This window comes from Salvelinus namaycush, chromosome 31, assembly GCF_016432855.1.
Source record: "Salvelinus namaycush isolate Seneca chromosome 31, SaNama_1.0, whole genome shotgun sequence".
In the NCBI taxonomy this organism is placed as follows: domain Eukaryota; kingdom Metazoa; phylum Chordata; class Actinopteri; order Salmoniformes; family Salmonidae; genus Salvelinus; species Salvelinus namaycush.
The window spans coordinates 36,856,689-36,928,777 of NC_052337.1; the positions used below are offsets into that span (position 1 = coordinate 36,856,689).

Genomic DNA, 72,089 nt, shown 5'->3' on the forward strand with positions numbered 1-72,089 from the left:
TTCGCTGTTGACGTTTAGACTGGTGTTTTGCGGGTACTATTTAATGAAACTGCCGGTTGAGGACTTGTGAGGCATCTGTTTCTCAAACTAGACACTCTAATGTACTTGTCCTCTTGCTCAGTTGTGCACCGGGACCTCCCACTTCTCTTTCTATTCTGGTTAGAGCCAGTTTGCTCTGTTCTGTGAAGGGAGTAGTACACAGCATTGCACCAGATCTTCAGTTTCTTGGCAATTTCTCACATGGAATAGCCTTCATTTCTCAGAACAAGAATAGACTGATGAGTTCAGAAGAAAGTTCTTTGTTTCTGGCCATTTTTAGCCTGTAATCGAACCCACCGATGCTGATGCTCCAGATACTCAACTAGTCTAAAGAAGGCTAGTTTTATTGCTTCTTTAATCAGAACAACAGTTTTCAGCTGTGCTAACATCATTGCAAAAGGGTTTTCTAATGATCAATTAGCCTTTTAAAATTATAAACTTGGATTAGCTAACACAACGTGCCATTGGAACACAGGAGTGATGGTTGCTGATAATTGGCCTCTGTACGCCTATGTAGATTTTCCATAAAAAAGCAGCCGTTTCCAGCTACAATAGTCATTTACAACATTAACAATGTCTACACTGCATTTCTGGTCAATTTTATGTTATTTTAATGGACAATTTTTTTTGCTTTTCCTTCAAAACAAGGACATTTCGAGGTGACCTCAAACTTTTGAATGGTAGTGTATATACTAGACCAGGCCTGGGCAAATGCCGTATGCGGCCCGCGGAATCATGCTCAGATCACGTAAAGAATTTGTGATAGTAAAGTTTTGAAAAACATAATTGTTATTCAAATTAAAAGCCCAATGAATACTCGCCTATGTGTAATGATTTAACTCCCACAGCTTGTGGGACATTTCTTTTCAAGGCACGTATAAATAACTGCGCGAGGACAGACTGACAGGCTGACACACACGTCACAGTTACAAATAGGAGCTAGCTAGAAATTGTGCCAAAATTATTTTTTTAAAGATTTCAAAGAAAAGGAAAGTAGACAATGAATATTTGGTGTTCCAGCAATAGTGGACATCAAAATATTTCTTTATTGAGGTATCAGGGAAAGCTGTGTGCTTAGTGTGCAAAGAGAGCATCGCTGTCTTGAAAGACTACAACTTGTTCCGACACTTTCAGACAAAGCATGCAGAGAAATATAGAAATATGTCTTCTGAGCAGAGGGCAAGTGCATCGAAAGAATTGCTTTCTCAGTTGCAAAAGCAGCAAGAACTTTTCACAAAACTGCATTCAGCAAACGACGGAATTGCAAGAGCTAGCTATGTACTGTCCCACAGAATTGCTAAACATAGCAAGCCATTCGCTGAGGGCGAATTCATTTAAGAATGTTTAATTGACTCTGCAGCAATACTTTGCCCCGACAAGAAAGAGCTGTTTGAAAATGTTTCCATGTCAAGACAAACAGTGACACGGCGTGTTGAGGACATTGCAGAGAATATAGAACAACAGTTGAAATACAAGGTAAAGGATTTCACCTATTTCTCCTTGGCCCTGGATGAGAGCAGTGATGCACATGACACGGTGCAGTTGTTGATATTCTTACGAGGCATAACCCCAGACTTTGAAATTACAGAGGAGCTTGCTTCAGTGCAGTCAATGAAGAGTGCCCAAACTTGACAGGAAAAAACATTGGCCTTTTGAAAAGGATACAAGATCATGTAGCTGAGCTGAATCCAGATCAGAATTGTTTTTTTTCCTGCATTGCATTATTCATCAGGAGGTGCTCTGTAAATGTGTTCTGAAAATGAGTCATGTTGTGGATACAGTCTCAAAAGTGGTCAACTTCATAAGAGCAAAATCTTTAAACCACATGCAGTTTGTCTCACTGTTGGAGACAGTCAGGTCATGCAGATCTCCCCTACCACACAAACATGAGATGGCTGTGTTTGGGAAAGGTGCTTAAAAGGGTGTGGGACATGAAGTCAGAGAGTGCTGAGTTTTTGCAAATGAAAGGAAAATATATGGATTTCCCTCAACTACAAGATAAAGAATGGTTGGATGATTTTGCCTTCACCGTGGACATCATGGCCCTCATAAATGAACTGAATTCCAAACTACAAGGGAAGGGCCTTTTTGCACATCAGATGTACAGCCTTGTCAAAGCTTTCAAGGGAAAATTACTCCTCCTGACCCGTCAAGTAGAAGCCAACAATATCACCCACCTTCCCACACTACTAGTCTGTTCCCTATCAGATGACCACCGGGAGAAGTATACATCGCTGCTGCGTGCTTTGAACGGTGAGTTTTCTCGTCGTTTTGAGGATTTCAAAGTGTTGGAAAATGACATGCTGTTGGTTTCCTCTCCTTTCACCTTCAATGTGGATAACGCTCCCACTGACCTGCTGTTGGTTTCCTCTCCTATCACCTTCAATGTGGATAACGCTCCCACTGACCTGCTGTTGGTTTCCTCTCCTATCACCTTCAATGTGGATAACGCTCCCACTGACCTGCTGTTGGTTTCCTCTCCTTTCACCTTCAATGTGGATAACGCTCCCACTGACCTGCAACTTGTGCTTATTGATGTACAGTCTGATGCAGTGATTGGAGAACTATTCAAAACAATGTCACTGACGAGGTTCTATGCATCTCTCGATGAACAACATTTTCAAAGATTAGGAGTCATGCTCAGAAGATGTTTGTACATGTCTGGGTCAACCTATGTATGTGAACAGACATGTTCAGTGATGAAATATAACAAGTCAAGGCACAGATCATCTCTTACTGACTCTCACCTCTCAGCAATCCTGTGCATAGCGACATCAGAAACTACACCTGACTTCACTGCTCTAGTCAATGCCCATCAGAGACTTCACTGCTCTAGTCAATGTCCATCAGAGACTTCACTGCTCTAGTCAATGTCCATCAGAGACTTCACTGCTCTAGTCAATGTCCATCAGAGACTTCACTGCTCTAGTCAATGCCCATCAGAGACTCCACTGCTCTAGTCAATGCCCATCAGAGACTTCACTGCTCTAGACAATGCCCATCAGAGACTTCACTACTCTAGTCAATGCCCATCAGAGACTTCACTACTCTAGTCAATGCCCATCAGAGACTTCACTGCTCTAGTCAATGCCCATCAGAGACTTCACTGCTCTAGTCAATGCCCATCAGAGACTTCACTGATTGAATAGTTTAAATGTAATGTTGAGCTCTCTTTCTTGTGTTTTTGTGCATACCCGTTAACAAGAGTTCTGTCCATGTTGCTGAATGCACAGTGTACTTTCCCTGCTGCTACTCACTGCTACTCACGGTTTATTATCTATGCATATTAACTTTACAAATTACGTCGACTAAACTGTACCCACGCACATTGACTCCGCATTGGTACCGGTACCCCCTGTATATAGTCTCGTTATTATGTAATTGTCTTGTGTTGCTTTTTTATTATTATAATTTTGGATTTTTTTTACTTTAGTTTATATTAGTAAATATTTTCTTAACTCTATTGAACTGCATTGTTGGTTAAGGGCTTGTAAGTAAGCATTCCATGATAAGGTGTACACCTGTTGTATTCGGCGCATGTGACAAATACAATTTGATTTGTGATGGAGACTTCTATGTCAGTTTGAAATAATCATATTTATAACCGACATAGCAGAGTAGATGTGAATTTGTAGGACAGTTGAGCATCCTGTGTCAACATTCTCCAATGTGCCTTGCCTGTCTCTACCACAGATTGAGAGGCATGACCGCTGTGCCTATGACTACCTGGAGGTGAGAAACGGGAAGTCAGAGAGCATTCCACTGCTGGGCCGATTCTGTGGCTAAGACAAACCAGATGACATCACGACCAGCTCCAACCAGCTCTGGATGAAGTTTGTGTCTGATGGGTCAGTGAACAAGGCTGGATTTGCTGCAAACTACTTCAAAGATCGGAGATCAAGAATAATGTCCATCTGTGACTAGTGTTAGTGATGATGATGAGATGCCACAGGATTGGGTAATTTTGCACCAAAATCCTTTACAACATTTACTACCAGCGAAGAATTTGTCATAATATATTAGTTCACATTAACATCTGTGGAACCATCTTCTAACATGGCTGACTTATGGAATAAAAGAGTTACGTTACGTCTTCCTCCGCATATCAGTTCATTTGATATACTTAGTATTTGTGGGCTTTAGATGGAAGGCAGGATGTCCACCTGTGTGTACACAATAAAAGTTTGAATAGTTTTACTTTGGCCATTTGCATTATGATGTTGTGGTTAGTGTACGCTGCTTCAATGGGAGGGAAGTCTGAGGGTTTCTTAGAAATGTTTTACTCCATTTTCTCTTTTTCCTTCATGGGATTTCACTACGGCCTTTCTGGGTGAAAGAGATGGAGTATATTATGAACCCTTTATTTCCGTCGACTGAAAATACTATGTGAAGGAAGTGATGGCTTCCTCTGGTTCCTTTCTTCTTAATGGCATATCATCACAGCTTCCGTGGGTGGTAGAGCTGAGCAGCGCTGTGTGAATACCCTGGGCAGCTACCGATGCGCCTCTGGCCCTGGCTTTGAGCTCACCTCAGACAGGCACAGCTGTGAGGGTGAGTGCAAGGGGTGCTTACTTATCCATCTCCTAAAAACACCGCCAATGTAGTATGAATCCCACAACTTCACCATCACTGGACGGTCTCAAGGTGTTAAACAACTCAAGCCACAGTCTAACATCACCAAATAACCATCTGAGCAATTGTCATAATGAAATAATGAGCTTCTCAGGAGATAAGTATCCCAATAGTGACATCATTGTAGTTAAAAAAAAACACTAATCAGTCCCTGTCTTCTAACTAAATGTTGATATTCTTTATCACTTGGACATCAATTGGACACATACTTATTTATGAACTCAGTGTCTGCCACCTCAACAATCATCCTTTATTCGAGGAAAGAGTGTGTTTTTATGAGTCATACCACTTCATCACAGTTGTATTATCAACGAGGCACTAAATGGATTTTGAAAAAGCTAGGATACATGCAAAGAGCCTTTTCACATATTCCAGAGCAACAAGACCTTATTCAAAGTAAATTATGAAAAGTATTCCATCAAGCTTTGATTGGCATCTGAGGATACATTCGTTTTTTATTTTTTTAACTTAATTTTGCATCAAAAGGACATGATTGCACTTTGTGTAGTATACATTTTCCCCTGCTAGCGCTAAAGTTATTTTTCTTTCCTAATGCCACTCGAAATATGGTATTCAAAATTACTCTACTTAATGATAATGGATGCTTATTTCATTTTGTAGAGCTGTAGTCTACACCCTAGTGCATATTGAATAACTGAACAACATACAGTTCCAGTCAAAAGTTTTAGAACACCTACTCATTCAAGGGTTTTTCTTTATTTTTAAAATGTTCTACATTGTAGAATAATAGTGAAGACATCAAAACTATGAAATAACACAATTGTAATCATTTAACCAAAAAAGTGTTAAACAAATCAAAATACATTTTATATTTGAGATTCTTCAAAGTAGCCACCATTTGCCTTGATGACAGCTTTGCACACTCTTGGCATTCTCTCAACCGGCTTCATGATGTAGTCACCTGGAATGCATTTCCATTAACAGGTGTGCCTTGTTAAAAGTTCATTTGTGGAATTTCTTTCCTTCTTAATGTGGTTGAGCCAATCAGTTGTGTTGTGTCAAGGTAGAGGTGGTATACAGAAGATTGCCCTATTTGGTAAAAGACCAAGTCCATATTATGGCCAAGAACAGCTCAAATAAGTAAAGAGAAATGACAGTCCATCATTACTTTTAAGACATGAAGGTCAGTCACTACTAAAGGACACCAATAATAAGAAGACTTGCTTGGGCCAAGAAACACGAGCTATGGACATTAAACCGGTGGAAATCTGTCCTTTGGTTTGACGTGTCCAAATTTGAGATTTTTGGTTCCAACCACCTTGTCTTTGTGAGACGCAGAGTAGGTGAACGGATGATCTCCACATGTCTGGTTCCCACTGTGAAGTATGGAGGAGGAGGAGGTGTGATGGTGTGGGGGTGCTTTGCTGGTGACACTGTCTGTGATTTATTTAGGATTCAATGCACACTTAACCAGCATGGCTACCACAGCATTCTTCAGAGATACGCCATCCTATCTGGTTTGCGCTTAGTGGGACTATCATTTGTTTTTCAACGGGACAATGACCCAACACACCACTAGGTTGTGTAAGGGCTATTTGACCAACAAGGAGAGTGATGGAGTGCTGCATTAGATGACCTGGCCTCCACAATCACCCGACCTCAACCCAATTGAGATGGTTTGGGATGAGTTGGACCGCAGAGTGAAGGAAAAGCAGCCAACAAGTGCTCAGCATATGTGAGAACTCCTTCAAGACTGTTGGAAAAGCATTCCAGGTGAAGTTGGTTGAGAGAACGTCTAGAGTGTGCAAAGATGTTATCAAGGCAAAGGGTGGCTACTTTGAAGAATCAAAAATCAAAAATGTGTTTAACACTATTTTGCTTACTACCTGATTCCATGTGTTATTTCATAGTTTTGATGTCTTCACTATTATTCTACAACGTAGAAAAAAAACAAAAAAAAACAACCTTGAATGAATAAGTGTGTCCAAATATTTGACTGGTACTGTAGGTGGGACCTGACGTTCTCATTAGCCTCACTTACTGTAGCAGTTTGCAACCTAGTGAGCTCTCTCAGAGTAGTACAGAATATCAACATTTAGTTAGAAGACAATGATTGATGACAGCTTTTTAAATACAATGTTCTCAATATTGGGATACTTATTTCCTGAGAAGCTCATTATTCAATTAAAAACCTTGAGACTGTCCTGTGAGTGGGATGGTGAAGTTGTGTGATTCATACTACATTGATGGTGTTTTAGGAGAACTAGGGTCAGAGGCACATTGGTAGCTGCCCAGGGTATTCACACAGCGCTGCTCACAGCGCCCAATATCAGGCTTGATATTGAAAGGCCCTTATCACCCAGAAAGGCCGTATCCATCCATCCATCCAGGAATTACATAAAGCCCTTGACATCCTATTTTACATGGCTCATGAAATCAAAGAGCTGGGGATATGATCTGTCCTCTTGGATTACTGAGCTGTTCGGCGATGTTTCTTTTCCAGCCGGCTGTGATCATGTGGTAAGCAGTGTGTCAGGCATCTCCACCAGCCCCAACTGGCCTGAAAAGTACCCCAGCAAGAAGGCCTGTACCTGGGCCCTCTCTACCACCCCAGGCCACATCATCAAACTTCTATGTTTACTGCTAGTGTCATGACAAGATTGGCATTGTTTTAATAGCACCTGTTATGTCATGCTTGTAATTTACATTGTAACAGTACGTAGACATTATCAGAATAAGGTTCATGTAGATTCTTACCACCTACCTCGCTGAATCTTCATACAATTTTCAGGTTTTCAAAGAGATCGACATGGAGGCTCATTCGGAGTGTGCCTACGACCACCTGGAGATCTACAATGGGCTGGGCCCCCAGTCTAGGATGCTTCCGTGGCACCAAGAAACCCTCGCCAGTCATCTCCAGCGGCAACAAGATGTTCCTGAGCTTCTTCTCTGACAACTTAGTCCAGAAGAGAGGCTTTGAGACAGTGCAGGTGACACGTACACTGGCATTTGGATTTTGTGACACCAGAAAGGAAAGGACTGAAATGGATCATTCTTATTTGTGCACAGGGAGATGTGCGAACTTCTATCATGGTTTTTTGATTTCAGAGAAATTTGAATAATCAACTAATATTGATTATATAATCAATTATTCAACCTTTTTCATTTAGGTCTGGTCAATCCACTGCCATAGCCTATTTAAAATATTGATAATTAGAATAAATAATCCATCAATCTCAGCCGACCAGTTAAGAGACTTTGGAGACTTTATCAGTTGGAGACTTTTATCTCCCTCAACAACTTTAAACATCTGCTATCCGAGCAGCTAACCGATCGCTGCAGCTGTACATAGTCCATCGGTATATAGCCCACCCAATTTACCTACCTCAGCCCCCATACTGCTTTTATTTATTTACTTTTCTGCTCTTTTGCACACCAGTATCTCTACTTGCACATGATCATCTGATGATTTATCACTCCAGTGTTAATCTGCTAAATTGTAATTATTCGATTTATTGCCTACCTCCTCATGCCTTTTGCACACATTGTATATAGATTCTCTTTTTTTCTACCATGTTATTGACTTGTTTATTGTTTACTCCATGTGTAACTCTGTGTTGTTGTCTGTTCACACTGCTTTGCTTTATCTTGGCCAGGTCGCAGTTGTAAATGAGAACTTGTTCTCAACTAGCCTACCTGGTTAAATAAAGGTGAAAAAAATATTTAAAAAAATAAAAAGAGGTGTTCATTGATCTTAGCAAGGTCTTTGATCCAGTTGGGCTCATTTTGTCTCTCAAATCAATCAAAAAGGCTTGCGTTATCCCAAAGACAACTCCAATTACAGGAGGTTGAAAAGGATGGGCCACAAGGATTTGATCCGGGGACCATTGTTAACCTCCTTCATCGTTAATGACAGCTTTGTGTCCACTGATGCAAATTTCTTCTTGTATGCTGATGGCAATATTTCTGGTTTTTGTTTTGTTTGTAATTATATTATCACTAAAGTACAGTACATTATGTTAGTAATGCGTGAACAACATATGTGGCTTTGTCAGGACCCCTGAATAATGAGAGGATTCATCTCAAGGAATTAATCCTGCATAAATTGAGGGTTACAATGGCCATGTTGCCATCTGGGTCTGTGATTAGTGGTCTCTTTCAACTCACGCGTATAAAGTTACACAATACCACAGGGAATGTAGTGGAATTTTTTGGGGGAAAATAACTGGCTCTCAGAGAATTATGTGTTGCTAAATTGCACATTCCATATCTGAATGAGTTCCTTCTCTGAGCCTCGGTCTCTCATTTTGTGGCTGTGCGTTCTCAGAGTGTGGAGGAAGCATTAAAGCTGAGGTCAAGACCAAAGATCTTTACTCCCACGCCCAGTTTGGGGATAACAACTACCCAGGGGTGTCTTACTGCCAATGGGTGGTCTCTGCTGAGAAGGGCTACAGAGTAGAGCTCATATTCCAAACCTTTGAGATTGAGGAAAAGGCAGACTGCAGCTACGACTACGTGGAGCTATTTGACGGTGCTGATATCAAGGCCCCAAGGCTTAGCTGTTACTGTGGATCTGGGGTAAGGACGACCAAAGGTTTCAGTACACCTACTAGACTGTAACAGCTACTGTACACATTATTACTGTATGTAGCGTTTCACAAAATGCCAGGGGTGTTTGCATACTTCTAAAATTTAGAAGTGTAAGATTATTTCTCTCTCTCTCTGACTCTCTCTCCTCTCTCTCTCTGACTCTCTCTCTCCTCTCTCTCTCCTTTCTCTCTCTGACTCTCTCTCTCTGACTCTCTCTCCTCTCTCTCTCTGACTCTCTCTCCTCTCTCTCTCTGACTCTCTCTCTCCTTTCTCTCTCTGACTCTCTCTGACTCTCTCTCCTCTCTCTCTCTGACTCTCTCTCTCCTCTCTCTCTCTGACTCTCTCTCTCCTCTCTCTCTCTGACTCTCTCTCTCCTCTCTCTCTCTCTGACTCTCTCTCTCCTTTCTCTCTCTGACTCTCTCTTTCTCCTCTCTCTCTCTCTGGACTCTCTCTTTCTCCTCTCCCGCTCTCCTCTCTCTCTCCTCTCTCTCTCTCTGACTCTCTCTTTCTCCTCTCTCTCTCTGACTCTCTCTTTCTCCTCTCTCTCTCTTCTCTCTCTCTCTCTCTGACTCTCTCTTTCTCCTCTCTCTCTGACTCTCTCTCTCCTCTCTCTCTCTCTGACTCTCTCTTTCTCACTCACTTTCTTTCATCCCCCTGAGGACATCCTACTCTGCTGGGGATGCCATTGTTATGTAGTTCTGATGTCACCAGCAATAAGAAGGGCTTCCAGGTACGGTACACCAGCGCAAGGTTCAAAGACCCTTTGCTCATGAACCCCTCTTCCCCAGACTTAAGAGGAGAATGTGCACCCCAATGCTTTGATACTCCCAGTTCCCTAAGAGCAGAAGGGGCTTGGATAGCTGTCCCCCCACACTCCACCCACCGCCCAAAGCCACCCCCCTTACCCTCCAATCACAACTGTAAGGAGTGAAGCCATGCAGCAATAGACAGTGTTTTCAAGTTTGTATCATTTAGATTAGGGAGGGTGAATGAGAGGGTGGATATGTGGGGGAGACTTTAATTTAATTCCCCCCAAAGATTTTCATTTTCTCAACTAAAAAGATCCCACAGGCCTGTAAGGAACAGTGGTGTGGTGGTATTACTATACAGGATACACAATGGTCAGGGTACATATCTGTCTCAGTTGGTAAAGCATGGCAATGTTAAACACCAAGGTTGTGGGTTCGACTCCCACAGGGGACCAGTATGGGTAAAAAAATGGATCCACTCAATACTGTAAGTCGCTCTGGATAAGGGTGTCTGCTAAATGACTTAAATGTAACATGTTATAGGGACTAATTCCCAGTTCCCCGGCCACCTCCTAACTTGAAGCTCAGCTGAGCCTGATCTTCTTGGGAAGCTAGCCTTCCAACGTGGCTTTGATAAAAGCTTGATTCCTAAATATGACATTTTACTCTTGACTTTAATTCTTGGCACTGAAACTACTGTATATCATTACGGGTGCACATGAATGATAAGGAAAGACAGGGAGAACCAGGCAAATGTGTTTTGAGCACACAGTTGTAATTTGTATGGTCCTCCAATGCAGAACAGGGATGATTCCCCCCCCCCCCCCCTAATGTTAGCCGGACAAGAAAAACAAACATCTGTTGTCATTCTTTTCAAGGGCTAAGTTAATAAATATAGTGTAAGGTGGTGGTCTGTTCTTTTCCATTTGTTTTGATGATTTGGCCCAAATATATACTTCACAGAAGGACCAACATATTCATAAGTCCCATGCTGTCCTCAATAAGTGTTCCTAATGTTTGTTTCACTGTTCAGTTTTTAACCCAGTGTTCTTCTCTCTCTCTCTCTCTCTCTCTCTCTCTCTCTCTCTCTCTCTCTCTCTCCCTCTCCCTCGCTTACGCTCTATCTTTATTAATCCATTAAATCCATGAAACAATTACTGATTTATGTTTTTGCATCAGCCTGCATGGTGGAATGACAAACCTTTCCTTAAAGTGCTACTAATGGTATACAACATCCCCCCCTAAATGGTATACAACATTTCAATGTGCTTGTTTGAACTGCTCTCTCTCTCTCTGTCTCTGTCTCTCTCTCTCTGTCTCTCTCTCTCTCTCTCTCTGTCTCTCTCTGTCTCTCTCTGTCTCTCTCTCTCTCTCTCTCTGTCTCTCTCTCTCTCTCTCTCTCGCTCCACTGATAATAGCTTAGGCCTATGCCATTACGTTGAGTGCAGTTTCCTTCCAAAAATAACTTTTGAATAATACCGTTTTTTTAAATGAGATAAAGGCAAGAGGAATGGGAGGGAAGAAAAAGCGTATGAAATGTACTCTTGTGGAGATTGTACAGACATGTAACTTCTAAGTCTGATCTGCTAATCCTGGGCAAAACGTGGGTAGCACTTAATGTTATGGTACTGTACTGTACTGTATCCACATGTACTTCTGAGGTACCTGGTATGGTGCTAGTGGTGCTATGCTAGTATGGTGCTAGTGGTGCTATGCTAGTATGGTGCTATCCTAAAGAAACAAAACTGTTATTCAGTTGTTGTGTTTTTACCGCTTCTGCTTTGCAGACTTTCATTCAATGAATGTTGTATGATGTTCTGCAGACCGTGTGGCCAATCCATCTCCATTTCTGCTCCTGAATGCTGGTAGAGACTTTATAATTGCTTTTCACTTTATCTATAGTAGCTCTATGTACTATGTTCATTTTCAAAATGACTCACACGGACAAAAACAATTGTTGATGAGACAGTGACAGCTCCATTGTGGATAAGCACTTCTCTGACTTGCACTATCAGGGATTTTTAGGAAATGGTCCGCATCTTAAATTGTACTCCAATAATTTGGACCATTACTCAGCTCAGTAAGAAAAGGACACAATCACACAGAAAACGCTATTCAAATGACCTCTTAATTAGTTTTTTCTTTCCTGTACTCTGATATTCACAAACAGAAGTGTGTTCATGCTTGTTGCTGTTTTTTGCTAAGACTGTTCATATCAAAAAAGGGTTATATTTTAACACAGAGACACAAAACAAATGAGTGTTTATTTTGAACGATATCTTGCAGTGTACTGATGATATCCAACATTTATATGAAAAGTATAATCATGCATTGAAAGTTTCTTATCCAAATAATTGGCGCACCTTTGTCTCAAAATACTGAACTGCCGTACAATGTAGACAATAAGGCAATTTTGTATTCATCATTCAGTTAACACCAGGCCCATACAATTTACGCTGTAATATTGCAAAAGGTTATTGTGCATTAATAATAATGATGATAAAAACATTAAACAAACCTTGATGCTGAAGCTCACTGACCCCCATCAAGATGACTTCAGTAAGATATTGAGACATTTCTGAATTTGTACAGTTGGCCTACTTACTCGTTAACATCTCAAAACAATATGGTAGTATTTTGTGTCATTTTTTAAATGTTGCATATTATCTGACAGTTATACTCTGAGGGAGGTTTAGCACCAGTATAAGGCTCGCCTCAGGCTTTGCGATGTGTAGATGCGTGCCGCGGCTGTCAGATTTTGGGAAGGAAAACTTTGAGGGGCTCATTCTCATGCACTTTATCCAGGAATCCCAGGTTGAAGTAGGGGTACAACGTCTCTGTGAAGGTTTCACGGAAGGTATAGAGATGAGTCATGCTCTCTGCATTGTAGAAAGACACCAGACCCCTCTTATAATCCAGATACACCCCTATCCTAGCCAGAGGCTCCTCAAGTGACAGGACAGTAGGGGGCGATGTACAGGCCATGTACTGTATTCCATAGGACAAGGACAGGGTCCAGAAGCCGTTGGATGGCAGGGCTTTGATGACCCCCTTCCTGGATACAGACTCTCTGGCTACCCCCACGGTCCACACAGTGCTGCTGTACACCTCTATCTCCCAGTAGTGACGGCCGTGGGTGAAGCCCTGACTGCCCAGTAGGGACAGGGCAGCGTTGAAGCGGTGAGGGTTGTCCTGGACAGAGTGGTTGAAGGTCTGGTAGCGGACACAGGTGAGGGATGAGGTCAGGCTGAGCCACGGGTTGGCCGTGCTCGAGTTTAAGGTGATGGCAGCTGGAACTGAGAGCAAGGAAACCAAGTATAACATTCCATAATACAGACAAAAGTGGTACAGCAGTGTCCTTCTCAATGAAACAGTTTAACCTTCTATCTAAAATAAGAAAACAACAATTAAATTGTCAATTCTGTGTAGTAAAGTCTGTGAAAATCACCAGTGTTGTGTTGGAGACCAGCTAAAGCGAGACCAATTCAAGAACAAGATCGGAGCAAATCGAGTCCGAGTCAAGACCAAGACCAGAGGGGGGAGGGTGAGACCGAGTCAAGACCGAGACCGGGAGGGGGAGAAGGGGTCCGAGACGGAGTCAAGACCGAGACTAGCAAAATGCGAGTCCAATTAAAGACCATGATTGTAATTTTTTCATATCACCACAATAATAACAGTTCAAAATGTCCAGTATTTCTGTGTTCATATTACAGGACAACATATGGATTCTTAAGACATTCAGAATAGTAAATAATGCATGCTGAGGGAAAATAGAGCCACTCAACCAATGATTACTAACCCAAACACAGTGGGGAACAATGGGCCTTCTACGCCTTCAGAGAAGGTTTAAGGATTTATAAAATAATTATTATAATAATAATAATTATTATATTATTATTTTCAAAGATAGTTCTGATTTAATCTCTTCATTTTTGTAAAGGAAAGAGTTAACACTGAAGAGAATTCCAGATGTTTTTGCTGGTCTCTGGGGGAGATAAATCTAGCTAGCTAATTTAGCCATTGGCTAGGCCATCAGAAGCTAGATAAAGGCATCTGCCATTTAACTGTATTAGGGAAAAATGTTGGAGTGACAGTGGAATAAACCAATCACATTTTGACTTAATGAGGGGGACCGTTTTTACAACGGTCCCACTCATTAAAGTCCAACAGGTCACTGCGTAATAGCGAGCAGTAGTTTCCCCACAGTCTAGCTAACTAGGTTTTGTTGTCGGCTAGTTTGCAGCGGTTGCAGCAGGTGTTATCAAAGAAGATGTTGTTGATCATTCGTTAGCTTCTCCCTTTTCAAAAATAACTTTTAACAAGAAGTTACGTTTTAAATGATCATCATCTGGTGAGTGGAACTGTTGTTAGCCACCTCTTTAAAAATAATTTATGTGTGTGAAACATTGTTGTACTTAAAGTGGAACTGACAGCATTTTAGAAACATGAAATCTTATTAAAATCTGTTCATATACACCCCCAGGAAGAATTACAAATAAACATTCTGACAAGCGACCACTTAGATATGGTCATGTTCATGTTTTCATAAATTCGTAGAATGTTTGGGAAATATAGAGCGGGAAAGTATCCGTGAGTTTGGGGAATTTGGGCTCCTGAGTGGCGCAGTGGTCTAAGACAATCCAGGCTGCATCACATCTGGCTGTGATTGGGAGTCCCATAGGGACGGCACACAATTGGCCCAGCGTCGTCCGGGTTTGGCTGGAGTAGGTCGTCATTGTAAATAAGAATTTCTTCTTAACTGGCTTGCCTAGTTAAATGAAGGTACTAAAATAAAATAAAATCATAGACACTGCAGTATATAAAAACATCTGTTTTGTCCAGGACCGGAGTCTACACAGACCAATGCGACATAGCCAATCAGAGCTAAGGTAGACCTTCATACAAACAAGCCATTTGCCACACCGGCCGCCATCATTCACGTTGAACTGGACTGTGTATTTACAGGCAGTTGCAACAGCCCGACTTTAGATCATTAGAACGCATTCGCCAAAAGCCACAAAATACACCCAAATGGATTTCTGGATTTGGGAACTGTTGATCAAACAACCATGAAAAGGTAGGCTCTCTCTCCCTCAGTTATGCGCATCAACAACAACAAGATCAACAACTATTGCTAGCCAGAGCAAAATTTGCTAAAATGTAAGGAAAGTACACTAGATACTGTAAACCCTCTCATACTTTTCCAGCAAGTTGGCTGTCAAAATTGCACTCATAAACAATGGAGAATTTGTAGCCTCCTCGTCCTTCTGCAGCTTGCCTGCCAATTCATGCTTGTTGGCTAGCTTTCTAGCTAACTACTTCCAGACATAAATGTATCTCACTCTGACCATTTTACTCACCGTAGCAGAGCTGGTTAGGCTTTATACATGTTATCTAGAGCATTCTTAACTACTATATTACTTGTTTTGCCTATGTTTATTCAGCAGGTGTTGCGCGTTTGTAAATTCATCAGTTGTTTTGCGCTCTGTTACACAGACGAGAGTGCTCTGGAATCAGAGTAGATAGTCAGAATGAATTTGTGAACGCAAGGGATATGTTCATTTTATAACAGTTGCTCAAGTTCTTGCTAGCTAACAAAATGACACCAGCATCTCTAGCTGTGTACAGTGCATACGGAAAGTATTCAGACCCCTTGACTTTTTCCACATTTTGTTAAGTTACAGCCTTATTCTAAAATTTATTAAATATATTTTTTCCTTCATCAATCTACACACAAAACAGGTTTTGTATTAAAAAAATGAAATATCACATTTTACATTCAGACGCTTTACTCAGTACTTTGTTGAAGCACCTTTGAAAGCGATTACAGCCTCAAGTCTTCTTGGGTATGACACTACAAGCTCAGCACACCTGTATTTGGGGAGTTTCTCCCAGGATCTGCAGATCCTCTCATGCTCTATATCAGGTTGAATGGGGAGTGTCGCTGCATAGCTATTTTCAGGTCTCTCCAGAGATGTTTGATTGGGTTCAAGTCTGGGCTCTGTCTGGGCCTCTCAAGGACATTCAGACACTTGTCCCGAAGCCACTCCTGCGTTGTCTTGGCTGTGTGCTTAGGGCCATTGTCCTGTTGGAAGATGAACCTTCGCCCCAGTCTGAGGTCCTAAGCGCTCTGGAGCAGGTTTTCATCAAGGATCTCTCTGTACTTTGCTCCACTCATTTTTCCTGTGATCCTGACTACTCTTCCAGTCCCTGCCACTGAAAAACATCCCCACAGCATGATGCTGCCACCACCATGCTTCACTGTGGGGATGGTGCCAGGTTTACTCCAGACGTGACGCTTGGCCTTCAGGCCAAACAGTTCAATCTTGGTTTCATCAGACCAGAGAATCTTGTTTCTCATGGTCTGAGAGTCTTGAGAGTCCTTTTGGCAATGATTGTGATTGTCTCTTTGTTTCATATCTGCAAAGTAGTTAAAACACTGTCAGTTCCAATTCAAACTTTAAGTTACCGGTTACTTGGTGTGTTAAACATGCAATGGGAAGTAATAGTATCGATTGGGAAATGCTTAATGGTTGTGTTTTTGTATTTTTATGATTGGGACCTACTGGCTTACTGTGTCCGAGTTTATGGACTGCTTATCCTTTAATATCATTCTGTGTGTGACTGCTGTCTTTCCATCGGCCCTATGCAGTGGTGTAGTTGTGCCTGAGAAGTGGGTATACTCTAATTTTGCCAAAAAGTTCCTAAATGACCCGCCCAGAGAAGGAAAGGCACCCTGTTTGAAAAATCATGTTTTCCTTCGTTTTTTTAATGAGTTTTCCAATAGATTTGTCAGATTTTTACACTCAAAATCACAGAAAAAATAGAAAAATGTGATGGTCTAAGTCCGCAAAAATGCTTAAACCACATCCAGAGCTGGTCCTGACTTCCCTGGGGCCCTAAGCAAAATTCTGCCAAGGGGCCCTCCTACCTGACCCGTGAGCCATGTAAACCATTTGCCATTGCCACAGTCTCACCTAACCCACCAGCGTTCCCACTACAATCCTCCCTCCTTTAAAAAAGTTTGCTCCATCAGTCAGTCTAAGAATAAGTAGACTGATACAGGACAGAATGAGGTATAAACAAACAATATGTATTGAATATAATATTTTCTATAGAATCTTAAGATAAGTGAATATTAACATTAACATAAATAAGAAATTGTAATTAAATGTAGAAAATAATAAAATATAACACTGAGCTTTGGCTCTGCTGCCTGGTAATTAGTCCAGTCCTCACAATATTATACAATTAGCTTTGTCTATACAATGTAAACATAAGCCTATAGGCTATGGCTGCAGCTATATGTCTCAAAATAGTCAAATAAAACCTATACAGCTGTGTGATTAACTTTGGCTCCCTCTACAGCCTGGGTATTTTCAGCATCCGCATGGGCACCAGTCTATCTGGACTGTCTGGAAGAAATTGAGAAAGTATGTCACATAGTTAAGCAGTCATTTACACAAATGCACTTCTGCCATACAATCTTAAATGTTCCTAAGTGTGTAAACATTTGAATGTTTGAATTAAAGTCTTACCGTCAAAATATTCCTCTTCTGCACTTTCTTGAGGCAAAATCATCAATGATGTCATCATAGGACATGTGTTTCCCCACGTCATGATTTATGCTCATGATGGCCAGACTCTCAAACGTTCCTGTGACATGGAAGACCTCAGGTAGCTTTTGATGAGCTTTCATTTTGAAAAGCTCCTCTCTGCCGATGCTACTGTTACTGGTAGAGTGACTGCAATTCGTAGGGCTATCCAAAGGTTAGGATAGAGTCTCTCCAGGGTTTTTTTTCTCACAGAGAAAGGAAAGCAGCTCAAAGGCAGTCATCTTATCTGATGGCAGATCAGGTAAATTCTGAATCTCGTGTGCCAGGTCCATTCCACTGATGTCACAGTCATCTCTGAAGGTCAGATGTTTTCAACTTCCATGCAGTGAGCCTTTAAAGATTCCCTGGACATCTGAGGCAGTGCTGAAGTTCAGCAGCACTCCATATTTGGTTTTCACCTGGTTGAGTGTTTCAAATCTCTCATCCATGGATGTCACAGCAGAGTCGACCACAATGTTGAAGTAGTTGACTTCAAGGTTTTTCATTGCATCAGTCACTGGTTCATCAGGAGCCTCATAGCTGAAATGCCTTTTGCTGTTTCTCAGTTTCTTCTCTTTCAGAACAGCCTCCACATTCATTTCTTCACAAATGCTTTTGGATGTTTTCTGCGCCTCAGAGAATCCAGTTTCCCGGTATGTAGTGATGGAGGCCTTTGCATTTGAGATTAAATTCACTGCGATATCCAACTGCATTGAGGCGGATTGGAGGAGCTTGTTCACCCTGTTTGTCAATGTATCTGATGCTGGCTGTACACCTCTGGTTGTACTAGTACTGGCTGAGGCTGCCTGTACTTCACCTGGGTCTGTGTTAGTACTTGCTGAAGATGGCTGTACTGGGTCTGTGTTAGTACTTGCTGAAGATGGCTGAATTGGGTCTGTGTTAGTACTTGCTGAAGCCAGCTGTACTGGGTCTGTGTTAGTACTTGCTGAAGCTGCCAGTACTGGGTCTGTGTTAGTACTTGCTGAAGCTGCCAGTACTGGGTCTGTGTTAGTTATCTTTTCCGAGCAACAGTTTATAAACACCGTTGGCGTTTATCAAACGTAATAAATAGTTGCATTTCAGTCTCACTTTTGTCAGGCACAAAGTCACAGAACACAGCCCTGGAAGTGGCTGGCAAGCAAGCAAGACACAAACAGACCAAGAAATGCACTGCCCAGCTAGGTTAGCAAGACAGACAGACTAGAGAGAGATGCACTGCCCAGCTAGGTTAGCAAGACAGACAGACTAGAGAAAGATGCACTGCCCAGCTAGGTTAGCAAGACAGACAGACTAGAGAGAGATGCACTGCGAGCTAGCAGATCAACTTAACGTTACTGTTATTTGCTGAGATCAAACTTGGAGAGGAGAGAACACAAGTTTACCTCATTGCTGTTCCCACAATTCACTCTCATTATGTTTTTTTTCTTTCTCTTTTCGTAACCAGAAGGATAGTTTCGCTTCATCCTCTCATCCAAGTTGTAAACATTGACACCTGCTTTGACACGAGGGGGAGGCGGTGCCCTTGCGTAATTTGCAGGCCCGCCCGGCTCTGACCACATCAATCTGTCAGGGCAGGCCTCCCCAGTGGGTGGGCCTCTGTCCACTCAGACTTATCCATGTCTACACCCCTGATGCAAATAGTGCATGATGACAATTGCGTATCACAAATAGCCTACTAACCAACACTTCGGACTAAACATTTTCAATACCTGGTTTGCATACCCATTGTTGCTTTAGTTAAGCATTTACTGGTAGATATCATGAGTTGAAATGTCTTTCCTACCCTACAGGGTACCGATGTCATTCTTCTGTGAGCTGCTCCATTCCAAAACCAGATGACAGCTGCAACACTCTTGCTGCCTGCAGATGATATTCCTCTGAAACTGGGCTATGTGTGCGGCGAGCATGTGAATATATTTCATGTGCTTTGTGTCGTATCTTTGGCTATGCCGGATTAAGTGTTATGACATGCTATTCTATAAAATACTTTCTCCGTAATTAATATTACCTGATTGCGCTAATCATGTAAATGTAATTAACTAGAGAGGAGGGGCACCACGAAATAATATTTATAGAGCTGTTATCTTCCGAATAAACTCTTAAAGACCTAGTAATATTTTACATCAATAGCAGTCAATATTAATCGTCACCTTATTTCAGTCTCATCTGAAAGTTGTAAATTCTTGGTTATCTTCACGAACCCTGGCTAACAAGTTGAATCAGCAATACAAAATTGGGTTTAATTATTTATTTACTAAATACCCAACTAAATCACACAGAATTACATATACACAGAATAAATCATACCTTGATTACAAATTACGTCATAAAGGAAAACGTCCCTAGCGGGCGGAACAGATATGACAGCTTGTTACACGAAAGAAAAAGGGCTGGGTTTGAGTGAAAGAGCGGGAAGACTGAGGAACAAAGGGCGAAGGTGTGCTATCGTAAATACAATATCTTATGCATTCTAAATTACCGCCCATTTGGAAAAGGAAAATGCAATAAATATTTACTCTGAGCTGCGCTTCAGTAGGTTGGTGGTAGATGGAAGGCCGTGTTGCCAAACCGGGTCCTTTGTCCTTTGAAGAATGTCTCTGCTGCTGCTGGTAAATTGAATACGTTGTAGTAACGTCGTTGGGTGGTAGACGGGATACTCTGTCTGTCCTAATTTACGTTTGCAGCTGCTGTTGCCAACTCAACGTCTAGCAGGTATCACTTCTATAGTGAATAAGAGTTCAAAGTTCATACCATTCGCAACCAAAGCTCATGCTGAGGTTGGCTTAGTTCTGTAGTTGACATGTTATCTGAACCATTCTGACATTGGACCGTCGTCCTCACATCCTCGGAACAGGAAGTTACATTTTCGTCAATGGCTTATATAGTGGAGGGAGAAGGGTGTGTCTGAAAAGTTTATAACCCATGTCTCTTCACAGGGATCGGCCACTGGTTGAGCAGAGCCTTAAACTTATGAAAACCCAAATCTCTCATTTGGAAACTAAAATTACATTTAATCTCTTCACAAATAATTTCATATTCAAACATTTGAATTAAACAACAATTCCATGTGAATCCGATACCTCTGATGTGCAGACTTTCCACAGTAGAGTTTATGTCATTCTATCATTGATGAGAGTGTGCCAGATGACAACCGAACTGACATAACATAACTTAAGTACCACCGAAAAAGGTTCACTTGGTCGGATTACCAGAATATAGTTCATTTCCCCCCAACTTCTGATGTTCCCAGAATCTCTATGTTAACCAAAGGGGCTTTCTAATGTCACATCAGTAGAGTAGGGAGAGGAAAGGGGGGGGGGGAAGAGGTATTTATGACTGTCATAAACCTACCCCCAGGCCAACGTCATGACATTTGCGATTGTGTAGGCTACTTTGTGCATGATTTCTCTATTATACTACATAATTGATAAGTCGTATACCTCCACTACACTACTTTGATATGCATCAGTAGGGATTAAAAAGTGAGTATAAGCAATGCCCACTGGGGAAAAAATAGCATATACCCTCCACTACACCACTGGCCATTTGTGTTTTACCAAAAGTGCTCTCTCCTACATGAGTACGCTGGTATTATGGTTGCTGTCCTTTCAGAATCATGAACCTGTCACACAGTGAAGGCCTATATGTTCGCCACTGTACTAACCTGTCACACACTGAAGGCCTATAGGTTCACCACTGTACTTACCTGTCACACACTGAAGGCCTATAGGTTCACCACTGTACTAACCTGTCACACACTGAAGGCCTATAGGTTCACCACTGTACTAGCCTGTCACACACTGAAGACCTATAGGTTCACCACTGTACTAACCTGTCACACACTGAAGACTTATAGGTTCACCACTATACTAACCTGTCACACACTGAAGGCCTATAGGTTCACCACTGTACTAGCCTGTCACACACTGAAGGCCTATAGGTTCACCACTGTACTAACATGTCATACACTGAAGGCCTATAGGTTCACCACTGTACTAGCCTGTCACACACTGAAGGCCTATAGGTTCACCACTGTACTAACCTGTCACACACTGAAGGCCTATAGGTTCACCACTGTACTAGCCTGTCACACACTGAAGGCCTATAGGTTCACCACTGTACTAACATGTCTATAATAGATATAAAGGCTGTTAAGATATTGTTTCAAAAAAGGAGTGTATATATTTGGCCTGGAAAAGAGGTTTTATGCGCTGACTGAATGGAAGCTGATAATTGAGATTTTTTTACTCCACTGGTCTCAAGAAGAAATTATGAGTCCTCGCTGTCCGAAACAGAGTCAAGACCTAGTACAAATGTATCCGACACAGAGACAACACAGAGACAAGACCGAGACCACATCTCGAGACCGTACTACAACACTGCAAATCACCTACGTTGCAGAGCAAGAATAGTAGCTGAAAGCTCCTGAACTCCTGCGTGCTGTAATTGACATTCACTCTATTCAAGATGAGTTATTTAAATTACAGTACCTGGGTAGATGCTTCCTTTCAGTGATTTCCACACTCGGTACTGCAGGGGCCCTGCGAACCGCCCCTCACACAGACTAGGAGCCGTGAGGGTAGGCTTCTCAAACTTCGGAGACGGCCTGCCAAAGACAACACAAGCTTTAGACAATACATATCAGAAACAGGAAAACCCCATTATGGAATAACATGGTGAAAGCTAAAACGGCCCACGTCACGCCATGCTCTCACCTCTGGAGCAGGGTCTTGATATTCTGGGACGCGACAGGAAAAACAGAGGGGAGAGAGGGATAATTAGCTTTGGCAGTGGTTAACAAGAGGAAAAGCAGTGTTCCATATGACATCAGTGTCTGAGCTAATGCTATCCCACCCTCTGGGATCTCCCCGTAGTTGGGGGAAAGTCCCTGGGTCTGAGCCTGTTCCTATAATCTCCTTATCCTCACCATTGACCAGGAGTGAGGTCATGGGCCCACATTCTGCCTAAAGTGTTCCTCCCTCACTCTGGGGTCCTTCTGTAGAATGTCTAGAATAGATACTTACTACATTATTATAGCAGATATAAATGCCTAGAAGTGTGCAAGCTAGGTTTGTCCTCACATCCATATTTTTGTTCAAACAGCACATGCAAATAAACAAAATCTAACCTAGAAATCGTTCAGTGTAGTCATTCGTTCAAGAATAACTCCAGTAGGTAAACAGTAGCCCTGTCCTGTCTCACCCGCAGCAGTGTAAAGGGGTCCTGCACCCTCAGATTGTCCTCGATCTCGTTCAGGGCCTTCTGCAGACGGCAGACCTCCACACAGAGCAGGGCCTTGTGTTCGTCCAGTCTGATCAGCTCCATGCGCTCCACTGTCTTCAGCTTCACCTGCAGCAGCTTCTCCTCCTGGTAAAGGAACTGGTGCAGGTCGCTGAACTGGGCCTCGATGCGCTGCTTCAGGTCCGCCGTGTGCTCCTAGTTTGAGAAGATCAAGGTTTAAGCGCAATATATAGATTGTTATCAGGTGTAGGTATGAGATACTATAGTTTTTCTTACCTTGAGCTTCTTGACCTCTTCCTCAGTCTCTCTCTCACACTGCAGGGCCGTGTTCAGCTCCCCTTTCAGAGAGTCCATGGAGCTGTTGAGAGAAGCCTGCATAGCCAGAACAAAGCAGCAGCATTACTGTAAGTCGTCATCAGCCTTCTGTTCTCTACAGTTCACCAGAGCTCATCCACGGTAAATACAGCCCTGGGAGTGAGGCTGGCAAAAAACACTGTTACGGGAAAAGAGCCGGATGCAACTTGAAAGCAGACGAACAGCGGAGGATAATGAGCAGTTTGTCGTACAAAAATAAAGTGACACCTGAAGTGGTATGACAAATCATTGACATTTTAGTTGTTGATGCCAAGTCACTTCAAGTTTTTCTGTGCTATGTTTGATCCCCAAAAATGTTTTGCTTCAATTCCTCCCATGCATAATACTCCATCCATGGCCCAAAAATTGATTTTCCTGTCCTCAATTCCTTTGGCTTATTGTACATATTTTGCCCTATGCTAAGCCTTTTACAAGCATTCTTTGTGAAATTTAGCAGTGTAAAAAGGCAACAGAAATCAATTAGAATTTGGATTTACCCTGTATCTCTGCTGTGCCTCCTGGACACACACCATGGTGTGGTTCCTGTGCTCCTGAGAGAGTCCACACACCAGACACACCAGCTCCTGGTCCTCCTCACAGTAGAGCTTCAGCTCCTCTCGGTGCCGGACACAGCGTGGGGCAGGAGCAGGGGCAGAGCTCCTCTCTGGTACCCCCACGTCCCCCAGCAGCCCCCCGCTCTCCTCCAGGCCCTGGCAGTAGCTCTCCACTATGTTGGCCACGATGCGGTTGGGCCGGTAGCTCTGGCCAGGGAACACCTTCCTGCACTGTGGACAGGATCCAGATCCACCCTGGACCTGGCCTCTGGGGCCCGCCCAGTAGCCAGCGATGCATGCCTGGCAGAAGGTATGGTCGCAGGGCAGGAAGACAGGCTGCTTGAAGAGGTCCAGGCAGATAGAACAGGTCAGGTCTCGGCTGAGTCGCTGTGCTGAGCTCTTGGATACTTTCCCAGCCATAGTAGACTGCCTAGGCTTTTCCTTTGTAGTTTGCTTTGAAAGCTCCCTCTCTCTGTATTTAAAACTTTTCTTAGCGGATTTCTCCACCTCAACGTTGTATTGAGACGTTAACTGGAGTTTCTCCACCTCTCAGGTATTCTTACTCCATATGTTCATTCCTTTTATCAAACTTCTCTTTTGTTTATGCTGGATTTGCAGCTGTTTAGACGTCCTCCTTCTCCTGAGTGTTTGGCTCCTATTTCTGGTCTCCGGTCTGACTTGGCTCAGTCTTCCTGTTTACTGTGGGAAAGGAAGGGGCTGGTGAGGAGGCGGCCTCTGTCTCTTGTTCCATCCCAAAAAGGCAGGGGTGATTTTTGTGCCCCCTTCTAAACTCCCCCTCTGACGTCAGAAGTTAGGGCGGTGTGTGTGTGGGTGTGTGTCTAGGGTTGTGTGTGTGTGTGTGTGTGTGTGTGTGTGTGTGTGTGTGTGTGTGTGTGTGTGTGTGTGTGTGTGTGTGTGTGTGTGTGTGTGTGTGTGTGTGTGTGTGTGTGTGTGTGTGTGTGTGTGTGTGTGTGTGTTTAGGCCTACATTGTGCAAATTGTGAGTCAAAACAGATGTGCCCTATTTTCTCTTTAGCTGGCTGGAAAAACAAAATGGTTGAAAAAAAACGATCAAAACACCAATTACTGCAAATGGTTATTGACAGGGCTAGGACAATGGCAAGATAACAGGGCTGGGTAACTTCCTGGAGAATGCAGCTACAGCCAACTCCTGCACAATGAGATTGTAGAGAAAACAGCCATCACTGTTCCTGGACAAATATGAAGTTTTAAGTCTGGATTGCCCTCTAGCAAACAGGTTTTCCATCATTTAAGTTTCCAATAGAAGTGTATGACGTTATTAGTCTAGTTCAAGCAATTATGTTAATTTATAGTACCAGTACAGTGTCAGCCTGCGCTAGCTACATTCTATTAAAGGCCCAATGCAGCCATTTATACTGTAAGTAACTTACTGTAATAGATAAAGGGAAAAAATGCTTTTTAACTAAAACTATTTCTCAAGCAAGAATTTAGCTAGGAATGTTTGTTGGGAGTGGTCTGAGTGGGGAGGGGAAACAGAAAACTAGCTATTATTGACAGAGGTCTGAAACTCTTAATCAATTTACTGCATGGTGATGTCACGATCGAAAGCCGGAACTCCTGCCCATGCAAACCTGCAGATTAGAAGGTCCTGTGTAGATTGTATTTTCAACAAGCAACAATCAGGAATAACACTGATCAAATTTTTTCACACTTTTTCAGTGTTAGTTTCATCAGCTGTTGTACAATATGATATAAAACACAGGAAAAACATACTTTTGACTGCAATGGGCCTTTAAGTTCACTCCACTGTAGACAAACACCTTGTCAAACACTATGGGTTGATTTCATACTTTGAGCATATGCTCTTTTTTATTTCTACTACCTTAAGCACAGCATGCATGAGTCATACTACCTTAATTGTTCATGGCTCTAATACACTCTGTTCTGAAGATGTATCTACCTTAGACTCAGGTTATGCTATTATGCAGGTTATGAACACAACATGCAACCATTTCTCCAAGACGCTTGACAGGGTACGTATTTACACTGCTATTGGTGTTTAGTGTTCCAAACATCAATAATAATTAGCCTACTACTTGTTAATTAAGGATCGAACCCTATTTTCAATTTTCGTCTAAAATGACGCCCAACTCTAACTGCCTGTAGCTCAGGACCTGAAGCAAGGATATGCATATTGTTGATACCACTTGAAAGGAAACACTTTGAAGTTTGTGGAAATGTGAAATTAATATAGGAGAATATAACACATTAGAACAAAACATATGTTTTTGTAATTTTTTTCATCTTTAAAATGCAAGAAAAAGGCCAATACATGACTAGGTGCAATTTAGACTTTGGCCAGCAGTGTATGTGCAAAGTTTTAGACTGATCCAATGAACCATTGTATTTCTGTTTAAAATGTATCAAGACTGCCCAAATGTGCCTAAATGGTTTATTAATTCATTTTCAAGTTCATAACGGTGCACTTTCCTCAAACAATAGCATGGTATTATTTCACTGTAAAAGCTACTGTAAATTGGACAGTGCAGTTAGATTAACACGAATGTAAGCTTTCTGCCCATATCAGATATGTTTATGTCCTGGGAAATGTTCTTGTTACTTACAACCTCATGCTAATCACATTAGCCTACGTTAGCTCAACTGGGGAGGGACGTCCCGCGGGGGGGACACTCTACATCCTGTAGAGGTTAATTAAACTGAGTGTTTGACTCTTAACCCTTAAACTGTCAGTTAGTGTTACATTGCGTGTTTATACTGGTCTCTCTGTGGCTGACATAATAATGTAATAACAATGTGGGACCTGACCATACAGACTACTGTGTATTTACATACTAGGTCACTCACTGCATACTAGTTCACTCTCTGTGGCTGACGTGATGAAAATGATACAGACTATAGTGTGTACTGGTCTTGCATACCAGGTCACTGCAGTTAAAGAAGAACAAATATGTCAGTAACCTTAGGAGACAGTGTAGCCAGTTTTGGACAGTTTCAACTCAGTTTTACTCTGTTATAGATCCTTTACTGTCGATGACACTGGAGAAACGCAAGAGTTCAGGTAAGCAGTGCATTCATGCAAGTTATTGTCCTACATTGCAGAGGCATGCAGCCATCTGATAGGCTTTCTGGTTGAGGACTCCACTGCTGATGCCTCTGTTGCCGAGGAGAACTAGAAGGAGCTAGCGTGTCCGGCGCACGGCCATACCCCGGCTGGACCTCTGTTTGGTGCGTAGCTCCGTGGACCTCTCCCCTGGGGTGACCATGTTGTCCCTCACCAGAGCACAGCGCAGCCCCCCAGGCTCACCCCCAGGGTCTGGATGGCCTCTCTCTCTCCCTGGCCAGCAGCCTCCTAATCTCACACTGGGTCAGATGTTCCAGTGATCCCCTGGGGTGGCCGCCATCACCTTGCGGGTACAGACGTTCATCAACCCACAGTCTGCACGCTGGCCCTCAAACATCACCCTGTCCACCCTGTCCACACACTTCTCATTTCTTCAGAAGAATAATTGTAAAACGTTGTACATTTTAAATCTGTTGTATATTTTGGGCGGTGGGGAAATGTGGCAGTTTGCAAGCTGGGCAATGCCATTCTGGAGAGGGGGTTGTGGGATGTGTCCTTGAAAATATATTGTTATTTTAGCCTGAGATGAAAGTAGGGACTGCCGAATGGTGATAAAGTATGGAGATAATTGATTATCTACCAATTATGGGTTCATATTGGGAAAGTGCTATACAGGAACCCAGCCTAAAACACAAAACAGCAAGCAATGCAGATGTAGAAGCACGGTGGCTAGGAAAAACTCCCTAGAAAGGCAGGAACCTAGGAAGAAACCTAGAGAGGAACCAGGCTCGGAGGGGTGGCCAGTCCTCTTCTGGCTGTGCCTGTGGAGATTTTTAAGAGTACATGGCCATTTAAGGTCAGATTGTTCTTCAAGATATTCAAGTCATAGATGACCAGCAGGGTCAAATAATAATCAGTGGTTGTAGAGGGTGCAACAGGTCAGTACCTCAGGAGTAAATGCCAGTTGGCTTTTCATAGCCGAGCATTCAGAGGTCGAGACAGCAGGTGCGGTAGAGAGAGAGAGTCAAAACCAGCCGGTCCGGTACAAGGTAGCACGTCCGGTGAATTTAGCCTCAGGCAGAACAGTTGAAACTAGAGCAGCAGCATGACCAGGTGGACTGGGGACAGTCAGGAGTCATCAGGCCAGGTAGTCCTGAAGCATGATCCTAGGGCTCAGGTCCTCCGGGAGGGGAGGGAGAGAGGGAGAGAGAGAGAATTAGAGGGAGCATACTTAAATTCACACAGGACACCAGATAAGACAGGAGACCTACACCAGATAAAACAGACTGACCCTAGCCCCCCGGCACATAGACTATTGCAGAGTAGATACTGTGTCAACTGAAGTGTGTCAGCCTTGTCTCAGCCTTGTCGCAAAGGATAACTTAGTGTGCGTTCGTAAATTCCCTCTGGCTATCTACTCCGATTTCAGAGCAGTCTTGTCTGTGTGCCAGAGCACAGAATAACTGATGAATTTACGAACACGCAACACCCGTTGAGTATGACCGGTGTCAGTAATCTTCGCCAATTTAGAAAATAAATGAAATTGTTGCCAGCAGCACAGTTAGTCAAGAACGCTCGAGATACCATGAAAACAGGCGAACCAGCTCTGCTAGGGTGAGTAAAATGGTCAGAGTGAGGTGTTCTCTCATTTGTGTCTGAAAGAAGCTAGCAAGCTAGCCAACTTTAGCCAGTTAGCTTGGGTGCTTGACCGACGTTGTGAGGTCCGAAGGCTCGGATCAACCCTACTCCTTGGCCAGAACGTCCAGTTTGCGCTCTGAACGCTCCGTGAGCGAAACTCTCTGAATTTAGGAACAGACATTCTGACAAGACTCTGACTTTATTAACACCCAGAGTGCACTCTGAGCACACTCTGGCTTTCCAGAGTGAATTTACAACACACCCTCCATCCCTTTTGTTCCGCGTAGCCTACCACTGAAATAGCCTACCACCTACCACCGCGTAGCCTACCACTGAATCAGAAGCAGAATGCCAACATCTTGTGGTCAAAGTGCCTGTTATCTTGTAGTGCACACACAGGACCCAGGAATGGAAGGAGATGGACTTTTACTACACATGGAAATACTGAACTGGGGTGGAGAGAATACAAAAATAAATAAATCCATAATTAAATTAAATCCAGAACTTGTTTATGTTTGATTCAATTCATAATTTCGGATCAAGCCAAGTCTAAACAAAATGTTAGTTTTAAACAAAATACCTGATTTATTGCCGAAAACAAAATGATCAAGTACCATACAATTATGAATTGTAATCAACACAAGACCTCTTACACATCACTGTACCTTCTATCAGTTGGCAGGATGGCCATCCTTAACTGTAAGTCCACAGACTCACTGGTACATGGTTGTCCATAAAGCCATCTAATGGCAGCTGCCAATATATTTAAGCACTTTACTCACCCTACAGAGTAATTGACATTACCATCTAAGATCACAGAACTGTATTTTATATAATGTTCCCAACACAAGAACTTAGTTTGGTAAAAGCATTTAGCTTTGCTGCCCCATCATCTTGGAACACTTTGCAAAAAGTGAAACTAGATCATTTTATTCTGATTGATGATTTTAAATCCCAGATTGGATGGCTGTTGACCACAGATTGCACATGTTTTTAAACCTTTTAAATGATCTTATGCACTGTTTTAACTTGCATTCATTGTTATGCTTTATGTTGTGTTGTCTCATGTGTAACTTAATGTATGCCGCTTTCTTGGCTAGGGCTCACTTGAAAAATATATTGAAATCTCATTGTGACTTCTGTGATTAAATAAAGGATAAATAAACAAAATAAAAAACTATTCTTACACCAAGTAACTCACATCATGCCAGAATATTCCTGTGGTTTTATTTGTGCAACAGGACTGCTTTATAGACGGTCTGGAACGCGGCCTACATTTAATTGTGGGAATAACATTAGGAGGGCTCCTTGCGCATATTTCGACCTGTAGCAGCAGCTGATCCTAAATACTGCTTTCCAAATCAGCAATGAAAACACAAACAAAAGCGAAATGTTTGAGGCACGATTGACCCAAGGTCTAATACTAAAGAAAGTTTTGGACGCTCTGAAAGACCTTGTCGCTGAAGCTTGCTGGGATGTGAGGTCCTCGGGCATCTCCCTCCAGAGTATGGACTCGTCACATGTTTCCCTCGTGCACCTCAACTTGCGAAGCGATGGATTCGACTGGTATCGCTGTGATCGCACGCTCGCTATGGGAGTCAACCTAACCAGGTGCGTGAACAAAGTGTGCATTCCTTTTCATGAGTTGGCATGCATTGATAACTGTTGAGTTGACCTAAAATTAACACTTGCTGGCTTACTTGCAGCATGTCCAAGATGTTGAGGTGTGCAGGGAATGAGGACATCATCACCCTACGTGCAAATGACACTGCAGAGACTCTTCTCCTGATGTTTGAGACTGAAAGTAAGTAGGCCAGTAAGTAGGTCTCAGAGCATTTCATATTATTCTGTATGTAAATCCAAGACACTCCATTTATACTGGACAAAAAAATCTATAAACGCAACAGGCAACAATTTCATTTTTTTTTACTGAGTTATATAAGGAAATCAGTCAATATAAATTAATTAATTAGGCCCAAATCTATGGATTTCACATGACTGGGAATACAGATATGCATCTGTTGGTCACAAATACCGTTAAAAAAAGCTAGGGGCATGGATAAAAAAAACAGTCTGTATATGGTGTGACCACCATTTGCCTCATGCAGCGCAACACATCTCCTTCGCATAGAGTTGATCAGGCTGTTTATTGTGGCCTGTGGAATGTTGTCCCACTCCACTTCAATGGCTGTGGGAAGTTGCTGGATATTGGCGGGAACTGGAACATCCTGTCATACACGTCGATCCAGAGCATCCCAAACATGCTCAATGGGACATGTCAAGTGAGTATGCAGGCCATGGAAGAACTGGGACATTTTCAGCTTCCAGGAATTGTGTACAGATCCTTACAACATGGGGCCGTGCATTATCGTGCTGAAACATGAGGTGATGAATGGCACGACAATGGGCCTCAGGATCTCGGCACTGTATCTCTATGAATTCAAATTGTCATCGATAAAATACAATTGTGTTAGTTGTCCGTAGCTTAAGCCTGCCCATAGTGTAACCCCACCGCCACCATGGGGAACACTGTTAACAACATTGTCATCAGCAAACCGCTCACCCACACGACGCCATACACGTGGTTGTGAGGCCGGTTGGACATGCTGTCAAATTCTCTAACACGACTTTGGAGGCGGCTTATGGTAGAGAAATTAACATTAAATTGTCTGGCAACAGCTCTAGTCAACATTCCTGCAGTCAGCATGCCAATTGCATGACATTTGTGGCATTGTGTTGTGTGACAAAACTGCACATTTTTAGAGTGGCCTTTTATTATCCCCAGCACAAGGTGCACCTGTGTTATGATCATGCTGTTTAATCAGCTTCTTAATATGCCACACCTGTCAGGTGGATGGATTATCTTGGCAAAGGAGAAAGGCTCACTAAAAGGGATGTAAACAAATTTGTGCACAACATTTGAGAGAAATATTATTTAGTGTACATATGGACAATTTCTGGGAAATGTTATTTCAGCTCATGAAACATGGGACCAACACTTTACATCTTGTGTTTGTATTTTTGTTCAGTGTAGTATGATATGTCATGTTTCGTATGGTATATATTGTGGACGTCCATCACCCATTTCGTATGATATGTTACAAATTACAATTCGTATTACATGTTACGAATTTGCAAAACGTACAGTATGTTATGAATTAGCAAAACATACAATATTACAAATCTGCTAAACTTATGATATGTTACGAATTCTAGCTAGGTGGCTAATGTTAGCTAGCTGGCTAATGTTAGCTAGGCTAGGGGTTAGGGTTAAGTTTAGGAGTAAGGTTAAATGGTTAGGGTTAGGGGAAGGGTTAGCTAAAAGGGTTATGGTTAGGGGAAGGGTTAGCTAAAAGGGTTAGGGTTAGGGGAAGGGTTAGCTAAAAGGGTTAGGGTTAGGGGAAGAGTTAGCTAAAAGGGTTAGGGTTAGGGTAGGTTATCAAACTTGGTCCAGGGTCCCCCGGGTGCAGATTTAGTTTTTTGCCCTAGCACTACACAGCGGATTCAAATAATCAAAGCTTGAGGATGACTTGGTTATTTGAATCAGCTGTGTATTGCTAGGGCAAAAGCCAAAACGTGCACCCGGGTGTGAGAGGGTGCCCAGGACCGCGTTTGGGAAACCCTGGGTTAAGGTTAGCGTTAGCTAACATTATAAGTAGTTGCAAAGTAGCTAAAAAGTAGTAAGTAGTTGAAAAGTTGCTAATTAGTTAAAATACTAAAGTTGTCCGTGATGAGATTCGGGTTGCTAGATCTTCATGTTAAATGCCTACCCACCCCGACCAACCACTCTACTTTCATTTTAGCCCTTTGCTGCAGTCAATGACAAAAAGCACCGTCTTTGGCCTCTTGGGTGGAATGTTATTAATATTTTTCATAATACTTTTTTTTTTTTACAACAAAAATCCTTTTTTTACAGTATGTCAAACAGTTTTGATATACTTCAGTCTTCTGTGATGAATATAAAGTGTAATATTGGGATGCAAACTCAAGATTGAATACATTTCAACTCTATATCTGACATGCTACATAAGCCCATAACCATGTGTGTGAGGTGTATACTTTTGTTTCAAAGTAGATTTGTTTAAAACTACCAAGAATCACTCTGTGTGACCCTGATTTAGCCCACTGCAGTAAAAGGATATTAAGTAACTGTCTTATGTGACTATACCAAACTTAACAAACTAATTTGTCCCGGTTTACATTTACTACGTTATGTCTAGTCTATGAGACCAGGCTGGCCACATACACACACTCTTTGTAAACACCAGCTGAGTGACCTGTTCCATGTATGAAGGTCATATATTTTCTGAGGCATGTCCTAATGTATAACCTTGTCTCTGTGTTGTTAGATCAGGAGAAAGTCTCTGACTATGAGACTAAGTTGATGGACTTGGATGTGGAACAGCTCCGTATTCCAGTAAGCAATCTTTATTCCTTATTCACAATCGGTTCAGTGCAATTTAGATGTGATCTTTTCAATGTCCATTGATGTACAGTGGAAGTAGAGGAGCTGGCAAAATGTTTAGCTCGCACGATATCCTGTTCTCTCTTTAGGAACAAGAGTACAATTGTGTGGTGAAAATGCCGTCTGGCGAATTCTCACGGATTTGTAGAGACCTGTCCCAAATCGGGATGCTGTCATGATCACTTGTGCAAAAGGCAGGGTCCAGTTCTCAGCCAGTGGGGAGTTGAACACTGGCAACATCAAGCTGTCCCAGAACAACATTGTGGACAATGAGGATGAGTCGGTGAGAGAGGCCTGACTGCCTCCACACACAGACTCACACTCACTTGCCCTGACAGTCAAATCAACAGGCACAGGACATCATTTGTAGTCAGGCAACTAACCACTAGGCCGACCACTTCAATAGCAATTACTGTAGTTGTTTGGATTGTTGACTTGAGCCAAGTGTACTGCACACTTAATAATTAGATACAAGTGTGTATTATACACGTGTGTGAACTGGAAATGTGTTTTTTGCATATCCCACTCCCCTTGAAAGCGGGATCAGGGCCAGGGATCATCCATTACTGACAGTGACTCTCAAGCAATTAAGGTTAAGTGCCTTGCTCAAGGTCACATCAACATATTTTTCACCTAGTTGGCTCGGGGATTCGAACCAGCGACTTTTCGGTTACTGGCCTAAGACTCTTAATTGCGAGGCTACCTGCTGCCCCGACTTACATGACCTTTTAAATCAATCTGTCAAAAGGCTCAGCACAAGTACTATTAACAGAGAACTTTGCATAATAAAACCGTTTTGCAGCAAAATGCCTCATTCCTAATTTTGCTCCACCCTCTGGGTTATTTGAGGCTGATTACGCTTAAATGGGTCAAGCTGAAGAAAGCGAGAGCCATAATTCCAGTGACCCATTTTTGATTCTGTCTCCTACAGGTGAATTGAGATCAAAGAACCAGTACGGCTGATCTTTACCCTCAACTACCTGAACTTCTTCTCCAGAGCTACTCCTCTCTCTCCAACACGGTCACCCTCTGCATGTCAGCTGGCATCCCTCTAGGTACGCTACATGCCCAGAGACTGCAGAGGGAAGACTTCACAGAGAGTCACACCACTTACTTATTCATTTTTAATTGCAACTCTCAAAGCCAACCAAGGCCGTCCTTCACTCATGCTGCCTATTAGTAAGTAGCGGTACAGAACGGATTGAAGTGGTAATAATCTGGTAATAGTATGGTAACAAGTTAGCTGTTCATAACTTCCATGATCACTGTTGGCCCTGAAGACTCAGGTCTGTGGAGATTCTGTTCAAGGGTAACGTGTGTAAGACCATCTCAACCTGTTTGCTCTTTCCCTCCAGTGGCGGAGTACAGGATTGCAGACATCGGCCACATCAAGTACTACCTGGCACCTAAAATTGACAAGGATGCATCCTAATCATCAACCTGACCTAAAGCACGTCTGACAACACCTGGACTGAACCCTTAAGAAGACTGTCTGGTGCTAGTGGAAGGTTAACTTTAAAGAGGTTTGGCTGTTCTGCACTTCCCAATATGTTACAGATGTCAGTTAAACCTGGAAGAATGGTGTGTACTATATCATGGTTAATGCAATATAACTAGAGAAAGGTTTTATGTGTTGGTATGTAAGAAACATTGAAGTTGTCTGGTGGATACAGTATGTTTGCCACGGATTGTTTATCCTCATCACACTGCTCCTCTCAATAATGTACTCTAGGTAACTGTTTATTCCTATTTTACCCTCATCCTTTGTAAATATGCTGTTTTGTTACACACAAATACAGTTCTATAGAAGTTTAATTCATTATGGAATAATGTTATATCCCTCATGTTGTTCATCAGAGTATTGAACCAGAGACACTGTGCTATTGCCACGTATGGCCACTTGATGGCAGTCAAGACAAAGCAAAAATAGTCTAATACATGTCAAATTGACTCCAGTCCAACTTTTCTCTGCTTTCTATCCTCTGAAGTTATCTGGTAAGTTGAAGTGAGAAGACAGCATGTACCGTCACACTCTTGGTATAAAGAGTAATTAAGCTGTAAGCTTCGTTGATGTCTGATAAAAACCACAACATAGCCTGCTGCTTAACTGCTCAGTGCTCAGCCCTCAAGTATTTAACAGCTTAGGATGGAGTTAATTAAAGAGTGAAATGGCTTTTCAGTATTACTACTGTATACTCTATGGGTCAAGTGTTTTAAAGAGGAACTCCAGCACAATTTATTCCTACCTGGTCCTTTACTTTCTGATGAAAACCTGAAATCAGTTGCTCAATATTAGTTGCTCATTTATGGCTGTATACATTTTGCAAGTACATACAAATAGGCTATATTGTTTTGACATACTCATACAATGCCTTCAGAAAGTATTCACACAGCTTAACTTTTTCAACATTTTGTTGCGTTATCAAATTGGGATTAAAATGGATTTAATTGTAATTTGTTTGTCAACGATCTACACAAAATGCTCTGTAATGTCAAAGTGGAAGAAAAAAATCTATATCTTGATTACATAAGTATTCAACCCCCTGAGTCAATACATGTCAGAATCTCCTTAGGCATTGATTACAGCTGTGAGTCTTTCTGGCCAAGTCCAAGAGTTTTGCACACCTAGATTGTACAGTATTTGCACATTGTTTTTTTATTTTTTATTCTTCAAGCTTTGTCAAGTTGGTAGTTAATCATTGCTAAACAGCTATTTTCAAGTCTTGCCATAGATATTCAAACCGATGTAAGACAAAACTGTAACTAGGTCACTCACAAACATTCAGTGTCGTCTTGGTAAGCAAAAGCAACTCCAGTGTATATTTGGCCTTGTGTTTTAGGTTATTGTCCTGATGAAAGGTGAATTTGTCTCCCAGTGTCTGTTTTAAAACAGACTGAACAAGCTTTTCCTGTAAGGGGTACTGGCGGCAGAGAAGTCAGACGCAGGAGAGCAAAAACTGTGTTTCCAATGGCGCAGTTTAATAATAAAAACCCATCGGAAAACAGAACAATCAATAAATGAGTACATAACCCTGACGCACACCAGACATAACATGCACAAGCACTTACAATAAACAATACCGGACAAGGACATAGGGGGAACAGAGGGTTAAATACACAATATGTAATTGATGTAATTGAAACCAGGTGTGTGGGAAGACAAGACAAAACAAATGGAAAATTAAAAGTGGATCGGCGATGGCTAGAAGACCGGTGACGTCGACCACCAAACATCGCCCGAACAAGGAGAGGGACCGACTTCGGAGGAAGTCGTGACATTTCCTCTAGGATTTTGCCTGTTTTATCCTCCAAAAAAATCCCTAGTTCTTGCCGATGACAAGCATACCCATAACATGATGCAGCCACCACCATGCTTGAAAACATGAGTGTTATTCAGTGATGTGTTGGATTTGCCCCAAACATAGCATTTTGTATTCAGGACATAAAGTTAATTTCTTTGCCACATTTTTTTGCAGTTTTACTTTACTACCTTTGGAATATTTATAGACTGTGCAGACTTCATTCTTTTCACTGTCATTTCTGCCAAATCTACACTGGAGTTGCTTATCAAGAAGACAGTGAATGTTCCTGAGTGGTCAAGGTACAGTTTTGATTTAAATCTACTTGAAAACCTATGGCAAGACCTGAAAATGGTTGTCTAGCAATGATCAATACCCAATTTGACAGTTTGAAGAATTTTCAAAAGAATAATGGGCAAATGCTGCACAATCCAGGTGTAGAAAGCTTTTAGACACTTACCAATAAATACTCACAGCTGTAATCGTTGCCAAAGTTACTTCTACAAAGTATTGGCTCATTGCTGTGAATACTTATGTAAATCAGATATTTCTGTATTTCATTTTCAATAACATATTTTCACTTTGTCATTATGGGGTATTGTGTGTAGATGGGTTAGAAAAATATATTTAATTTTGAATTCAGGCTGTACCACAACAAAATGTGTAATAAGTCAAAGGTTATGAATACTTTCTGAAGGCATACTAACTACAATGTTGTTGATTAATCAATAGTTTTCTATCACAGCCATTCAACTCTGTAACTGTTTTAAAGTCAACATTGGCCTCATGGGGAAATCCCTGAGCGGTGTCCTTCCTATCCGCCAATTGAATTAGGAAGGACGCCTGTATTTTTGTAGTGACTGGTTGTATTGATACACCATCCAAAGTGTAATTAATAACTTCACCATGCTCAAAGGGATATTCAATGTCTGCTTTTTTTTTTACCCATCAACCAATAGGTGCCCTTCTTTGTGAGATAGGACACCTCCCTGATCTTTGTGTCTATAAATTCACTGCTCGACTGAGGGAACTGTGAGGTATAGACATGAGGTAGTCATTCAAAAATAATGTTAAACACTATTATTGCTCACAGAGTGAGTCCATGCAACTTATTATGTGACTTGTTAAGCAACTTTTTACTCCTGAATGTATTTAGACTTGCCATAACAAATGGGTTGAATACTTATTGACTCAAGACTTTTCAGCTTTTTGTATGTTCCCTTGAGATTGTCAGGTCCTTTTTTTGTCTAACATAGTATGTCCCAAATAATGCATGATGTGAACTTCTGACATGATTTGTACATGGGTACACAACATGTGCCTCTGTTACGTACCTACTGTATATGGTACCTGTATGGTGACGTTGACTCTGTTACGTACCTACTGTATATGGTACCTGTATGGTGACGTTGACTCTGTTACGTACCTACTGTATATGGTACCTGTATGGTGACGTTGACTCTGTTACGTACCTACTGTATATGGTACCTGTATGGTGACGTTGACTCTGTTACGTACCTACTGTATATGGTACCTGTATGGTGACGTTGACTCTGTTACGTACCTACTGTATATGGTACCTGTATGGTGACGTTGACTCTGTTACGTACCTACTGTATATGGTACCTGTATGGTGACGTTGACTCTGTTACGTACCTACTGTATATAGTACCTGTATGGTGACGTTGACTCTGTTACGTACCTACTGTATATGGTACCTGTATGGTGACGTTGACTCTGTTACGTACCTACTGTATATGGTACCTGTATGGTGACGTTGACTCTGTTACGTACCTACTGTATATGGTACCTGTATGGTGACGTTGACTCTGTTACGTACCTACTGTATATGGTACCTGTATGGTGACGTTGACTCTGTTACGTACCTACTGTATATGGTACCTGTATGGTGACGTTGACTCTGTTACGTACCTACTGTATATGGTACCTGTATGGTGACGTTGACTCTGTTACGTACCTACTGTATATGGTACCTGTATGGTGACGTTGACTCTGTTACGTACCTACTGTATATGGTACCTGTATGGTGACGTTGACTCTGTTACGTACCTACTGTATATGGTACCTGTATGGTGACGTTGACTCTGTTACGTACCTACTGTATATAGTACCTGTATGGTGACGTTGACTCTGTTACGTACCTACTGTATATAGTACCTGTATGGTGACGTTGACTCTGTTACGTACCTACTGTATATGGTACCTGTATGGTGACGTTGACTCTGTTACGTACCTACTGTATATGGTACCTGTATGGTGACGTTGACTCTGTTACGTACCTACTGTATATGGTACCTGTATGGTGACGTTGACTCTGTTACGTACCTACTGTATATAGTACCTGTATGGTGACGTTGACTCTCTTACGTACCTACTGTATATAGTACCTGTATGGTGACGTTGACTCTGTTACGTACCTACTGTATATAGTACCTGTATGGTGACGTTGACTCTGTTACGTACCTACTGTATATGGTACCTGTATGGTGACGTTGACTCTGTTACGTACCTACTGTATATGGTACCTGTATGGTGACGTTGACTCTGTTACGTACCTACTGTATATGGTACCTGTATGGTGACGTTGACTCTGTTACGTACCTACTGTATATGGTACCTGTATGGTGACGTTGACTCTGTTACGTACCTACTGTATATAGTACCTGTATGGTGACGTTGACTTGTTTTCCCAAACACTCTGAATCATAGCAATGGGAGTTTCAATACTGTATCACCCTAAATTAGTGAGGTATACATTTTCATTTTCTCAAAATCTCCAATACTTATATTTTGACGTCTGCTATTATACTTTATGCATATTATCAATGCATGATAGATTTTTTGAATCTGCTTAACATCACACGATAGTCAGTATGTAAGCAAAAAAAGGCGATACTGGGTTGAATCAGCAGGCTGGCAGGAAGGGGGGGAACTGGTACGGATGGGGTGACAGAGAGGAGGTGTGTGGCAAGTAAAGCAAGCAGAGAAAAGATGACAGAGAGTAGGAGTGAGATTGCAGAGAGGGAAAAAGAGAGATGACAGAGAAGGAGTGCAAGAAGTGTGAATGTAAAACAGGTTGAGGGATGAAAGTATAGAGAGAGGAGAAAGGGACGGATATAGTAGATTAAATAACATGGCAAAGAACGAGGGGTTGTTGTGTGTGTGAGTGCATGCACGTTTGCACGGTCCAACAGCATCCATTGTTGGAGAAGATATGATGAAAAAGCAAACACAAACACACACACACTCACATTCTCAATTAGACTCACCATTGGTGTGTAATCACCAGGGACACCAAGCGCTAGCTGGAGCGTACTTGTCACTAGACTAAAAATAGCCATAGTGGCTGCAGGAATGAGATAGACCTTTAGGGAGATAAGCACCCAGAGGCACACAGGGACAGACTCATGGAAATATAGAATCTTTTTAGCTTGGTCCCTGTAACAGAAATTACAGTGGACTTTAATACATGTAGTGTAACGAAATACCAAAGAAATTAATCACATTAAAGAGTATAAGCCTTAATTGGTAGATCGTTGTGTGACACTAATTGATTGGCTCTTAAAACATAATTACTTGTTACTCTATTATTATTTAATGAATTAAAGAGACATCCGCACCTGCTTATACAGTGGGGCAAAAAAGTATTTAGTCAGCCACCAATTGTGCAAGTTCTCCCACTTAAAAAGATGAGAGAGGCCTGTAATTTTCATCATAGGTACACTTCAACTATGACAGACAAAATGAGAAAAAAAAATCCATAAAATCACATTGTAGGATTTTGAATTAATTTATTTGCAAATTATGGTGGAAAGTAAGTATTTGGTCAATAACAAAAGTTTATCTCAATACTTTGTTATATACCCTTTGTTTGCAATGACAGAGGTCAAACGTTTTCTGTAAGTCTTCACAAGGTTTTCACACACTGTTGCTGGTATTTTGGCCCATTCCTCCATGCAGATCTCCTCTAGAGCAGTGATGTTTTGGGGCTGTTGCTGGGCAACACGGACTTTCAACTCCCTCCAAAGATTTTCTATGGGGTTGAGATCTGGAGACTGGCTAGGCCACTCCAGGACCTTGAAATGCTTCTTACGAAGCCACTCCTTCGCTGCCCGGGCGGTGTGTTTGGGATCATTGTCATGCTGAAAGACCCAGCCACGTTTCATCTTCAATGCCCTTGCTGATGGTAGGCTTTGTTACTTTGGTCCCAGCTCTCTGCAGGTCATTCACTAGGTCCCCCCGTGTGGTTCTGGGATTTTTGCTCACCGTTCTTGTGATCATTTTGACCCCACGGGGTGAGATCTTGCGTGGAGCCCCAGATCGAGGGAGATTATCAGTGGTCTTGTATGTCTTCCATTTCCTAATAATTGCTCCCACAGTTGATTTCTTCAAACCAAGCTGCTTACCTATTGCAGATTCAGTCTTCCCAGCCTGGTGCAGGTCTACAATTTTGTTTCTGGTGTCCTTTGACAGCTCTTTGGTCTTGGCCATAGTGGAGTTTGGAGTGTGACTGTTTGAGGTTGTGGACAGGTGTCTTTTATACTGATAACAAGTTCAAACAGGTGCCATTAATACAGGTAACGAGTGGAGGACAGAGGAGCCTCTTAAAGAAGAAGTTACAGGTCTGTGAGAGCCAGAAATCTTGCTTGTTTGTAGGTGACCAAATACTTATTTTCCACCATAATTTGCAAATAAATTCATAAAAAATCCTACAATGTGATTTTCTGGATTTTTTTTTCTCATTTTGTCTGTCATAGTTGAAGTGTACCTATGATGAAAATTACAGGCCTCTCTCATCTTTTTAAGTGGGAGAACTTGCACAATTGGTGGCTGACTAAATACTTTTTTGCCCCACTGTACCTTCCCTTTCCCCCAGAGAAGATGCGTTTTTGGATAGCTGAGATGTCTGTCTCTCTCTCTATATATCTCTCTCTATCTTCCCTCCCCGGCCTTTATCTTGCTCATTATAAAGTCACACAGTTCCACGGAAGTATAACAAGTTGACAGTTCTCGACAATAATAGAATCCCCAGGTGAAGAGAAAAAGGGGGGGCAGGGAAACCTGCTGTTCCTGCTATTGATCTGACTGGAATTCGAAAGTGATTTAATGGATTGATATATGATCGCACATACAGTAGACTCCGTTTTTACAACGTAACAAGAACTGCTTCTTATAAAATTGCAAGTGACACCATTGGTTTGCGGTGATAAGATAATCAAAGCAGTGAATGGAATGACATTCAGATATTTGACAAGCAATGTGATCAAATGGCTTTACTTTACAGTTCACATTCTGAATGAAACCCTACTTCCATTTTTGTGTAGGAAAGGAGCAGGAGAGGCTTTGAACACCTCATTAAGTCTGCCTATGCAGCAGGGAGATCAGTGCAGATAAAAATGCTCTGTCATTAATCGAATGATTTCGGAAGGTAACAAGAATCAAGGTCTTTGGGTGGGAATCTTAAGCACTCTTCAGGAGAGACCTCTGTGATTAGCGTTGTGTGTTCTGTTATCGTGATTGAGTTCAATAGGAAATTAACCTCCTAATTGACTGTTGGGATAAACGACATGAGAGGTCAAAGAGGACCAATCTCTAGTCAATCATCTGTCTATAGAAAAGAAAAGAGAAAGGACTCAGATCACTGTTTAAATAGTGAAAATACAACTGTGCAGGCTAATTTTAGAGGCAGGACTGTGTAAACATTAGTGACATGGCAATTCCCATAAAATATCTGGCAATACCATCAGCGTTTGTATTAATTTCAAATGGGTACTTTATATGCTTTTATAACATCTATTAATGTCCAGTATAATATACAATCACAGGTTCCTAAGGGATATTTTTACCTTGACCTTGCCACACATTCATCCTGTGTTCACTCTATCGTAACTGATAGAAAAATGTCTTGAACTGCTAATACCTAGCCTGAGTAGCCTCTGAATACAAGCCAAAACAGTGGGAAGTCATTCATCGATCCTCTCTTCTTCTGCTTGGCTTGTGCAATACTTCCAAGCCAAGCCACTTTTTTCAGTGCAGCACTGCTGTCTTTAAAAAAAACACCACAGCGTGTTCAGAACCACGGACAGCACGTGGAAGAAGGCATACTGGTGGTGCTCTCTCTCTCTCTTTCTCTCTCTCTCTCGTGCGGTGCTTTGAAATGAACGAGTTTATGCCTCACAGGTTACTGTTTACATCAGGATCCTCAGAACAGAAAGTGCGCGCGACTAGACGAATGCCTCAGAGCGGTTTACTGCAAAAAGCAAGAAATCAACATAACATCAACATCATGCAGGTAAATCAAAAAAATATTACATGTATATTTTGATGTGTTGTTTTAATTGTTGGAACAGCCTAAACAAACTGCTCCGGCACATTCACTCTCAAGTTTGAGTTCAGTACGAGGCAGATCTGCCAAATCCATGCGCACGTCATTCGTGCATTACGTTACGGTAGAAAAAACTCATCATTGAGATATTGCAGGTCTCATAAAGTGGAAGCACCTGAGTGTTGTTGAATCAATCAAGTGCAACAGTAACCAAACTGCTTGTTGATGCCATGGAAAAGTTGTCATGTAAGCTGCTTGGTTTATGAAAATGTATGCACTCTGGATAAGAACGTCCGCTAAATTACCTAAATATAAATGTCAAATGTGTCACTGATATTGTACCTGCTCTGGTAATGACTTTATTCTATGCCATGTTGTGAAAATGGCTAGGGTCAACTTAATTATATTGGTTCTTACCATCTGCATTATTGTGTGTCAGTAGCTTAATTGCGTTGTAACCATGTACTACTCAATTAATTATGAGTATCAAATTCAAGCAGGCAATTACTATTTCATTTTTCAAGTTAAGACATTGTCCAAAGGGAGGCATTCAGAAATCACTTAATGTATTTAATCAACTAATGGTGTGCATATTGATCTATAGAGTGTCTGACTGTTGTTCAAACCATTGTAGCAGTTGTGCTAGACAGATGTCTAGTAGCTGCAAAAAGCTATTTCATAATACAATTATTGAGCTTTTTGCTGAAGTTGTAAGGTACATGGGGGATTCTTTCTCTCTTGAAGGTACTCAGCATTCTGTCAGATACAGTATGTAGACATCACTCATTGCAGCTGCAGCTGGAGTTTGACTCTGTTTTCAGCAGTTGCCTTGCTGTTTTGAGCATTATGTTGAGATTTGACATTAAAACTATTTGGGTTATGACAACTCCCTGTAGAAGCGCAATGTGTTTACTTGTTAATGTGCTAAAGGCTAATTCGTAAACAAACTGAAAAATATGGAGCTGAAATGTCATCTTGCTTTGAGGGAAAAACAGGTCAAGAAGTAGTTGCAATTGCCCTCCAGTTAATACACTGTAAATAATGTATAATACACAACCCCCCTGCATAATACAACACACACACACACACACACACACACACACACACACACACACACACACACACACACACACACACACACACACACACACACACACACACACACACACACACACACTGGGATGCTTAACTGTGATTTTTGATAATTGAACAAATTTTTTGTTGTCTTCAAAGCAAATGCACAGATTTTGATTTAGACAAGAATCTGTAAGTCAGACATGCATCTTCCAGATGTGTGAGGGGACAGACATGCATCTTCCAGATGTGTGAGGGGACAGACATGCATCTTCCAGATGTGTGAGGGGACAGACATGCATCTTCCAGATGTGTGAGGGGACAGACATGCATCTTCCAGATGTGTGAGGGGACAGACATGCATCTTCCAGATGTGTGAGGGGACAGACATGCATCTTCCAGATGTGTGAGGGGACAGACATGCATCTTCCAGATGTGTGAGGGGACAGACATGCATCTTCCAGATGTGTGAGGGGACAGACATGCATCTTCCAGATGTGTGAGGGGACAGACATGCATAGCGTGACACACAAGAGCAGTGTGATGATGAACCACAACTAAAGGCATTATCCCCTTGGCTTATGTAACAGTGACCTCATGTGATGTCCTTTTCCATCACTCATCTTTCAGCGGCTGTCCTATGTGGTGTGTCTACTAATGCATTACTGCACTTACTGAACAATATCACTTCCTCTCTGGGACAAAATGTTGACTGTGTTACAAATCAGGCATTCTTTCAGGGAGTGAAAAGGACAGAAAGCTCCACAGAAAGTGGTTGTTGAATAAGATCTTAAGAATCCACTCAACAAGTTTGCCAGGCAGTTTCACTAACTCCCAAGTTGTAATTAGACTGTGTTCCTTGCTAGATTCACATTGGGAAACAGAGAGGAGCCCTTGATCTTTGTGCCCGGAGTGGAGGTAACAATGGAGAAAAGGTTGATGGAGGGGAAACAAGGAGGAGGACATTATCATCAGCCCAGGGATTAGGAGCACTGTGTTCTTTTTTGTTTACTCTCTGTCTCTCTCTTTCTCTCACTCTCTCAGGTTGTTTGTTTCCACTGGCACTTTGTGACACTTTAAATAGAGCCTATGGTGAGAGGCGTCTACTTTTGTACAGAGCTTGTGGAACTAGCCCTGCGATGGATTCAGGGTCCATTAGTCTGTTTGAATTTGGTTGATGGTCAGGAAAGTATCCAATGCTCAAGTTAATAATAGCGTATTTGTGAGGGTGGAGGGTTCACACACCTAAATGTGAGCTGAAGAAAAGTAGTTGCATAATGAACATAAAGACACACTCCATTGCTCTAAGCAATGTCTTCTGCACAATGACGTGTAGAACTGCAATGCAAGCCTCTGTACAGCATCCCTTTTGTATGTACAGCATGCCTTCAAGACTTGCAGTCCACCCCCAAAAAATTGTCATACACTTTTACACTGCCTTCAGACAGTATTCACACCCCTTGACTTTTTCCATATTTTGTTGTTACAAAGAGGGATTAAAATGGATTGAATTTTCTTTCTTTTTTTGTCAACGATATACACAAAATACTCTAATGTCAAAGTGGAAGAAAAATTCGAACATTTGTAAAAAATAAAAATAAAATAAAAATATATGTCTTGATTACATAAGTATTCAATCCCCTGAGTCAATACATGTTAGAATCACCTTTGTCAGCGATTACAGCTGTGAGTCTTTCTGGGTAAGTCTCTAAGGGCTTTCCACACCTGGATTGTGCAACATTTGCCCATTATTCTTTTCAAAATTCTTCAAGCTCTGTCATTGGTTGTTGACCATTGCTAGACAACTATTTTCCTGTATTGCCGTAGATTTTCAAGCAGATTTAAGTCAAAACTTTAACTCGGCCACTCAGGAACTGTCTTCTTGCAAAGCAACTCCAGTGTAGATTTGGCCTTGTGTTTTAGGTTAATGTTCTGCTGAAAGGTGAATTCATCTCCCATTGTCTGGTGGAAAGCAGACTGAACCTGGTTTTCCTCTAGGATTCTGCCTGTGCTTAGCTCCATTCCATTTATTTTTTATCCTGAAAAACTCCCCAGTCCTTAACGATTACAAGCATACCCATAACATGATGCAGCCACCACTATGCTTGAAAATATGGAGAGTGGTACTCAGTAATGTGTTCTGTTGGATTTGCCCCAGGCATAACACTTTGTATTCAGGACAAAAAGTAAATTGCTATGCCACATGTTTTGCAGTATTACTTTAGTGTTTGGTTGCAAACAGGATGCATTTTTTAAAATATTTGTATTCTGGACAGGCTTCGTTCTTTTCACTCTGTCAATTAGGTTAGTATTGTGGAGTAACTACAATGTTGTTGATTCTTCCTAAATGTTTTCATATCACAGCCATTAAACTATGTAACTGTTTTAAAGTCACCATTGGCCTCACGGTGAAATCCCTAAGTGGTTTCCTTCCTCTCTGGCAACTAGGTGAATTGATACACCATCCAAAGTGTAATGAATAACTTCACCATGCTCAAAGGGATATTCAATGTCCTTTTTTTACCCATCTACCAATAGGTGCCCTTCTTTACGAGGCGTTGGAAACCCTCCCTGGTCTATGTGGTTGAATCTGTGTTTGAAATTCACTGCTTGTCTGAGGGACATTGCAGATAATTGTATGTGTGGGGTACAGAGATGAGGTAGTCATTCAAAAATCATGTTAACACTATTATTGCACACAGTGTGCACAACTTATTATGTGACTTGTTAAGCACATTCTTACTCCTGAATTTATTTAGGCTTACAAATGAGTTGAATACTTATTGACTCAAGACATTTCATCTTTTCGTTTTTAATTAATTGGTAAACATTTTGAAATACATAATTCCACTTTTGCATTATAGGGTATTGTGTGTAGGCCAGTGACAGAACATCTAAATGTAATCCATTTTAAATTTAGGCTGTAACACATCAAAATGTGGAAAAGTTAAGGGGTGTGAATACTTTCTGAAGGCACTGTATCTTGGGACCGTCCACAAAAGCAACGAGGGAGTGTTATGTAAATGATATAACCATTTCCACTGTAGTTGTCCCACTCTGTACTGTATTTTGACTGTGAGAGACACAGTGCACAGAGATCATATTTAATACAATATAATAACAGTGTTCTGAATTACAGTGCATCCCTCTGTGACATTAATCTGCTGATCCCAGCTGTTCCATGCAGCCAGGCATTATGAGTACAACGGAAGCCTAGAGCAGATGTTCTCACCATAGGCGGCACAGCGCGCCAAGGTCTTGTGTGGGGTACGCGGGACCTGGCTTGATTGGGATTTTTTTTTTTTTCTCCGCGATTGTTTAGACCGATCTAAAACAGCGCATGCGTTTGTGTTGCTTTAGGCCAGAACCAAGTGGTAAAATGCCAGAGGAAGATGCTACTCTGATGCACATGGGAACATCAGAGGGGTTTGTCTCTATGACAGAAGCTGAGGTTCAACCATCTACAGTCGAGGAGTCAAAGAAATTAGACTTTGCTTGGAAGTGATCTTATGTGGGACTCTGTTGCGATCATTTGATATGTTCACTTTCTGTAAAAGAAAATATGTAGAATTAAATGGAGGGTTCATATTAATTATCATAATAAAAACATATGTAGTAGCGGAATAACATTTGGGGAAATCGGGTCCAGACAGTTTCCTTATCCATTATCATTATTATTATTATTAAATATACTATCTAAAATATGTCATGAGTCTTTTTAAACTAAGTAGAATTGTAGGAAATTAGCTTAAAAACCCTCAAATTAAACAAAATCAAGCTGGTGGTGTATTTAATATAGGCTATCTCAATAGACAATAATAATAATACAAAAGGGGTCTATGGCGTGTGAAAATGTGAAAAAGGGGCACTTGTCAAAAAAGGTTTTGCACCCTGCCCTAAAGGGTCTGTGATTTACCAGCCAGTAGCACTGTACACTGAAGCTTCTCCACTGCTGGCCCCTTCCTCACCAAACTATACAAAACCGGAATAAATAGTTACAATTGCTTAGGAAATATGTAAAAGGAGCTCTTTCCCAAAAGGTCACAGTAGTTGAGGAACCACTCAGGCCTGTAGATCTAAACAGAAAGAATTTCATACATTGCAATTTCAGACTCAGTGGACACGTTGACAAGATTCAAAAGTAACCACACCGTTGCTTCTATTGGATTGTTCATTGAACAATTCATCCAGGCAAATAAAATATATATTTTTTTCCCCTTTTCTCACCTGTCGTGAAATCTGCTTTAGCTCGCCAATAGGAGAAAGGAAGCAGGATTGATTGAGAGAGGAAGAGACATCTTGGAGGAGTGTATGGGGACTATGGAGACAATTTGAAGTATTTCTGTAAGAAAGCGAAAATGTATTTGCTTGTCCAAGTATGTATTATGTAATAAATAAACAGTTCTCTTTGGAATATTTCTCCCACAAGAAAATGTCCCTTGTGCATTGTTCAGGTCAGGGAAAGTTCATCTTTAGGGCTTGTGATCACCCAGACAATCTGTATTTAGCAGTCCTGTTATGAGCCAGTTCTACTGGAGTGGTGAGTGTACCACCTCACTGTGATTCATGGCAAGAGAAGAAGGGGAAGGATGCTGTATCTGTGTTGCATGTCAATGAGCTCTGTGTACACTGTGTTCTCCTACTCTGTCAGGACCAAGGGAGAGGCTACAAGCTCCACACACACAGGGAGAAAGAGGGGCTGACAATGAAGAGGGCATGTGTTGGTGACATGTGTGGTGATCAGCGGATGGTGCAGTCGCCCGCAGTGTGCATGATGAGTTGGATTATTAAGGGAGGATAGTTAAACCCTGCTGCATCTCCCACATGTCAGGCTAAACGTTAATAATGTAGTACTGCGGATGCCAGGGCCTACAATTATCCACTGTTGAGATGACATACACTAAGTATACAAAACATTAAGAACACCTGTTCTTTCCATGACATAGACTGGACCAGGTGAATCCAGATGAAAGCTATGACCCCTTATTGATGTTGTTTGTTAAATCCACTTCACTCAGTGTAGATGAAGGGAAGGAAACAGGTTACAGAAGGACTTTTAAGCCTTGAGACAATTAAGACATGGAACTGTACCGCTGCTGGGTTTTTCCACCTTCAACAGTTTCCCGTGTGTATCAAGAATGGTCCACCACCCAAAGGACATCCAGCCAACTTGACGCAATTGTAAGTAGCATAAGAGTCAACATGGGCCAGCATCCCTGTGGAACGCTTTCAAAACCTTATAGAGTCCATGCCCTAACGAATTGAGGCTCTTCTGAGGGCAAAAGGGGGTGCAACTCAATATTAGGAAGGTGTTCCTAATGTTTGGTACACTCAGTGTATACTGTATTGTTGACAGTGTGTGTGAAGAATAGTTCAGCACACACAGATAGTGGTCAACGTGATCAATAAGAAGAACAGTTTGCTGCAGAGCAATGTGGACAAACCATTTACCCTGCATGCATATCATGTACCAACCCTTCCTGGATTCGATGCCATGTTGCCAGTGTAAGCAAGAAGCTGCATTTGTTTATCGCTCAGGAGGCGACAGTTGACACCATGGTTCAGTGTAGTCATTTGAGGGCGGTGTGTGTGTATGTGTGTGTGTGTGGGGGTGGGTGGGGGATGGTCTCTCTTGTCCTGGTGTTTAACACATGGCTGGTAATCAGTGTGTAACACATGGCCGGTAATCAGTGTGTAACACATGGCTGGTAATCAGTGTTTAACACATGGCTGGTAATCAGCGTGTAACACATGGCTGGTAATCAGCGTGTAACACATGGCTGGTAATCAGTGTGTAACACATGGCTGGTAATCAGTGTTTAACACATGGCCGGTAATCAGTGTGTAACACATGGCTGGTAATCGGTGTGTAACACATGGCTGGTAATCAGTGTTTAACACATGGCTGGTAATCAGTGTTTAACACATGGCTGGTAATCAGTGTGTAACACATGGCTGGTAATCAGTGTGTAACACATGGCTGGTAATCAGTGTTTAACACATGGCCGGTAATCGGTGTGTAACACATGGCTGGTAATCAGCGTGTAACACATGGCTGGTAATCAGTGTTTAACACATGGCCGGTAATCAGTGTTTAACACATGGCCGGTAATCAGTGTGTAACACATGGCTGGTAATCGGTGTGTAACACATGGCTGGTAATCAGTGTTTAACACATGGCTGGTAATCAGCGTGTAACACATGGCTGGTAATCAGCGTGTAACACATGGCTGGTAATCAGTGTGTAACACATGGCTGGTAATCAGTGTGTAACACATGGCTGGTAATCAGTGTTTAACACATGGCCGGTAATCAGTGTTTAACACATGGCCGGTAATCAGTGTTTAACACATGGCCAGTAATCAGTGTGTAACACATGGCCGGTAATCAGTGTTTAACACATGGCCAGTAATCAGTGTGTAACACATGGCTGGTAATCTGTGTTTAACACATGGCCGGTAATCAGTGTGTAACACATGGCCGGTAATCAGTGTTTAACACATGGCCGGTAATCTGTGTTTAACACATGGCCGTTAATCAGTGTTTAACACATGGCCGGTAATCAGTGTTTAACACATGGCTGGTAATCAGCGTGTAACACATGGCTGGTAATCAGTGTTTAACACATGGCCGGTAATCAGTGTTTAACACATGGCCGGTAATCAGTGTGTAACACATGGCCGGTAATCAGTGTTTAACACATGGCCGGTAATCAGTGTTTAACACATGGCCGGTAATCAGTGTTTAACACATGGCCGGTAATCAGTGTTTAACACATGGCCGGTAATCAGTGTTTAACACATGGCCGGTAATCAGTGTTTAACACATGGCCGTTAATCAGTGTTTAACACATGGCCGGTAATCAGTGTTTAACACATGGCCGGTACTCAGTGTTTTTAACACATGGCCGGTACTCAGTGTTTTTAACACATGGCTGGTAATCAGTGTTTAACACATGGCTGGTAATCAGTGTTTAACACATGGCTGGTACTCAGTGTTTAACACATGGCTGGTACTCAGTGTTTTTAACACATGGCTGGTACTCAGTGTTTAACACATGGCTGGTACTCAGTGTTTAACACATGGCTGGTACTCAGTGTTTAACACATGGCTGGTACTCATCCCCACCATGGCAGCTGACTCTGATCTTTTATTTATGCTGTTTTAAGGAGTGTGAATTATTGAGTGAGTTCCTCAGTGCTCTGTGCGCCTTGGCTTCCTTTCATATTCAAATAGGAGATGAGGAGATTACGAGGGGCCTGGGAATCCCCGGATATTTTGCTCCATTCTCTCTTCAAATACTGTAACAAAACAAGAACGCATGTGTGCAGCCATACACACACACACACACACACACACACACACACACACACACACACACACACACACACACACACACTCACACTCACACTCACACTCACACTCACACTCACACTCACACTCACACTCACACTCACACTCACACACACATACACATACATTAACAGAGAATATCTTTTACATAGTCACACCCATACATACTAGTGGGCCTTCCATTCCCCATCAATCCAGGGGTTATAAAGCTTCCTCTCTTCTTATCTAGTATTTTCTTCATCCATGTCATCCTACAGCCCATCCTCCTCTTATCTTCAGTCACAGCATCCTGTATTTCTTCAGCCTCTGTGAATTGACTGTAACTTTGATACAGTGGGGCAAAAAAGTATTTAGTCAGCCACCAATTGTGCAAGTTCTCCCACTTAAAAAGATGAGAGAGGCCTGTAATTTTCATCATAGGTACACTTCAACTATGAAGTGAGGGAAAAAAATCCAGAAAATCACATTGTAGGATTTTTAATGAATTTATTTGCAAATTATGGTGGAAAATAAGTATTTGGTCACCTACAAACAAACAAGATTTCTGGCTCTCACAGACCTTCTTTAAGAGGCTCCTCTGTCCTCCACTTGTTACCTGTATTAATGGCACCTGTTTGAACTTGTTATCAGTATAAAAGACACCTGTCCACAACCTCAAACAGTCACACTCCAAACTCCACTATGGCCAAGACCAAAGAGCTGTCAAAGGACACCAGAAACAAAATTGTAGACCTGCACCAGGCTGGGAAGACTGAATCTGCAATAGGTAAGCAGCTTGGTTTGAAGAAATCAACTGTGGGAGCAATTATTAGGAAATGGAAGACATACAAGACCACTGATAATCTCCCTCGATCTGGGGCTCCACGCACGCAAGATCTCACCCCGTGGGGTCAAAATGATCACAAGAACGGTGAGCAAAAATCCCAGAACCACACGGGGGGACCTAGTGAATGACCTGCAGAGAGCTGGGACCAAAGTAACAAAGCCTACCATCAGTAACACACTACGCCGCCAGGGACTCAAATCCTGCAGTGCCAGACGTGTCCCCCTGCTTAAGCCAGTACATGTCCAGGCCCGTCTGAAGTTTGCTAGAGAGCATTTGGATGATCCAGAAGAAGATTGGGAGAATGTCATATGGTCAGATGAAACCAAAATATAACTTTTTGGTAAAAACTCAACTCATCGTGTTTGGAGGACAAAGAATGCTGAGTTGCATCCAAAGAACACCATACCTACTGTGAAGCATGGGGGTGGAAACATCATGCTTTGGGGCTGTTTTTCTGCAAAGGGACCAGGACGACTGATCCGTGTAAAGGAAAGAATGAATGGGGCCATGTATCGTGAGATTTTGAGTGAAAACCTCCTTCCATCAGCAAGGGCATTGAAGATGAAACGTGGCTGGGTCTTTCAGCATGACAATGATCCCAAACACACCGCCCGGGCAACGAAGGAGTGGCTTCGTAAGAAGCATTTCAAGGTCCTGGAGTGGCCTAGCCAGTCTCCAGATCTCAACCCCATAGAAAATCTTTGGAGGGAGTTGAAAGTCCGTGTTGCCCAGCAACAGCCCCAAAACATCACTGCTCTAGAGGAGATCTGCATGGAGGAATGGGCCAAAATACCAGCAACAGTGTGTGAAAACCTTGTGAAGACTTACAGAAAACGTTTGACCTCTGTCATTGCCAACAAAGGGTATATAACAAAGTATTGAGAGAAACTTTTGTTATTGAGCAAATACTTATTTTCCACCATAATTTGCAAATAAATTCATAAAAAATCCTACAATGTGATTTTCTGGATTTTTTTTCCTCATTTTTTTCCTCATTCTGTCATAGTTAAAGTGTACCTATGATGAAAATTACAGGCCTCTCTCATCTTTTTAAGTGGGAGAACTTGCACAATTGGTGGCTGACTAAATACTTTTTTGCCCCACTGTATGTGATCCTTATTGGAGCACATTGGATTTATAACTATGCACATTCCATTGTTTTATCACGCTTTATTCTAACATCTAACCAGACAGTGTTGCTAGGTAATGCGTAGGTGGCAAGTTGAAAGAATTGACAACTTTAAAGGATTTTTTTTTCATTTTGTTGTGTTACAGCCTGAATACAAAATGAATACATTTTTGCAAATGTGTTGAAAATAAAATACAGAAATGTTTCATTTACATAAGTATTCACACCCCTGGGTCAATACTTTGTAGCAGCACCTTTGGCAGCGATTACAGCTGTGAGTCTTTTCTTATCAAGTCTCTTTGAGTTTCCACACCTGGATTGTGCAACATTTGCCCATTATTCTTTAAAAAACTCTTCAAGCTCTGTCAAATTGGTTGTTGATCATTGCTAGACAACCATTTTCAGATCTTGACATATATTTTCAAGTAGATTTAAGTCAAAACTATAACTTGGCCACTCAGGAACATTCACTGTCTTCTCCTGAACTTTTTTGGGCTTGTCATAAGAAAAGGGTACCATCTCAGCGGCCTCCGAGTGTCCACCCTGACATTGGAAGGTTGGGAGTTCGATCCCCGGCCGAGTCATACCAAAGGCTGTGTAAAATGGGAGCTGATGTGTCTTTGCTGTTTGATACTCAGCATTAAGGAGATAGATTGTTTGATATTGAAAGAAAAGGCCCTGCAATAGATTAGCGTCCTGTCCAGGGAGTGTATTTGTACATCACATGCCAAGGCTCGTGCAAGGCTACTTATAAAGTGGTTGAATACTTATTGACGCAAGACATTTCAACTTTAAATTTTTTATTAATTTTGAAAAACGTAATTCTACTTTGACATTATGGGGTATTGACAAAAACATCTCTATTTAAGCCATTTTAAATTCAGGCTGTGACACAACTAAATGTGGAAAAAGTCCAGGGGTGTGAATAATTTCTGAAGGCACTGTAAAACTTTCGAAATACAGCCGCTATGATGCATTTTGCAAAAACGCACAATCATACAGTATGATGCAAAATGCATGAACAACAATAGATTAATGAAACAAAAAGTGGAATAGGGATGGCTTAGGGATGGCATATTTTTCTTAGATTATTTTATGCAGGGTTCTTTGTACACATTTTCCGTAAAATCATGTTCTTTCTCTTCCTCCCCCTCTCTGTCCAGCCTATACGTTCTCCTCTATGCATCCTCTAACCCGTCTGTACCAACAGTCTTCTCTGTAGTGTCCTTACCCCTCTCTCTGTCATCTGTTAACCCAGTTAATTCTGTGTCCCCCAGGCTGATGGAAAGGGAGTGGACGGTGGCCTGCTGCCTGATGCCAACGGGAAGGAGCCCAGCCCAGGAGGACAGAGGGAGGACAGAGGGAAATGGCAGAAGCCCCGAATCACTCGTAAATCTCTGATGAAGTGCTGCCTCGTCAAATGGATCATTGACAGCACCACAAACACTCAGGGGCCAGGTAGGTCAGGGACAGTGCCAGTGCCAAACTTACATGAGGCTCAGTCATCCCAGCTACAGAGTTGTATGTGTTCTTTCCTGTGTGGGATAGCTGGGGTGGAGTGAAGGCGAAGGCAGAGGAGAGGGGGAGGGGGTGCAGGTAAGATTCATTTGAATGCGTCTACCCCATCTTATAGGACTATATTTTAAAACTATATCATCTCTCTTGCTGTCTCTCAGTGGACTTCTACTGTGCTAGCCACTCATCTCTTTGTGTCACTTCAATATACTATCAATAAATCTCTATTCGTTCTCCACAATCCCAGCAAACTGATTGCCGTAGGCTTACTGCTGAGACTTGTCCTGTTAACTCTCCTGTAAACTCTCCTGTAAACTCTCCCACTCTCTCCTTTTTCTCTTCTTTCCTTTTCCTTTTAGTAGGGATTTAGAAAGCTTAAAATGATTATTGAAATAAAAGTCCCAGTGTTGACAGTAATGCACCAGTCATCTCTTACTGGAGGGAAGCTGCCTCCAGAAAGAAACTATGGCCAGTCATTTTGTCAAAATGGTAATGATCAATTACTTTTTTTTCAAAGCCTTTGTGGATTATTTCTCATTAGATCCTTTGCTATACCCTTTTTCAGGAACACGTACAACACATGCAAAAAGAGAGACATCCAAGGCTATACACAATATTGTCAAGTAAATAAGGGTGTTGTTGAAAGAGTACATTATTTGTTTTTTCTGTCCAGCACCTGAACTAGTTTGATATTTGTATTTTTTATGGGTGGAAGTATGAGCTGAATAAGGAGGGAATAGCAGAGTGTCTGTTACTGCTTATACCCCCGGTATGCCCTCGTTTTCTCTACCTATCTAAATTATTGACATTGCCCTTCTGTGCATGCAGACTGGGGCTAACATGTTCATGTGCACTCACCAGAGCGAAGAGACCCCCAACCACCATCCCGCCCCCCCATGTTAACCCCTCCGTCGCCCTGCCCTGCTTCAACTCTAAGCCCTTTCCAGTAAGGAACCACCAATACAACCATGGTTAGGCACTGCCATCTGCTGGATAGTATTAATCATTACATGACACAATATAAGTATTCCTATGCACCAGATGTTAGTCTCACACTCTGGCAGTCTTAGAACCTTTCAGAGGGAGGGAGGGAGGGAGGGAGGGAGGGAGGGAGGGAGGGAGGGAGGGAGGGAGGGAGGGAGGGAGGGAGGGAGGGAGGGAGGGAGGGAGGGAGGGAGGGAGGGAGGGAGGGATGGGTTGAACTGTAAGCAGATGGTTGTGTTGTTGTGAGTTGCTGTCGTATGATTGATATTCTGGGGCTATGGGCCTTCATGACGTTCTCATTACTGTTGTTATTAATGTTTGCTCTTTAAGAGTGCAGAAATGCTGATATGCCAGCATTAAGCCTTGTCCGTCTTTAATGTAAGAGTTAAGATAGATCAGCATTTAGGGAGCATGAACATTTTGCTGCTGTCTTGGTTTTCAATGGTCTATTACATGAGCTAACCTTGTACTGTATGCATGAACACAAGGCTGCCTGACACTGTTGTGGCAGTTCATACGGTTATAGAGACATCAGTGGATTAAAAATGCTCTGTGATCATTCTGATGGTAGTGGTTTGGTCACCTGTGCTTGCTCTTTGTAGGAATGGAGTTGAAAGTGAGGGTACTGTTATCTTTAAAATACAAATGTTTGACATTTATGTGTTTGCAAAGTAGTACTCGGAAATTATGAACAGGGGCTCATTTGTGGGACTGTGTTCCCAGTGCAGTGGTGCAGCTGTGCTTCAGTGGTTTCCATACAGTGTCCACAAGGTGCAGCACCTTGATGTGCAGCATAAAGACGATTGAGTCCAGTGGCTAACTCCATCTAAATCTCTCTCTGGTAAAATGCGTTTCTGGCCTGTTCCCATTCCAGTCCTAAGACCAGTATTTTGCATCTCATTGATTTATCCTCCCCTGCTCCCTCTCTTAGGTCCTGCTTAAACTCTCTCCAATAAGATGTGCACACTCATCAGATGTGAACTCTACCTCTATTTGTATTTTTTACGGCCTCACACTCATGCACACCACAACTGATATCATGAAAGCATTGGTGGATTGTCAAGGAATGTTGCTAAAACTTTACAGTGACTTTGTAAGGAGTTCTGGGATAGGAAAAATAATTAGGGCACTCGGTCTACCTTCACTATTCCTCCTGTTTAAAGTCCCTTAATAAACTCAATTGAAATATCAGCTTTTGATATCAGTTTGTTGAATTAGAACCACAATGTGAGGTTTCTTTTTGAATCCAGTGTTAAGTTGGCTGTGTGAATGGGGAGGTAGACACAGGCAGCGCCACACAGGGCAGGGCAGACTCCTTCACTCTGAGTGCTGCTGGTCATATTCCAGCCATCAGTGGATGTGGATCAATGCCTGGTTTACAGCTTTACATCATCCTTGAAATGCCTGGGAAAACAAGGAAACGCTCAGACCGTCAATTAGAAACTATTAGTAAAAAAACAACATATCATCCCTCCGGTCTCGCTGCCCTACTCCCCTCTCTCTCTCATCTTCCTCACCCGCTCCAACTGGAGGCTGCACTAGAGGGAGAATTCCTGTCTTGATGGACCTGTAGGACAGACTTACCCAAAAAGGGAGACACAGAGGGTTCAGCCCTTAACTGGTGCAGAATGTGTACTACGGAAGATACTTCACAGAGGATGGAGATATTTGGGAGATGAGGAATCAAGTGGTATACGTTTGTTTTCAACTCAATACCATGCACTGGACTTGGATTTAGAGGGACTTTTTGAAGACAAGAAGATATTATCATCAAACTCACCTTTTTGCCTTTGCTGGATATCAAGGGGTTAAATGAAGGGCACCTGAAACAGAGTGACTGTTAATGGATCTCTACTTTCACTGGATCTTTACCTTGTTCATCACGAGGAGCATCGTCACCTGAGAGTTCACTTCCTTTAACACTGTGTGTGGGTGGAGAAATGGGGGGAGTAAAGTGTGACCAATAGATTTCAGTGTTCGCAGCAATTTTTCAGACATCTTGTTCAATTGTTTGTTTTGATGTTTTCTTAGACACACACATCCAGCAGCAAACATTTGTTAAGTTGTGGAAAACGCATCCAATATGTTCAGAGCTGGCCAATAGCAAGCGGATAAAGGTTCTTATTCAAACAAGTCAGCCATGGTGCTGGAAGGCATGGAACTGATTGCAATTACTGTAGTCATTGGCCTGTTTTTTGTAGTGTTCAAGCAGTTTGGTGCCTGGGAGCCCTTGACATTAGATGGTAAGTAACAAGGAGAGACTCTACAGTGCCCTGTTCTTTTCAAGGCCCTCATATTCCTCACAGATAGACAGAAGCTTCTTGTACTGTGTTGTTGATAGTTGAAGATATAAATGGATTTCAGTGTTGTCACTTTATGAGAGAAGACGGGCTTCCACTGCAACTCTAGACAAACTGCCTCAAGACATCGAAGGTTTCATGTCTTATTACTGGTTTATAGAGAAAGAAACAACTTAAACCAAAATATTGTGACTGTCTGGCTTAATCTTATTGTATATGTTCCCCCCTTCTCACTTCCCTATACTTCAATCTCTCCCCTGTCTTCCTCTCCCCATTCCTCGCGATGTTTGTTTGTATTTCATAGATGGTGAGCACACACACAGCAGTAACTCCCTGTATTTGTCATTTCTTTTTGTCATTCACTCATCATCCTCTCCCACTTTATTGTTCACCTGTCCACCTTCTTTTTGCCAAAAAATTGTACACCATTTTCATCAAATCCAATTTCTCTGTTACCCACCACACAAATTCCTCTCCCTCCCAATTTGTTCTGATTGTCCCGTCTTCCTCTCCTGATTTCGACCTTTCTCATCCGCTCCCGTCCTATTCTTGCCTCTCACCTGATCCACATTCTCCCCTCCCTTTCACCTCTCCCCTTCTCCCGACTCTCCTTCATTTCCCTGGGTTCTCCTCCTCTCTCTCTTTCCCTCTCCTCTCTCAAACAGAGAGTAGCGACTGTGAATTGGAGCTTTCTACTGTTCGTCACCAGCCTGAAGGCTTGGAACAGCTCCAGGTCCAGACCCAGTTCACCAAGAAGGAGTTGCAGTCACTCTACAGAGGCTTTAAAAACGTGCGACTGGGACTTGGCTGGGCGTAGAGCACCGAGTGGGAGTGGGGTAGAGGTTAAACACACTGTCAGGGACTTGAAGGACTGCAAAGATATCATCTCACAATATGTTTGATATACTTGCATAGCTACACACATTTATTTACACAGATATTTACACTCACTCACTACAAGCTGTTACACATATATTAGCCGATAACAAACCGTTAGATATATCTATTTTCATAGATATTTAACTACATTTATAAATGCATACAGGGCATACAAGTTAAGCACTTAGTACTTATTAAATATATTTTAATTTCCCTCTGAACAGGAGTGTCCCAGCGGGCTGGTGGATGAGGAGACTTTCAAGAACATCTACTCACAGTTCTTCCCCCAGGGAGGTAGGAGTCTGCCCTCAAGTGATGTAAGGGAGGCACAATGTAATAGTACTGCAGATAGGTGGGAGACTCCCTTTCAGCTGCTGCTACGTTGTCAGCTCTTTAAATGGGCTGTGATTTAATAGAGAGCATTATCCTACTGTTTTGTAATCAACATTTGATAAGAAATGAAAGATTCTGACAACTCAGAACCTCACCTATTGATTTATATATGCTATAAAGACTGACCCATTTCACCCAGAGCGACCATCAAAGTGGATAAAAGTGGAAAGAGAATAAATAACCAGCTGTCACCCACTGTATACCTGCCTAATGTTAACTACATTATTGGTATCCCTTCTCAGATGCCACCACATATGCACATTTCCTGTTCAACGCATTTGACATGGACAGAAATGGCTCTATCCGTTTTGAGGTAAGCAAAGCTCCTTTTAAGTTAGGTCAGTTGTCCTCTCATATAAAACTTTCCAGAACAATCAACCTTAGCCATCCCGATAACCTGCTCAATCTAAAAAACAAACTGCCTTCAGTAGATGAAATCTGTTACTTCGACAGTCAGTAAGGTTTTCTATGTTTTTTTGCAGGACTTTGTGATTGGACTATCTGTACTGCTCAGAGGTTCAGAAACAGAGAAACTCCGATGGGCCTTCAATCTATATGATATCAACAAGGACGGCTACATCACCAAGGAGGTACAGTGTAAGGTCGTGCATTTCCTGTTTGTTGCATAGAGATGCTCTTCTGCTAGACATAACACTCCAAGACCTGGTACTGACTCATGACTGTATGTGTGTGCGGGTGTGTGTGTGTGTGTGTGTGTGTGTGTGTGTGTGTGTGTGTGTGTGTGTGTGTGTGTGTGTGTGTGTGTGTGTGTGTGTGTGTGTGTGTGTGTGTGTGCGCACGCGTGTGTGTGTGTGTGCGCGCGTGTAAACCTGTGTACAGGAGATGTTGGCCATAATGACGTCCATCTATGACATGATGGGCAGGTATACCTCTCCCAGTGTACGAGATGTTGATCCATCTGAGCATGTGGACAAGTTCTTTCAGGTACATAAACCCCCAGTGTATGACCCCCTCCCATCCCACCCCCATGTCTAACATTTCACGTTGATTAACACCTGTCCTTATATTTGTGTTGTTTCTGTCCTAAAGATTTATTGTTTGGCTATTGTGTAATAAGAACTCTTGCCTGTTTGAGTTTTCCCAACCTAAAAGCTTCACATTTTGTTACTGTGGAAGCGCACAACTGGCCCAGCGTCGTTAGGGTTAGGCCGGGGTAGGCCGTCATTGTAAATAAGAATTTGTTCGTACCTGACTTGCCTAGTTAAATAAAGGTTACATAAAATTTAAAAAATTATAGTTCTGTATGTAATCGTATAAGATATTTAATGGCTAGCTTTTTCAGAAAATGGATCGGAACAGAGACGGGGTGGTGACCATTGATGAGTTCATAGAGACTTGTCAGAAGGTAAACACATCCTCCACAATCTTTACTGATGAAAAGATGTACTGTACATCATGTTAGAATGCCCAGACAAGCCACATGCTATTACATGGCTTTAACTTGCCTGGCTAACATTCCAGGTATTCCTGTAGCTGGCAGACAGCAGGTTAGCTGACAGGTTTGTCTTACAGAACCTGTTCATGTCAGAGGAACACAAAGCATATGAAGAGCTAAGAACAGTTCTGCCATTAGTGTTCAATTGACATTGTGTCCTTAACAAACGATTCCTCAACTTTTCATTTCTCTCACCAGGATGAAAATATCATGGCCTCCATGCAGCTCTTTGAGAACGTCATCTAGGTCTAGGAACGGACGGAGAACATGGATAGAAGTATAAGTCCTGATGACCTTTTATTGCTTCCGATACCAGACCCTACAAGCCCCTCTACACTTTAACCCCTCACCGTTTGATAATTGAAAAATATTTACACACATCGAAATGAGGACAGTAAACATTTGGCAGGGGGCATAGGGAAATGACCTTTTAAACGTTTGATTCCACTACGTATGGGAAAATAATCCCTACAATGGTTCTATTGACAGTTCTACTTTCCTTACCATGGACACCCAGGGAATGGCAACATAAAAATGGAAATGTTAGTACACTGTACAGAACTGCCCATGTCTGAACAGATTATGATCCTTTGCATGTTTGCCTGAGACTAGTGTAAGTTAATGTTAACACAGAGGAATGCAAATATGAATATTGTTATTGAGTAGGCTGAAACCTAATATTGTATTTGTGTGTGTGTGTGTGTGTGTGTGTGTGTGTGTGTGTGTGTGTGTGTGTGTGTGTGTGTGTGTGTGTGTGTGTGTGTGTGTGTGTGTGTGTGTGTGTGTGTGTGTTTGGGGTCACAAAACTGGATACCTAGGATAAGTTGATATTCACTCAATAGCTTGGAAATGTAAAAGCTTTTTACATTGCACCCCCCCCCCCCCACCCACCCACCCACCCGGGTATAGCTCATCAGCATCATGATAGGAAGGTGGGATTTATTGATGTTGCCATATCATATATCATGCCACCATACGTCCCAGCCGTCCCGGCACCTACAGCCTACGTCATCTACTCATTGCATACCCGGAGAGAGAATGTATTTTAAAATGTTGAATATCACTTTCATTCCCGAATGAATTTGCACTTTTAATATAAAGTGACCTGTAAATTGCATGATATTTTTCAATGGGATTTTATGTAATTTTCACAGAAAGTGGTTATTTTCCTGTGGCAGTAAATGTTTATGAATGACCCCCAGGTGTGTAATTACAATGTCAATTGATTCCCTGAGGGACAGTTGAAGATTACTTGCACTTTGACTATATATATATATATATACTACCATTCAAAAGTTTGGGATCACTTAGAAATGTCCTTGTTTTTGAAACAAAATCAATTTTGTTGTCCATTAAATAACATCAAATTGATCCGAAATACACTGTAGACATTGCTAATGTTCTAAATGACTATTATAGCTGGAAACGGCAGATTTTTTATGGAATATCTACATAGGCATACAGAGGCCCTGTAACGGGTGTCTAGTTCTTCCTCCTCCTCAGACGAGGAGAGGAGAGAAGGATCGGAGGACCAAAATGCAGCGGGTTGTGAATACATACTGAATTTATTGAAAGACGAAAACACGAAAAAACACTTGAAAAAACTACAAAACAAATAACGACGTAGACTGACCTAAAACATGAGAACTTACATATAACATGAAGAACGCACGAACAGGTACAGACTACAACTAACGAACGAACAAACCGAAACAGTCCCGTGTGGTGTGCAGACACAGACACGGAAGACAATCACCCACAAACAAACAGTGTGAACAGCCAACCTATATATGGTTCTCAATCAGAGGAAAACGTCAAACACCTGTCTCTGATTGAGGACCATATAAGGCTAATTACAAGTGACCTAAACATAGAAACACAAAACATAGAATGCCCACCCCAACTCACGCCCTGACCAACTAAACACATACAAAAATAACATAAAACAGGTCAGGAACGTGACAGGCCCATTATCAGCAACCATCACTCCTGTGTTCCAATGGCGTGTTGTGTTAGCTAATCCAAGTTTATAATTTAAAAAATCGAATTGATCATTAGAAAACCCTTTTGCAATTATGTTAGCACAGCTGAAAACTGTTGTGCTGATTAAAGAAGCAATAAAACTGGCCTTCTTTAGACGAGTATCTGGAGCATCGGCTTTTGTGGGTTCGATTACAGGCTCAAAATGGCCAGAAACAATGACCTTTCTTCTGAAACTCGTCAGTCTATTCTTGTTCTGAGAAATGAAGGCTATTCCATGCGAGAAATTGCCAAAAAACTGAAGATCTGGTACAATGCTGTGTACTACTCCCTTCACAGAACAGCACAAACTGGCTCTAACCAGAATAGAAAGAGGAGTGGGAGGCTCCGGTGCACAACTGAGCAAGAGGACAAGTACATTAGAGTGTCTAGTTTGAGAAGCAGACGCCTCACAAGTCCTCAACTGGCAACTTCATTAAATAGTACCCGCAAAACACCAGTCTCAACGTCAACAGTGAAGAGGCGAATCCGGGATGCTGGCCTTCTAGGCAGAGTTGCAAAGAAATAGCCATTTCTCAGACTGGCCAATAAAAATAAAAGATTAAGATGGGCAAAAGACCACAGACACTGGACAGAGGAACTCCAGGCTTGCTTCAAGTCATACACTTTTGTATTCTTGTTGTTTTTTACTAGTTCATTAATACTTTGTGAAATATATACATTTTACATTTGTATAAATGCTCCATAGGCAATAATAGATTCTGAAGTAATCTGAAGTAATGATTTGTTTCCGAGGAGGAGTAACAATGGAAGCAGAACTCAAACCCTGAGGGTTGCTCTGTATTGGAGAGTTGTGAAGCACACACTCAATCATATAGTACAATGGAGAATAGAAGTGATTGTATTTAATGTATCAACAAAACTGTACGTGATAGTGTTTATTTGTTAGTTGTAAAAGGTAAAGATGTATGTAACAGATATTATAGACAATATAGTGTCCTTGATCAGTCTTGTCTTAACTCCAAGCTAAATGTGAAGGAGGAAATGTGAGCCACTCAATAGCCTACAAGGTGTTGAAAGAGGAGGACTCATGGAAGGTGAGAAAGGGAAAGACTCAACTCTATTATTTTGTTATTCTACAGTCTCACTTATTTTGTTAGTTTGTTTTAACTCACAATCAAAAGTTTTGCACTGAGGATGGGCCGATCATGATGGATGGAAACACATTTTTCAATTTTAGTCAAGGGGAGGGTTTAGTATTTTTTTAATTTAGTCCAAGGGAGGGTTATGTAATTTGTAATTGACTAAATGTTATATTGCTCAGGATTTGAGAATTAATTGCTGCTGGGTTGGTGAATATCAGTGGCAATTCTGGGGGGAGTTGCCTGTTTTGCATGTTATTTTGGCATAAATAAGTGTCACATATCAGTTTGCAAACAATGTAAAAAAAATAAAAAGATCATTGAGATAATAAAGCCGCATACAAACATGGTCTCTTTTTTGTTTTCTTGAGTAAGGTAGCTCCAAAATGCAGGTGTTTCAGCCTAGCTCAGTGCTTTTGTGGTGGTGGTGGGGCAAGCCAGCAGAAAATACAGAGCGTTGCGCCGTGATTGGCTCATTGTGCTGTCACTCATGGGGACACTACGTCATCGTCAAGTCTAAGGGTAGAACATGAAAGTTCTAGCCCCTTGGTGCTGTCATAGAGTTACATTAGAAGTGCCAATCCAAGAAGGAGAAGAACGTTAAATGACATTATATCTACTGTAGCTTTGATTGGACTGATCATGTCAACATCATACTTTCAAAATCTTAGCTAGCAGTCATCATCATGAATCAAGACGACAATCTACTGGCAAATCCTTTTTAATCCTTGTCATATGAAGAGAAATAAGGAAAATAAATTATAGATAAAAACTATCGGTGCTCATCGGCCATTGGACACAAACATTACACAACAAGTTGGACATCGCAAATTCAACAATGAGTGGTTTGGAAGGAATCAGTAACAGTGGCTGTGTGGTCGCAAATATGGGATTAAGGGGCTCTTTTCCAAGTTCAAAATTATACACATTCAACACTGGCCATGCTGTCAATGAAGCCTGATTTGTGCCGCGCCTAAAACAACTGTTAACTCGGAACAGCGAAAACTTGACTTCCGTGAGTTCAAGACAACTTGTAAATCGAGAATAAATAAACTCCAACTGGGAAAATACGTTTTGAATGGTCATACAACTCGGAATTGTAAATCCGGCCTCTTTCAGGAGCTACGACCTGAAGATCAATGAGGTCATCATGATTCAACCTTGTTTTTTTTCAGAGTTCCCAGTTGTTTTGAAAGCACCATAAATCCAGAGAATGACAGACTTTGATGACCAAATTTGCCCATGAAGGACCAGCATGCCACCTTCCTGTTCAAGTGAGCACAGCACAACATGTTGAGTCCAAAAATGTATTGTACGCTGCTGCATAAATTATGTAATATGCCAGGGAGATATGTATACTGTAGCTAAGAAAGTAATACTAAGTGTATATTGTGTAATAAGATGTTAATAGCCCATGTGCCTCACCCTAATAATTTGGTCTATTTACAACTCTTAATTTCGCCTACTGTTCTGACTTGCTGGTGCACATGTAGCCTATAACCTGTTTTAGAGAAATGTAATCATTGAATATTGTAAGAGCTTTCATTGTCTGCTTATATGCCCCCTTTATTTATCCTACGGTTCTGACTTGGTGTACAGGCAGAACACTGTAAAAACAGCCCATGTTCTGAATTCTGTCACTGTACATGTCAAAAGTGCTAAACAAATAGTTATATTGACTACGTCCTAGCTCGTGCATCTCATCCGCTTGTCGTCCCCTTATGCCCATAGTTTGTACATCTCAATTGTCATTAGAAACCACATTTGTTGAAGCAAGTCAGCCATATCAGCTATGTTTTTTTTAAAGGCAGTAAATGAGGCTGAATGAACTGTTTCGCTGCCAGACAAGGCTCCGCTGATAGCCAGGTGTAGCAGTGGTAAGATGTTGGGACTGCTGTTGGGACAGCTTTATGTAGGCCCTATCAGTTTGTGGGTGCAATTAATGTATTGTTTAGTGTTGTGTTGTGTTGTGTAGTGTAGTGGCGTTGCTGACATGCATCCCACTTTGTTTGTTTTTTTGCCCCACCAAAATGTACATGCTAAAATCGCCACTGGTGAAGTATACAATTACACACTGCAATGGATAGGCGTTCCCAATCACGATCCCGGCCTGCCCTGCTTTTGCCGAGTAAACCATTTTCTACCGCCTAACCAATGACTGCGCTGTGCACGGTGGCACTTCAGGGGGCAAGGCAATTTGTTTAAAAAAATAATCTATATACTGCATGTGTGCTCGGGTAGGCCTACTGATGTCCTGTTCAGTTTGAAAGGGATAGCATGCAGATGAGGAGGACCGGAGGTAAGCTTGCTACAGCTATAATAGATTTTTGTTGACAATAATAAAGCTATTTATCAGAGTTATTAACCTCACAATAAACCATATTCGAGTAATTTGCATAATTTACTATGAAGCGGTAGCGACTGAGATGGACAGCTGAAAGTAGACTAATTTGAAAAGGCCTAATCCATTTAAATAATCTTCATTTTAATTTGACTATAGTCTACTAACAACAGGAGGTCTTTGTGTTGGAGCCTATTTCTTCCTATTCAATAAATAAGAGGTAGGCCTACCTGTTAAACAGACAAAATTATTGTCTACTATCCATAGATTTTGTCAGCCAATTCCTTCATTCACCATTAGGGTTGAATATTTTCCCAGTATTTTACAAATGTTCCATCCTGATAATAAATCACCTTTTCTTCCAGGTAACCTGATATTTCCCGCCAAAACTGAGTGTCATTCAAAACATATAAATATGCCTGGATTTGATTAGTTTTGATAGGCATGAAAATTCAAGCCTGATGCTACCTGAGCTTGATGAGCCATACCTTAAATACATTTGATGATCCCGACATTAAAGACATATTATGAGCCCAAGCCCCAAAAAATGCAAGTGATAATACCATTATCCAATACATAGCCTATATATGCTACAGCACATTATGCATGACAAAAAAAAAACATAATAGCCCGTGGATGTAGCTTTTCTCTCTTTGGTAAATAAATTTAACAAGCTCCAGTAGGCTAATCTTCTTGAGTGTGGACTGTATTACTGTACTGTATTGTATTATACTGTCTTGTATGGACTGGAATTAAGCACCTCAAACCATGAAGCTGGGAGAGAACATGCGATGCTGGTGCAGGACATGCGGCCTACAAAGTTTCAGTTATAAACTTTCAGATTTTATTTCAATAGGGCTTATTTTGCATTTGTTAAATAAGTAGGTTGACTCATATACATTTGAAGTCTGAAGTTTACATAGATCTTAGCCAAATACATTTAAACTCAGTTTCACAATTCCTGACATTTAATCCTAGTAAAGATTCCCTGTCTTAGGTCAATTAGGATCACCACTTTATTTTACGATTGTGAAATGTCAGAATAATAGTAGAGAGAATAATTTATTTCAGCTTTTATTTCTTTCATCACATTCCCAGTGGCTCAGAAGTTTACATACACTCAATTAGTATTTGGTAGCATTGCCTTTAAATTGTTTAACTTGGGTCAAACGTTTCGGGTAGCCTTCCACAAGCTTCCCACAATAAGTTGGGTAAATTTTGGCCCATTCCTCCTGACGGAGCTGGTGTAACTGACTCAGGTTTGTAGCCCTCCGTGCTCGCACGTGTTTTTCAGTTCTGCCCACAAATCTTCTATAGGATTGAGGTCAGGACTTTGTGATGGACACTCCAATACCTTGATTTTGTTGTCCTTTGTTGTCCTTAAGCCATTTTGCCACAACTTTGGAAGTATGACTGGGGTCAATGTCCATTTGGAAGACCCTTTGCGACCAAGCTTTAACTTCCTGACGGATGTCTTGAGATGTTGCTTCAATATATCCACATAATTTTCCTGCAAAATGATGCCATCTATTTTGTGAAGTGCACCAGTCCCTCCTGCAGCAAACACCCCCACAACATGATGCTGCCACCCCTGTGCTTCACGGTTGGGATGGTGTTCTTTGGCTTGCAAACCTCCCCCTTTTTCCTCCAAACATAACGATGGTCATTATGGCCAAACAGTTCTATTTTTGTTTCATCAGACCAGAGGACATTTCTCCAAAAAGTACAATCTTTGTCCCCATGTGCAGTTGCAAACCGTAGTCTGGCTTTTTTATGGCGGTTTTGGAGCAGTGGCTTCTTCCTTGCTGAGCGGTCTTTCAGGTTATGTCGACATAGGACTCGTTGTACTGTGGATATAGATACTTTTGTACCTGTTTCCTCCAGCATCGTCACAAGGTCCTTTGCTGTTGTTCTGGGATTGATTTGCACTTTTCTCACCAAACTAAGTTCATCTCAAGTAGACAAAACGTGTCTCCTTCCTGAGTGGTATGACGGCTGCGTGGTCCCATGGTGTTTATACTTGCATACTATTGTTTGTACAGATGATCGTGGTACCTTCAGGCGTTTGGAAATTGCTCCCAAGGATGAACCAGACTTGTGGACGTCTAAAATTATTTTTTTGAGGTCATGGCGGATTTCTTTTGATGATTTCAAGCAAAGAGTTTGAAGGTAGGCCTTGAAATACATCCACAGGTACACCTCCAATTGACTCAAATTATGTCAATTAGCCTTTCAGAAACTTCTAAAGCCATGACATCATTTTCTGGAATTTTCCAAGCTGTTTAAAGGCACAGTCAACTTAGTGTATGTAAACTTCTGACCCACTGGAATTGTGATACAGTGAGTTATAAGTGAAATAATCTGTCTGTAAACAATTGTTGGAAAAATGACTTGTGTCATGCACAAAGTAGATGTCCTAACCGACTTGCCAGAATTATAGTTTGTTAACAAGAAATTTGTGGAGTGGTTGAAAAACGAGTTTTATTGACTCCAACCTAAGTGTATGTAAACTTCTGACAACTGTATACCTTTCATAATATTTCCCCTCATGTTATTAGCATACCTATTTTTCTCTCTATTGTTGCGACCTTCCTTCCTTGCTTTCAACAGTTAAAGAAAATGTATTTTGTTGTCCTTATCTTCATCATTGTATTACTTTATGTTACCTGTAATCAAAATTGTATATTAATTAACATCAATTAAGTACTGTATCAATCAATACTTTTCAGTTTCATAACAAACACAAAACGAAGCAATCAGTTGCCACAAATGTATTGAGTTCTGCTAACTTATTCGGTTTGACGGTGCTTGAATAATATAGGACTAGAATAAGATGCAGATGCTTTCACTTCTCTTCCTGAAATTCGAATGGTTATGGGTCTCAATAAATAACTGCAATTCTCTTCTTTCAAACTACCCGTGAATTATATTGGCTGCTGTATTTAACATTCAGCAAACAAAAGCTTGCATCCCTGTTCGAATAATTTATTAATCTAAGACATTTTTAAAAAGTACAGCAAGTGTAACAATTGCTTAACACTATGGGCTACTGAATGTTTAAGCTTAAACTCTATTGGACCAGTTAGAATGAAAACCACACAACTGAATAATTTAGGAAAAGAATGCCGGCTTGTCTTTTGTAAATAAAATTACTTACAAAAAATGTATCACCTTGAGTAAATATTGATATGTGAAATTTGTACAATGAGCTCAACAGAAATGAGATACATCAATAGTACAATTGTGTCACGCCCTGACCTTAGAGATCCTTTAAATTCTCTATTTGGTTAGGTCAGGGTGTGACTAGGGTGGGCAATTTATGTTTTCTATTTCATTGTTGGCCTGGTATGGTTCTCAATCAGAGGCAGTTGTCTATCGTTGTCTCTGATTGGGGATCATATTTAGGCAGCCTTTTCCCACCTGTTGTTTGTGGGATCTTGTTTTTGTGTAGTGCCTGTGAGCACTGCATTTGCTTCACGTATCGTTTATCCTTTATTGTTTTTTGTGAGTTTCATTATTAAAGATGTGGAACTCCACGCGCGCTGCGCCTTGGTCCATTTATTCAACAAACGATCGTGACAAATAGACTTAGATATCGGCCATATATCCTGCCTATAGTTTACTAGGGTGCACCCAACTCTATCTTAATCTGAGGGTCTCTCCTTCTGGAAGGTTCTCCCATCTCCACAGAGGAACTCTAGAGCTCTGTCAGAGTGACCATTGGGTTCTTGGTCACCTCCCTGACCAAAGCCCTTCTCCCCCAATTGTTCAGTTTGGCCGGGCGACCAGCTCTAGGAAGAGTCTTGGTGGTTCCAAACGTCTTCCATTGAAGAATGATGGAGGCCAGTGTGTTATTGGGAACCTTCAACGCTGCAAAAAGAATTTGTACCCTTCCCCAGATCTGTGCCTCGATGCAATCCTGTCTCGGAGCTCTACGGACAATTCCTTCGACCTCACGGCTTGGTTTTTGCTCTGACATGCACTGTCAACTGTGGGACCTTATATAGACATGTGTGTGCCTTTCCATATCACGTCCAATCAATTGAACAGGTGGACTCCAATCAAGTTGTAGAAACATCTCATGGGAAACAGGATGCACTTGTTTCAAGTGTTCAGGTAAAAATATATTTTACTGAAGGAGCGATCCCATTTTCTCAAGGTAATCCCTCATTATAAATAACGTACAGTCCCTTAGCAAACTAAAGCTACAAACTCTACAGCTGGAAGGGCAGCAAACGCTCAAGTTTGTTGTCATATTGTAGCTTTTTCATTTACTTTAATTGGATATATCAATGATAATAATATTGTTGCATGATTTCGCCTGGATCATAAAAGTTCAGCCACAACCTTCTCTGTACAGGAGCGAGATCGAATTCCAAAAGTGTAACATTGTTTCCGAGGTCAGATAGGCAGACAGCAAGGTTTATACAAACCATCACTGTTGGAAATCAAATGCTAACCTAGAAGCAAGATGAAATAATGTGTTAATACATGTCTTATTGCTTATAACATTGTTTGTGTGTGTTGGTTGCATCTTGTGTTTGTCCGTTATCCCAGGGCTTTGGAATACAAATGTGAATCCTTAGCCCAGGGCTAACAAATGCTTGTGTGAGCAAGCACAGGCTAAGCTAGCCCAGGGCCAGTCTAGCCTGGGGATAAGATAGCCCAAGGCCAGTCTAGCCTGGGTCTAAGATAGCCCGGGGCTAAGAACAAAGCAGTGTGAAAAGGCCTATAATGTGACTTGTAGACCTAATGTGGCCTGTAAAACCAGGAGTTTCCTAACACCACTGTGTTATGGTATAACTAGGCCCTCAAAGAAAGGCCTTGTGATATATGTAATGTATTGTCATAAAGAGTTTAATTTAATTTTATCTTTGAAGAACCCTTCAAAGATAATAGGGTTCATGGTAGAACCGTTCATAGAGGGTTTCCCTTCAAAGATAAAAGTGTTCTCGGTAGAACCGTTCCTGTAGGGTTCTAGGAAGAACCTTTGGATGATAAGAGTTCTTGGTCGAACAATTTATAGAGACTTCTAGGAAGAACCCTTAATAGAGGTGCTATGTCTTGTGGGTTTCATAACCACATCTTTATAATAATTCAATAATGATGAGACTGGAGACAGGAATTAGTTCAACCATTTATCGCACTGTCATGCGTGAAAAGCCCATAAGGGCAGCCCTTTCTGAGATACTGGATCCGGCGTGCCTGGCAACGACGATCATACCACGCTCAAAGTTGCTTAGGTCACTCATTTTGCCCATTCTATCGTGAAATCGAACAGTAACTGTCTGCATGCTTTATATCCTGCCTAGGACTCAACAGCCAATGAAATTGCAGAAATCTCATAATTAAATTTTCTCAAACATACAAGTATTAGACACCATTTTAACGATAACATTCTCGTTAATCCAACCACAGTGTCCGATTTCAAAAAAGCTTTTTGTCGAAAGCAGAACATATCATTATGTTAGGTCAGCAACTAGTCACAGAAAGCATACAGCGATTTTCCAACCAAAGAGAGGAGTCACAAAAAGCTGAAGTATTGATCAAATTAATTACTAACCTTTGATATTCTTCATCAGATGACACTCCCGGGACAACATGTTACACAATACATGTATGTTTTGCTCGATCAAGTTCATATTTATATCCAAAAACCTCAGTTTACATTTGGCTTTGCCTCCAAAACATCCCGTGAATTTGCACAGAGCCACATCAAATCACAGAAATACTCATAATAAACATTGATAAAAGATACAAGTGTTATTCACAGATTTAAAGATATGCTTCTCCTTATTAATGCAACCGCTGTGTCAGATTTAAAAAAAACTTTACGGAAAAAGCAAAGCATGCAATAATCTGAGTACGGCGCTCAGAGACCCATCAAGCCAAAAAGATATCCGCCATTTTGGAGTCAACAGAAGTCAGAAATAGCATTATAAATATTCACTTACCTTTGATGATCTTCATCAGAATGCACTCCCAGGAATCCCAGTTCCACAATAAATGTTTGATTTGTTCCATAAAGTTCATAATTTATGTCCAAATATCTCCTTTTGTTAGCGCGTTTGGTAAACAAATCCAAACTCACGACACGCGTGCAAGTCCAGCGGAAAGTACGGACGAAAAGTCCAAAAAGTTATATTACAGCTCGTAGAAACATGTCAAACTAAGTATAGAATCAATCTTTA

General features: G+C 41.6%; 2 protein-coding genes and 2 pseudogenes across 2 annotated transcripts; 3 read left to right on the forward strand and 1 right to left on the reverse strand.

The window, feature by feature from the left end:
- Window positions 1–750: 750 nt before the first annotated feature.
- LOC120025588 lies at window positions 751–10,153 on the forward strand (annotated as a pseudogene).
- Window positions 10,154–12,216: 2,063 nt separating this feature from the next.
- LOC120026257 (zinc-binding protein A33-like) lies at window positions 12,217–24,381 on the reverse strand. The gene is made up of 6 exons (XM_038971081.1): window positions 23,659–24,381; window positions 23,084–23,179; window positions 22,769–23,002; window positions 22,282–22,304; window positions 22,057–22,172; window positions 12,217–13,267 (listed from the first exon to the last, which is right to left on the reverse strand). Exons 1-6 carry the CDS (start codon window positions 24,133–24,135, stop codon window positions 12,723–12,725), a joined length of 1,491 nt encoding a protein of 496 aa, XP_038827009.1. The 5' UTR covers window positions 24,136–24,381; the 3' UTR covers window positions 12,217–12,722.
- A 5,425-nt stretch (window positions 24,382–29,806) lies between these two features.
- Window positions 29,807–34,313, forward strand: LOC120026275 (annotated as a pseudogene).
- Window positions 34,314–57,547: 23,234 nt separating this feature from the next.
- LOC120026344 (calsenilin-like) lies at window positions 57,548–61,041 on the forward strand. The gene is made up of 8 exons (XM_038971186.1): window positions 57,548–57,650; window positions 58,373–58,497; window positions 58,811–58,880; window positions 59,222–59,292; window positions 59,462–59,569; window positions 59,820–59,924; window positions 60,283–60,345; window positions 60,634–61,041. The coding sequence occupies exons 1-8, from the start codon at window positions 57,548–57,550 to the stop codon at window positions 60,679–60,681; spliced, it is 693 nt and encodes a 230-aa protein (XP_038827114.1). The 3' UTR covers window positions 60,682–61,041.
- Window positions 61,042–72,089: the final 11,048 nt, after the last annotated feature.

What these genes read in the sequence shown, in the direction of transcription:
- LOC120026257 (XM_038971081.1), bottom strand. Translation starts at nt 24,135, where the DNA reads ATGGCTGGGAAAGTATCCAAGAGCTCAGCACAGCGACTCAGCCGAGAC. An exon ending in AGGCACAGCAGAGATACAGG is followed by an intron (nt 23,180 to 23,658) that starts GTAAATCCAAAT and finishes CTGGCTATGCAG; the next exon opens with GCTTCTCTCAACAGCTCCAT. An exon ending in ATCAAGACCCTGCTCCAGAG is followed by an intron (nt 22,173 to 22,281) that starts GTGAGAGCATGG and finishes TGTCTTTGGCAG; the next exon opens with GCCGTCTCCGAAGTTTGAGA.
- LOC120026344 (XM_038971186.1), top strand. Translation starts at nt 57,548, where the DNA reads ATGGTGCTGGAAGGCATGGAACTGATTGCAATTACTGTAGTCATTGGC. An exon ending in ACAGTTCTTCCCCCAGGGAG is followed by an intron (nt 58,881 to 59,221) that starts GTAGGAGTCTGC and finishes ATCCCTTCTCAG; the next exon opens with ATGCCACCACATATGCACAT. An exon ending in ATGTGGACAAGTTCTTTCAG is followed by an intron (nt 59,925 to 60,282) that starts GTACATAAACCC and finishes TAGCTTTTTCAG; the next exon opens with AAAATGGATCGGAACAGAGA.